This window comes from Natrix helvetica (genome assembly GCF_964273705.1).
Source record: "Natrix helvetica genome assembly, chromosome: 7".
Classification (NCBI taxonomy): Eukaryota; Metazoa; Chordata; class Lepidosauria; order Squamata; family Natricidae; genus Natrix; species Natrix helvetica.
Window position 1 is genome coordinate 11,584,989 of NC_138558.1, and position 59,172 is coordinate 11,644,160.

The window sequence follows — 59,172 nt, forward strand, 5'->3', positions numbered from 1 at the left end:
CTCTGCAGAATTAATAACATTTTACTGGGAAATCTCAACTTATTCAGAATGTTTGCCAAGATACACTATATTGCCAAAAGTATTCGCTCGCCTGCCTTTCCTCGCATATGAATTTACTGTAGATGATATCCCATTCCTAATCCATAGGGTTCAATATGACGTCGGTCCACCCTTGGCAGCTATAACAGCTTCAACTCTTCTGGGAAGGCTGTCCACAAGGTTCAGGAGAGTGTTGATGGGAATTTGTGACCATTCTTCCAGAAGCGCATTTGTGAGGTCACACACTGATGTTGGACGGGTTTACGTGGCCTACCACTTCATGGCCGAGTTGCTATCGTTCCCAAACACTTCCACGTTCTTATAACACAGCTGACAGTTGACGGTGGAATATTTAGGAGCGAGGAAATTTCACGACTGGATTTGTTGCACAGGTGGCATCCTATCCCAGTTCCACGCTGGAATTCACTGAATTCCTGAGAGCGACCCATTCCTTCACCAATGTTTGTACAAACAGTCTGCATGCCTAGGGACTTGGTTTTATACACCTGTGGCCATGGAAGTGATTGGAACACCTGATTCTGATTATTTGGATGGGTGAGCGAATACTTTTGGCAATATAGTGTATGTTCAAACACAAAAACAACCAAGGGAATAACCACCATTCTAGAATTTTAATATAAAGCACCATATCTGTTAAATATAAAGGGGCAGATTTTTTTAAAAAGGGCCCATGTTTGTTTTTATTTGTAAAACAACATTCTTTTCTTCTGCTCTAGCTGCTGCATAAAGCATCCCTTTTTTCTTCCTTCTCTTTCCTTAAGTTTCCAAGTATAATTCCTGCAAGAAGCAAAATCCCTAGATTGCGGTTTGAAGAAAACTTGTCCCAGCAGTCTTTAGGGTTGTTAATGTCCAAACGGAATATCTGGAAAAGAGACCAAAATGAATAATCAGTATTTGCCCCCCCTAACTCAAATTTTATAATCTGTCATGTCTTCTAGTCCTCTTTCATTTCAGACAACCATTAATAACATGAGCTTTATTTAGCCTGGGATGATATAAGGCAGTGGTGAAATTCAATTTTTTTTACTACCAGTTCTGTGGGGGGTGGTTAGGTAGGCATTGGCAGGGGAAGGATACTGCAAAATCCCCATTCCCAACCCACTCCAGGGGAAGGATACTGCAAAATCTCCATTCCCAACCCACTCCAGGGGAAGGACACTGCAAAATCTCCATTCCCTCCCTACTCCAGGGGAAGGACACTGCAAAATCCCCATTCCCAACCCACTCCAGGGGAAGGATACTGCAAAATCTCCATTCCCTCCCCACTCCAGGGGAAGGACACTGCAAAATCCCCATTCTCAACCCACTCCAGGGGAAGGATACTGCAAAATCCCCATTCCCTCCCCACTCCATGAGAAGGATACTGCAAAATCCCCATTCCCAACCCACTCCAGGGGAAGGATACTGCAAAATCTCCATTCCCTCCCCACTCCAGGGGAAGGATACTGCAAAATCCCCATTCCCTCCCCACTCCAGGGAAAGGATACTGCAAAATCCCCATTCCCTCCCCACTCCAGGGAAAGGATACTGCAAAATCTCCATTCCCTCCCCACTCTGGGGCCAGTCAGAGGTGGAATTTGCTGGTTCTCCGAACTACCCAAAATTTCTGCTACCAGTTCTCCAGAACCTGTCAGAACCTGATGGATTTCACCCCTGGTATAAGACCATGATGGCGAACCTATGGCATGTGTGCCCAAAGTGGCACACAAAGTCATGTTGCCCGGCACACGCAGCCTTGCCTGTTTGTCTTCCGGGTTTCTGGCGTGTGTGGTATCGTACTCCGGAAAAGTCGAATTTCCGGGTTCTGGCACACATGCGCACCCGACAATCAGCTGTCCTTTACACGCGTGTTAATGCCAAAAACTGGTGTGCGCATGCATGCCAGCTGATTATTGGGTGCGCATGTGCGCTAGAAGGTGGAAGTTCAGCTTTTCCGGTGCGTCGCCCCGATGAGCGAAAAGGCTCACCACCACTAGTATAAGGACTCCTGCCTTGAGCAGAGAGTTGGATTAGAAGACCTCCAAGGTCCCTTCTAGCCCTATGACTCTATGAATTTCTTTTCCTCCTCCTTCAACTGTGCTCTTGTCCCATCTATCCCTCCATTTTACGTCTGAACCCTGCGCTGCAGTCTGGAAATGCAGCACGAGCTTCAACCAACATTAAACGTATCTAACCTGGTTTCCATAACAGACCGCCGCAGTGGCCAACGCCGCATAGTAAGGGAAGGTTTGACCACAATTGATCCCTGCCAGCGTTAGTCCCCCAAGCATTGTGCAACCGAAGCCTGCGAGCCAGTATTTTGTCTTTTCCCCAAAGAGGAGCGCTGTAGATTTCACACCGATGGCAAGATCATCTTTTTTATCCTAAAACAGAAAGTTGGAAAGTTGTTAACTTTAAAAAAAACCACCAACCACAGGCAGTTTCGTTTGAGGCGAGGAACGGTCTACAGCAGCCAAAAAAGCCTCCCACTGCCTACTTGCAGCCATGAAGAATGTAGGAATAATAATTTTAAAAGGCAGTACATTTTGAATTAGACAGTGGAATGGTTTGCAGAAGATTAATTGTGGATGTTTTAGATGCTGAAAATGTTTTGATTCAAATGTTTGGGATGATACAGGCTATTTTGTGCATCCTAGAAGTACCCCAAAGAGGGCTCTATTTCTAGTCTCACACCGGCTCTTCTCAATAAGGTAAAGATAAACCTCGCACATATGTGCTAGTCGTTTCCGACTCTAGGGGGTGGTGCTCATCTCCGTTTTAAAGCCGAAGAGCCAGCGCTGTCCAAAGACGTCTCTATGGTCATGTGGCCGGCATGACTAAATGCCAAAGGCGCACTGAACGCTGTTACCTTCCCACCAAAGGTGGTCCCTATTTTTCTACTTGCATTTTACGTGCTTTCGAACTCCTAGGTTGGCAGAAGCTGGGACAAGTAACAGGAACTCACTCCGTTATGCTGCGCTAGGGATTTGAACCGCTGAACTGCTGACCTTTCTAATCGACAAGCTCAGCGTCTTAGCCACTGAGCCACCGCATCCCTTACCAATAAAGGAGAATATCTGTAGCTCAGGGTTAAAATGAAGAGTCCTTGGTGCTGTCTGAGCTCACTTGTTTTCTTGCAGACGTCTCATTACCAAACTAGGTAACATCATCAGTGCTAGTCCTAGACTAATGATATTACCTAATTTGGATAATGAAATGCCTGCAAGAAAACAAACCAACTCAAGAGAGCACCAAGAACCCCTCACACATGCTCTTGCAAGATCATAACACTTCTGTAATATCACAATGGGATTTTGGTGGGGTGCATTTTTGCATTCAGAATAAACATTTAGTGCACTTTTAGGTTTAAAGGCGAAAAGAAAGTAAAATCAAAAGGTGATGCCCAGCCTAAATAGTCTTATCTGCATTACTATTTGCCTTGAATACGAAGGTGCTGAGCACCATTACTAAATGTATTCATATTAAATAGTTAGTTCAGTTTATATTTATGGTTGTTTGCTTAGGAAATATTATTATAGAAGAAGTCTTGCTTTGCAAATTTTTGTTCTAACTTTCTGTACCCCAGGGATGTGAGATCTTGTATTTATGACCTCAAGAGACAACTCAGCTTATCCGCAGACAACGCTATAAATCTTTTGTAGTATATAAGCAATGTTACATAAAATACAGAAAAGAACCAAATAAATTTGGCTTGTACTCCTGCTTGTGGCTTTTCATTTCCTGTTTCTTTGTTAAGTATTATTTCTGGTAAAATATTGGTCTTTAAGGGGGCTTAATGCATCTTTTATTACTGTACATGATCACGAAATAAAGTATCACACAATATTGTATATTTACATGCCATAAATCAGTGTTTTTCAACTTTTAAGATGTGTGAGCTCTAACTCCCAGAATTCCCCAACCAGCATGTTGAAGTTCACCTATCTCCTAAGGTGTGCAAAAGCCCTCCTGGCTATACAGCTGCCACCTGCTCTTCTAGCAGAAGCCCACGAGTCCAAAAGGACCCCCAGATCATGCATCAGGGCCAATCTGGGGAAGTGCCACCCCATTCACGATCAACTATGGGAAAACCTTGTCCCTGGAAGACACAAATACCCAATGCCACTCAGATTGCTTTGGTTGAGCTGTTCTTGCTATGTATATTACCTTCCCACCAAAGGTGGTCCCTATTTTTTTCTACTTGCATTTTTAATGTTCTTTCGAACTGCTAGGCTGGCAGAAGCTGGGACAAGTAACGGGAGCTTACTCCGTTACGCGGCGCTAGGGATTCGAACCACCGATTGAACGACCTTTCTGATCGACAAGCTCGGCGTCTTAGCCACCGCGTCCCCGATGATGCCTCACCCCAAATCACTGAATAACTCACCCAGCAGCTTCACGTAGATGTTAAAACAGGACAGGAGAGAGAACTGTCTCCTGGGTATCCCATAAAGTAGAGGTCATACGTTAGATCTCTCCCCCACATCACCAGGGATCAACCCCAAAGCTCATCCGATGTCCAGGTGGAGTCCTTGACTACCAACATAGTTCCTGGCATCCATGAGAACCGAAACAAATAAAAGCAGCTGCCAACATGTGTTGTTGTTTGCCATTCAAATGCCGGTGTTCCCAGTTCAACTTGAACAAGATAACAACCTAATTTAACCACACTCTCGCATTTCCATATCTTTTATAATGAACAAACGGGAAAAGAGTCACCTGATGAGCATAAATAGTATCATAAACCAAAGTCCAACAGACGCTGGAAAAATACAGGGGCAAGCAAACAGACCAATTGCAAGAACCGTGGACCGCAGACCAGCCAAGTAAGGCTCCCCAATTGAAAACCAAACCTAAAGGAAAGAAGGAAGAGCAAGTCATATCAACGTTGGCTAAACAGACACACACACACACACACACACACACACGCTGAGAAGTAGCAATACTTCCGAGTATTATATTTTGAGCACGGTTAGTCCTCGACGAACGGCCACAATTGGGCTCAAAATTTACGTTTGTTCAGTGAGGCATTTGTTAAGCGAGTTTCCCCCCATTTTGGCCTTTCTTGCCACAGTTGTTAAGTGAATCACTGCAGTCCGGTAAGTTAGCAGCACGGTTGTTAAATGAAACCGGCTTCCCCATTGACCTTGGCTTGTCAGGAGGTGACAAGAGGTGGGTCCCGTGACCCCAGGAGACGGCAACTGTTATAAATATGCGTCAGTGGCCAAGCGGCTGAATTTGGATCACATGACAGCGGGGAATGCGGCAACGCTTCCAAGTGTGAAAAATGGCCAGGAGTCACTTTTTCAGTGCTGTTGTTAACTTTGAATGGTCACTAAATGAACTGTTGTAACTCGAGGACTACCTGTATACTGAGAGCCAGTTTTGTTCTGACCTTGGCTTCCCCAGCAGCACGAAGCTGAGTCCACGTCCCGATAAACCCCTTTTATTTAATTTACAGTGAATTCCTCTCCAGCAAAGTCTTTCCTCTCCCACAGTCTTTCAAGATGGATCACAATTAGCGACCTTGATCAGGCTTGGAGAGATGTCTTTCAGATGCCGCAATACTTGGCAAGAATGCAGGAATGAACTAATTGTCTCCTGCAAACTCCACTCCCCTTTTGCTCCTCTTTTATTTCCTCTGGGAGGGGCCATTCACCATCCACCTGTGGCCTTACTCCCAAGTTGACCCTTATTTCTTAGCTGTTCCCTTCGTCTGGCAATTCTGTGCCTGCGCACACTGGAACAGCTCCAGCTGTTCGTCTGCCACACTGCCGTCTGACTCCAAAGGCAGCTGATAACTGTCCAACGGCCCTGGATCCATCTCTGCCTTCGACGCAGAGTCCTCATCCAAGCCTTCCCCAGACTCCAGGACTGACCCATGTTCCTCCCCAACCTCTTCACTGTCCAAATCTGCTGCCACTTCCACTGGCCATTGGCGGGCCACAAGAAGTTTGGCGTAGTGCAGGGGTGTCAAACCCGCTCGCATTGCGGGCCATATCGTGGTGTATCGCAATGTTTTTCTGCTTTTGCAGAACCGGAATAGGTGTGGCCTGCACGGGCCATATCTGGTCTGCAGGCTGCCAGTTTGACAGGTCTGGTCTAGTGATTAAAGCACCAAACTAGAAAGCCAAGAAACCATGAGTTCAAGTCCCGTCTTGGCTATGAAAGCCAGCTGGGCGACCTGGGTCAGTCGCTCTCTCTCAGTCCAACCCACCTCACAAGAGTTGTTGTTGTTGTGGAGGAAACAGGAGGAAGGAAAGTGTACATGTTCACTTAGTTATTTGTAAAAAATAATAAAGGCAAAATATAAATAATAATAAAAATAAATATTTCTCTACTCTTGCTGCATCCAGATTGATCCCAGTGGCGGTTTTGTTTTTGTTTTTTGTCAGAAACCAATGTTTGCTTCCATTTCTGGAAAACAACGCTCATTAAGGACAATAGTTCCGCTTAATAACTATGGTGATTCACTTAATGAACACTGCAAAAAAGGTCACAAAATTGGGTTCTGCTCACATGGTAGCCCATTTAATGACTGGCATGATTTATGACTGCAATTCCAGGCTCAAGTACGGTGGTAAGTTGAGGTCTATGTGCACATAAATAAGATTAGGCTATTGTTTATTCAGTATTTTTTAGAGATTGCCAAAAAGCAGAGTTTTCCATTTTTCAAGCCCTCTTGAGGTGTATAAATGATTACTGAGGCATTACGAATATACATTAAGCCGCATTAAGGGTGCATTATTTTATTTCCTCGTATTTGAGGAAAATGAGTCAGTCCAACTTAATGAGGAAGTAATTTCCAATACACAAAGTACTCAGCCTCCCATTGCTAAGCTTGAGTCAGAGCGGAAGGCAAATTGTTTTCATTCTACTTCTCTTGGTCAGTGACTTGATGAGAAGAAGTGAAGAAAGGTATCAGAGCTTTATGGCTAAAACAGTCTCATGAAGACAGGCAGCCAACGTCCGTTTCTAACATGATGTCTTTGGAAGTAACTGTGTGGTTTGTTTTTCCCGTACCATATAAATGCATGCCATCCCAATTGTAAGTCATGTGCTTCTATCGTCAACATCCTTTTATTCTTTAAATGCATCCCCTCTTTTAACCCTGTAAGCAACGAGGCCTGGTAGTACAACTCCCATTCCGGTAGGTAGCCCAAATCCTCTCTTGTTTTTAGCATAACATTTTTAATTCGATTCTTGGTTTTTTGCCTGGCCAGATAAATTTTGATATCAATCTATTGAAATCTTCAAAAAAGTTTTCTCCTAATTTTATCGGCATTCCTTGAAGTAAGGATAGAATTTTCGGTAGGATATTCATTTTAGTTGTGGCTATTCTTCCAATCAATGACAGTTGTACATTTTTCCATTTAGCCAAGTCTGTCTTTATTTGCTGTAATTGGTATCATTGTTTTCTTTAACAGATATACATACATCTGGCTGTTGGCCAGATTCCCAAATATTTAACTTTTTTAGTTATCTGCGTGGTCATCTTTCTCGCCAATTCATTTTTCTGTTTATTTATATGGTTCTTTGTCAATATCTTAGTCTTTTCCTTGTTTAAGTCCTGCCACCGCACCAAACTCTTCTATTTTTTTTTTTTTTTTTACTAATTTGGGTCCTTTTTCAAAGGGTTTCTCCAAAATAAATACTGTGTCATCTGCAAATGCTTATACCGTATTTTTCGGAATATAAGACACACCTTTTTCCCTCAAGAAAGATGCTGAAAATCTGAGTGCGTCTTATACACTGAATACAGCATTTTTTTCCTCCCGAAACCCCAGCCCCTTCCCCAAAATGGCCATGCATAGCCTGTAGGAGACTTTCAGAGTACTCCTGGGGGCTGAGGAAGGCAGAAATGAGTGAAAAACAGGCCATTTTTTGCTCACTTTTGCCCCCCCCCAGCCCCCAGGAGCACTCTGCAAGCCTCCTAAAGGCTATTCATGCCTTTTGGGGGGGGGGGGCGTTTTCGTGAAAAACAGGCTGTTTTTGGGAGGTTTGCAGAGTGCAAACACTTTTTAAAATTTTATTTGCCTCTTCAAAACCTTGGTGCGTCTTATACTCCGATGCACCTTATACTCCAAAAAATACGGTACTTTGTATTGTTCTTTTTTTAAATCTTCAGGCTTTTTATTTCCTAATCTTGTCTGGTCTGTCTGAGTAGGACTTCCAGGGTTAATATAAATAGTCGAGGGGATAGAGGACATCCTTGTCTTGCACCCTTGTTTATGTTAAATTTTTCTGTTGTTTCTCCGTTGTTTATCACATTCGCCGTTTGGCTGGAGTATACTGCTTGAATCATCTTTGACAAAATTTTCTCCAAAGTTCTTTTTTTGTTGTTGTTGTAATATCATAAACAAAGGCTTTTTGTGCGTCCAGGAGGATCAAGGCTAGTCGTTTTTCGGGTATCAAACTTGATTTCATTCAGGGCCGCATCAGGGTTGTGTTTAACCTTGGGGGCTGGGTGGGCATGGCCAGTTTGATGTCACTCATGTTGGGGGCTGGGTGGGCATGGCCAGTTTGATGTCACTCAGCTCCCTTTTTGCTGGCAGAGGCACCATGGGCTGGTCCTTCACTGTTTTCAGGGAGGCCCATGGGGCTAAACACTCTATGGTCTGGGCCTGGCCTGCGGGCCTTATGTTTGACACCCCTGCATTAGACCAAACTGGCTTTTTATACTATAACATAAAAATGTTTTGGAAGTAGCCAAAAGCTTGAGACTAAAATGTTTTAACTCCCAGGGAGAAGGAGAAGAAGAATGACAAATTAGTTCTCATGTTAATTCAATTCACCGTAATAAGCGGCCGATTCATGTAAAATGGAAGGTGCTGAACTTACCTAAATAGAGCTGTGGCCAGTACGTTACTCTCTTCATTAGTGGGTAGGACACCACGAGAAATAAAGAAGAAGCACCTAAAATAATGCTGTGGAAAAAATGGGGAAAAATGTTAAACTACAAATCCCTGTTTTCTTCAAGTAGCCTATAAAATGTAGGAGAAAAGGACACATTTTGCAATAAATATGGAAGCAGGCAACATATATTAAGGACCCCTTAAGGGCCCAAACATCTCTTTGGGCAGGACAACCAATGTGAAATCTCTGTTCATTCATTCAGGAAGACCATGAGGTAGCTTTGGCTTGCCCTGGAATTCCTTAACTAACCCGTAAAACGGTAAATGAATTTTCATGTATAGAACTCATTTATTTATTTATTTATTTATTATTCATGCTTCTAGACCGCCCCCTCTCCCAAAAAGGGACTCGGGGCGGTGTACAGTCCATGCCAAATATATCAAAATACAATAAAAATTGAATATGTACAGTTGGAATGGAGGAGGTTAAAAATGGAATTAAAAGAACTGTACAAAGCAATATATATAAATATAGGATTTTGAACCCCTAAAACACACACAATAAGTTAAAAACAATACCCCTAAAATAACCAGTTAATACATTTGCCAGGAGGGACAGTTGTAATTATGCCAGGCCTGCTAATCGGAACAGGTGAGTCTTCAATTTTTGCCGGAAGGAGCGGAGGTCAGTAGTGGTTCTAATGTCGGGGGGGAGGTCATTCCAGAGGGTTGGGCCCATCACAGAGAAGGCCCTACTCCTTGGTGTCGCCCGTTGGCATTGCCTAGTGGACGGCACCAGGAGAAGTCCCTCTCTGTGTGAGCGAATTGGCCGCAGGGATGTATGTGGGAGGATGCGATCCCGCAAGTAACTAGGTCCCGTGCCATGGAGCGCTTTAAAGATGGTAATCAGCACCTTGAAACGCACCCGAAAAACCACAGGCAGCCAGTGCAGCTCGCGCAGGAGAGGTGTTACGTGGGAGTACCTCGTACTCCCCATCACAGCCCGCGCGGCTGCGTTCTGAACTAACTGCAGTCTCCGGGCGCGTCCCAAGGGCAGCCTCATGTTTTCAAATACATTAAACTGGGACAACACATAATTAAGACGGCCCCTATTGTCACCAATGGCCTGTGCCTGTGATGGCGAACCTATGACACGCGTGTCACAGGTGGCACGCAGAGACTTCTCTGCGGGCACAGAAGCCGCTGCTCCAGCTCAGCTCTACCGCACATCCCTCCCGCTGGCCAACTGATTTTCTGATCTCTGCCACGCATGCGCAAGGGGTGGGGCGTATGCGCGAGATGCACCCCCCACAGCCCATTTTTGGTCGCAGGAGGCTGCAGGGAGGCCTACTAGGCCCAAAATGGGGCACATGGGGGAGCAGCATCCGCCTCACAGCCTGTTTTTGATCCCAGGCGATTGTAGGGAGGCCTACTAGGCCCAAAAAGGGCCCAAAAAGGGCTTCAGGGGGTTCAGTCCATGGCTCATTTTTGGTCCCAGGAGGCTGCAGGGAGGCCTACTAGGCCAAAAATGGGGCACGGGGGGGGGGGTCATACACACAATGCGAGGGAGTGGGGGAGCGCAGGGGCCCCCATGCGTATACACAAGGTGCATAGGGGTTGTCACATGCGCATTGCAGTATGGGTGTAGGGGTGTGTGCACATGCTTCCGGCAAGTGACGACAAAAAGTTTAGCCATCACTGGCCAATGCAATCAATTCTTTACAATGAACTTACCTGTAATAATTTAAACACAGCAAGACACCCAAAGCCAAGCTAAGCTGTGTACCGAGACAAACAAGGGCTTGAGAATGCGTGAGCTCTCCAGCTGCCAGGGGCCGATTTGCAGTTCTCACCACCTAAAATACAAACAATTATTTCTGCGGCTGCATTCCATCACTGACCACGCATAGATACCAGTTACAGGATCCATTCATTCCGTAGCCCATGCGTATAAGCCCATCCGCAGTTAAGTCAGCCTTCAAATGATTAACTAAAATACTGTGAAAAGGGCGCCACCTGCAGATAAGCTGACTGTTGTTGCCTGCCAGCGGCCTGCGGAGCTGGCACCAGATTCAGACAGTGAGGAGGTTGGGGGGGGAACCTGGGCCAGTCCTGGAGTCTGGGGAAGGCTCTGATGAGGGCTCTGTGTCGGAGGCAGAGAGGGGGCCAGGGCCGTCTGACAGTTAACAGCTGCCTTCAGTATCAGACATCAGTGAGACAGAAGAACAGGAAGAGGGCTATTTAAATGTTCTAAATGAGGATATTTAAAACCATGGTTACTGATAGTCCTGCAGTGATGTGATTTGTGTAGAATACGAAACATGCTTACACTTCAGATAAGTCAAAGCACACAAACAATATTATAGCATTTTATTGAGAGTAAACGGTTAAAATGCCGTATTTTACAGAGTATAAAATGCACCGGATTATAAGACACACCAAGATTTTGAAGAGGAAAATTAAAAAAAAAAGTTTTTTCACTCTGTGGACCTCCCCAAAATGGCCCTTTTTTTTGTGAAAAGGGGGCATGCATAGCCTTTAGGAGGCTTATAGAGTGCTTCTGGGGCTGGGGGGGGGGGGGCGAAAATGAGAAAAAAACCAGCTCGTTTTTCTCTCATTTTTGCCCTCCCCAGCCCCCAGGAGCTCTCTGAAAGCCTCCATAAGGCTATGCAGCCATTTTTGCAAAAGGGGCAGGGTTTTGGGAGACACAAAAATGCTGTTATCAGTGTATAAGACGCACTCAGATTTTCACCCTCTTTTTTGAGGGGGAAAATGCGTCTTATACTGCGAAAAATACGGTATATATTTGCAAAACAGCATTAAATATTATATGGAACAATCTTCTGTTTTCATGTTCACCTTTTTCACTCTATGCAGCTTTTGGGACTAACTCAAATATATTTTGTTGTTTCAGAAAAGTTGCAACTTGCGTGACGCCCAAACCCAGAGATAACTATAAATCATGGTTTCTGAACCTGGCTTGTGTCCATCAGACAGAGTTAAGATGAGCCAATATGGTAGGAAGAATGCCTGTGTTTTTATGATATGATGATGATGATGATTGTATATGATTATAATAATATGATTTTCGAACATCATTTAAACTTCAAATACACTTTCAGATATCTTCAGGAGAAACTATATAAGGTTTATTTAACTAGGGTTTATTGAATAAACCACAGCAAACCACAGTTAAATAAGCTTGCATAGTTTCTCCTGAAGACAATAACTACCAGAAGTGAAATAAACAAATTATCTATTGAGTCAGGAGATTATAGGTGTCCAGAAATACACAGTCAACATGCATTCATACTAATTGCTTGGAAACGCATACGACTGTTTGTGAATTTCCACCCAGGACTATTATCTTTTCCAAGAATAGGATGCCGGAAATTTGATCTGACCTGGGCAGTTTAGAACAGATCTGTTGCATCACTCTAAGACAGTGGTTCTCAACCTTCCCAATGCCGTGACCCTTTAATACAGTTCCTCATGTTATGGTGACCCCCAACCATAAAATTGGTGTCTCGATTCCTAAGACCATCGAAAATATGTGTTTTACGATGGCCTTAGGTGACCCCTGTGAAAGGGTCGTTCGACCCCCAAAGGGGTCCTGACGCACAGGTTGAGAACCACTGGTCTAAGATATTTAAAGGTTGGGAGAAAGTGGTAGAATAAAAGACTTAAGCTAGCATTTCAAAAGATTTTTTGAGCTATATCACAGATTTCATCATTCCAATTGAACCTTTAAAGACAAGGATCCAAGACTGAAAAAAATCAATGTAAACACTGTTGGAGAGAAATTAAATTCTGGGCATTTCCTGTTCAGTAAGTTTAAAGACAGCATTATCAGTGGTGCCTTTCCATTTTTTTTTACTACCGGTATGCTCGTGCATGACGCTTCTGCGCAGAAGTGTCCGGGCAGGGGGGTGGAGCCTCCTGCCGCCACCACTACTGGTTCGCCCTATTGGGATTGAACCGGGAGCAACCCACCTCTGCACCGTATGGACACTTAAAAAAATAGAGCTGTAGCTGGATCTAGGGATGCGGTGGCTCAGTGGCTAAGACGCTGCGCTTGTCAATCAGAAAAGTCGGCAGTTTGAATCCCTAGCGCCGCGTAATGGAATGAGCTCCCGTTACTTGTCCCAGCTTCTGCCAACCTAGCAGTTCAAAAGCATGTACAAAATGCAGGTATAAAAATAGGGACCACCTTTGGTGGGAAGGTAACAGCGTTCTGTGCGCCTTTGGCGTTTAGTCATGCCGACCACATGACCACGGAGACGTCTTCGGACAGCGCTGGCTCTTTGGCTTTGAAATGGAGATGAGCACCGCCCCCTAGAGTTGGGCACGACTTGCACATATGTGCGAGGGGAACCTTTACCTTAGCTGGATTTGGAAAGTTATTCAAGGAAACCATGGAAAGCCTCTGATGTGGCTATAGTTTGATTTATTTGCATCTTTATTATTTTTTACAAATAACACAAGGTGGCGAACATAACCAACATATCTTCTTCCTCCCGCATTCCCCACAACAACCCTGTGAGGAAGGTTGGATTGAGTTAAAATGAGTGGCCCAAAGCCATTCAGCTGGCTTTCATGATTAAGGCAGGGCTAGAATTCACAGCCTTCTGGTGATTGGGCCAAATCAGCCAGCTTTCATACTTAAGGCAGGACTAGAACTCATAGTCTCCTCCTGATTGGCTAAAAGTCACCGAACTGGCTTTCAACGCCTAAGGCGGGACTTGAACCCAGAGCCTCCCACTTTGTAATCTGATGCCTTAAGCAACTAAACTTTACCTCTTTTGAGAATTTCTAGAGAGGGAAAGCGGGAGAGAGAAAGGACAGGAACTTACGTTCCTTATAACGACCATTTATTTATTTAGCAAACAGAGCGAGCTCTGAATCTTTTCTACCTTTTTGTCATAGTCCACGTCCCACATGTCATTGATAATGCAGCCAGCTCCACGCATCAGGACTGAGCCAACACCAAAAAGTAACAGGAGATCCCAGGATGGCCAACAACCTGGGTCAGCTGCCAAGGATATACTCCAGGTACAGGGAAGATACACCAGCCAGGTCCCTAAAAATAAAGAAGTCGGACAAGGAACAGAAAAAGAGAGGTGTAGAATTTATACCGATGCGTGCAAAAATAATCAGCTCCTTAGTTTAAGTCTTAAGCTAGTTCAGAAGTCAGCAACCCGCAGCTACGGAGCTCTGGTTTCGGGGGGGGGGGGGGGAGTGCCAGAAGGAGACTCTATGGCAAGGGGCGGGTTTCCAGCTCCCAATTGATAGGGCTTCTGGTTAGGACAGGGAGAGGAAAAAGGATGCCACGCTAGGAGAAGACTCTATGGTGGGGGAACCGGACTGCCAGTCGGCTCCAGTATTGAATGGGGAGGCTTCCAGTTAGGACCTTTGTGGCTCTTTGAGTATTTAAGGTTGCTGACCTCTGGGCTAGTTTGATCCTTCAATATTCTTTTCTCTCTCTCTCTTTTTTAAATGTGTTTTTCCTATGGGGAAAAATGTTATACCAATCTCATTGTCAGGCACAATGGAGTAGATGCTTCATTTGGGAAAACTAACCTACGGGCAAGAGAAAAATGCCAGCAGGTCCTGAAAAATTGTTCAGGATTTATCAGCCTTTAGTTTGTCTTTTGTTTTGTTTTTTTGACAATTACAGTATTTATGAAAGCATTTTACTCCCTCTGGAGGCCAAACTAAGTCATACAATCTCGGTAAGAGGCCTGCAATAACTATAATCCCCAGACAAATACGAAAACAAAACACTGGGAAAGAGATATTTTCAATATCCAAAGCTTCATCTAGCCAGTTGCAAGTGATTAATGCTTCCCTACTTGATTCCAAGCCAAGAAATTAAAAGACGCTTCCTCCTGGGGAGGAAAGTGATGGCAAATCTAAACAGGATACTAAAAAGCAGAGACATCACCCTGCCAACAAAAGTGTGTATAGTTAAGGCTCTGGTTTTCCAAGTTGCAATGGATGGCTGTGAAGGTTGGACCATAAGAAAGGCTGAGCGCCAAAGAATGGAGGCCTTTGAATTATGGTGCTGGAGAAGACTCCTGCGAGTCTCTTGGACTGCAAGGCGATCCAACTGGTCAGTCGTAGAGGAGATCAACCCTGACTGCTCTTTAGAAGGCCAGATCCTGAAGATGAAACTCAAGTACTTTGGCCACCTAATGAGAAGGAAGGACTCCCTGGAGAAGAGCCTAACGCTGGGAAAGATTGAGGGCAAAAGAAGAAGGGGACAGCAGAGAAGGAGGTGGCTGGATGGAGTCACTAAAGCAATAGGCGTGAGCTTAAATGGACTCCAGGGGATGGTGGAGGACAGGAAGGTCTGGAGGAACGTTGTCCATGGGGTCGCGATGGGTCAGACATGACTTTGCAACTAACAACAGCAACTTGATTCTGTTACATTTTTCAGAGATATTTCATAATTATGAAATTATGAATTAGAGACATACCACAAGCATTAGAAAAGGAAATTAAATCATCACGGAAAGCAATTTTCTATGGTTTTCAGGCCTTCTCAGACTACAAGCACACTTCTGGAATTTTAGTGTCTCTGAAAGTTTAAGAACAAACCTGCATTTATCTTGGTTTAATTATTTTAAACTGAGGGTAAAGTGCCCTAAAGGGGTTTTTCACTGTGAGGTTCAGACATTTGCTGTTAATACTGAGGGATTATGGAATTACACGTAGCCCCTCCATTTATGGCTGGTTGCTTAGCAACTGTTCAACTTTACGATGCCCTCTCCCCCCCAAAATTATGAAATTTGGAATAATTGGTACAAATGGTTGCATAACAGGAATAAAGTTAATTCAGCCAAGAAAAAAATAGAGAAATGTATAGAACTGTAGATGAATGCATATAATATAGAAGCGATATAAGATTGATATGTACAGGTATGACATAACAATTTTGATGTGATGACTGTAAGATGTTACAGAGGGATAAAACAATAAAAAATCTGCTCTAAAAAACACATCACACATTTCACTTAGCAACCTGCATACTGGGTTCCTTTTGTGGTCGTAACTCGGGCAAACCTCATTTAAAACACACGTTTCACTTAGCAACCTGCACACTGGGCTCCTTTTGTGGTTGTAACTCGGGCAACCCTCACTTAAAAAACGTTTCCCTTAGCGACACGCATGCTGGGCTCCTTTGTGGTCCTAACTCGAGGACTACTTGTACAAGCCAACGGCTTCCTTTCCTCCCGCTTTGCAAAGCTAAAACTGAGAGGAGAGGGATGGGGAGCTCCAGCCGGCAAGGCACCGGCCCAATGCAACTCACCAATGGGCTTATCCAGCCGCATGAGACGGAGGTAAGGCTGGAGCCAGAGCGGCGCCGTTTGCACCAAAGCCGCCGAGGAAAGCGTCCCGGCTAGCCTGGTTCTCGACCCCGGGGGACGCGGCGGCTCCCAGCTCGAAGTGGAGCCCGAGAGGGTCCGGAGAGCGGCCGAGGAGCAAAGCACCCTCGCCCTTCCCGGGCCGGGAAAGGGGGCTTGCAAGCGGCATAGCGGACGGGATGCCCGGCGGATGAGACGCGCGAGACCCATTCCGGGGCCCGGATTCTCCCCCCGTGACGTCACCGGGGGGCGTTTCCTCCTCCAAGAGCCAATCGGAAGCGTGACCTAAGAGGGACGAAAAAAGAAAGGTTCTACCTGGCGTTCCGGCTCTGCGTCGCCTTTGAGTTCTGCTGCGGGGGTGATATGGAGTAAAGAAGCGTTATCCGGAGGGCCCTTCCAGGCTTGCTCCCACCCGGGATAAGAAGCGAGGTGGAGGGAATGCGCCCAAAGGAGAGATTGGGAGAGTGGGCTGGTTTAAGCCTTTCTTCTGCAAAACTGGGGAAATTGAACCGTTAATCAGTGGAATGGCTTGCCTTCAGAAGTTGTGAACGCTCCAACACCGGAAGTTTTTAAGAAGATGTTGGCCAACCGTTTTGTCTGAAATGGAATAGGGTTTCCTGCCTAAGCAGGGGGTTGGACTAGAAGACCTTTAAAGGTGCTTCTATTTATGTATTTACTTATTTACTTACGTACTTACTTAATTTTGTCAAGCATGAATTAGATAACAGATATAAATATAGATATGACTATGAATACATGAAATAGGGAATATTAGGACAGGGATGGTAGGCACGTGGGTGCGCTTATGCACGCCCCCTTAAAGATCTCTTAGGAATGGGGTGAGGTCGACAGAGGCAGACTAAGGTTAAAGTTGTGGGGGGGGAAGAAACCACAGTGTTTTTCAGGAGTCAGGATTCCATTCCCCACCATCCTGTCAGAGCCGAAGAAGCTTCTTGGTTGAGAAGCGAAACGTCTTCAAAAGAAAAGAAAAAAATAACCAAGAAAGTCCAGTTGCCACCAGAAAAAGCACCTTTGGGACAACCATGACCTGGATGACTGAGAAACCCTACAGGCTTGGCCTATTTAATCAATCCGAATAGGACTGGAAGGGGACCTTGGAGGTCTTCTAGTCCAGCCCCCTGCTCAAACAGGAGATTCTATACCATTTCAGACAGGTGGCTGTCCAGTCTCTTCTTAAAACTCTCCAGTGATGAAGCACTCACAACTTCTGAAGGCAAGCTGTCCCAATGGTTAATTGTCCTCACTATTAGGACATTTCTCCTTAATTCCAGGTTGCTTCTCTCTTTGATTAGTTTCCATCCATTGTTTCTTGTCCTGCCCTCGGACGCTTTGGAAAATAAATTGACCACCTCTTCTTTGTGGTAGCCTCTCAAATACTGGAATACTGCTAGCATGTAACCCTATTCTCTAGACTAGCCATACCCAGTTCCTGCAACTGTTCCTTTTTAGTTTGTCTCTAGGCCAGGGGTGTCCAAACTTGGGAACTTTAAGACTTGTGGACTTCAACTCCCAGAATTCCCCAGCCACCATGTCTGGCTGGGGAATTCTGGGAGTTGAAATCCACAAGTCTTAAAGTTCCCAAGTTTGGACACCCCTGCTCTAGGCCCTTAATCATCTTAGTTGCTCTTCTTTGCACTTTCCAAAGTCTCAACATCTTTTTTGTAATGTGATCAAAATTGGATGCGGTATTTCAGGTGCGGTATTACGAAGGATTGATAAAGTGGTACTAATACGTCACGTGATTTTGATTCTATGCCCCCGTTTATACAACCAAGCATTTAAGATGGGTGGGTGGCTGGGGGTTTTGGGGAGTTGAAGTATATTCATCTTAAAAATGCCAGGGTTGAGAAATGTTGCACTAAGCTTCTGCGAAATCCCTTTGCTTTAGGACGCTGGACAAATTATGTATTTATATTGGTTTTTTATTTGAATGATATTGTCAATTGAGTTGCCAACAGCAATAATAAAGCAAAATATAAAACGCTATGACAATATCGTTATTGCAATTATATTTTTATTTATGAATTAATTATGAAACCAATGGTGAAGTGTTCAATGTTTAAACATATTGGCACTCCCTATTTATTAATCTTTATAGTGAATTAGTGCCAAGAAAATTGTTCTTAATTGTTCTCACTATAGACTGTTCAGCTTCCTAGCATTGGCCAACATAAGTCTTGCTCTATAAATGATGTGGTATGGTTTAGCCATGAATGACAATGACCAGACAGATGAAGTTGGGTAGTATCACCATTGAATACATGATTGTATATATTTAACTTTGTGGGGAGAGGAAAGCTGCATCCTGATGATATGTTCTTCCAGAATGATTAAAGAGATATCTTTGGGCCAATATTCAAAGGATGTGTAGATATTCTTGGAATATAGAATAAAAATAAAATAACAAGAGTTGGAAGGGACCTTTGGAGGTCTTCTAGTCCAACTTTCCTGCTTAGGCAGGAAACCCTATACCACTACCGACAAATGGGTTATCCAATCTCTTCTTAAAAGTTTCCAGTGTTTGGAGCATTCACAACTTCTGGAGGCAAGTTGTTCCACTGATTAATTGTTCTCACTGTCAGGAAATTTCTCCTTAGTTCTAAGTTGCTTCTCTCCCTGATTAGTTTCCTCTCATTGCTTCTTCTCCTGCCTTCAGGTGCTTTGGAGAATAGCTTGACTCCCTCTTCATTGTGGCAACCCCTGAGATATTGGAAGACTGCTATCATGTCTCCCCTAGTCCTTCTTTTCATTAAACTAGACATAAACAATTCGTGCAACCATTCTTCATATGTTTTAGCCTCCAGTCCCCTAATCATCTTTGTTGCTCTTCTCTGCACTCTTTCTAGAGTCTCCACATCTTTGGTCAACATATGGTCTAGATAATGCTTATTATGAAAGAGCAAAATTTCAGTGGCAACACATGGAAACCAGTGTTATTTCCCAATTAAAAATAAAGGATATTCTATCTTTAAGCTTCGTTGCAGCAGAGTAAATAACTAAGAAACCCACATGTATGGTATCCATATAAAAACGTTTATTTCAAAATGTACAAATAATCCAAAACAATAGAGGCACACATCAAATGTATATAAACGTCTAGAAGTGCAGATTGGCCCTTTAGACTAGTCTATCTTGCTCAGCACTGCCTGCCTGACTCAATTAGCAGCCAGAAAGTGTCTAGAGTTGTAAAAACAAACATTTTCTCAGCACTACACAGGGGCCAGAGACGGAATCCAGAACGGTTGGGAGTGCAAGACCCCATATTCTGCTCCACAAAGGCAACGTCTGGCTTGCACAGTTAGCATGGTGACAAGTGAAATGTGCCATACTGGAAGGCTTTTGTATTTCCATAAACGAAAAGCACCTGCTGCTGAAAGAATCCACCCTGAGAAAATTAACTTTTCTTGGCTTCCGTGCCTTTATATATATATATATATATATATCATATAATATAGTAATTGACTTTGATCAGGGGTAAGATTGAAAAATTTTAGCAACCAGTTCTGCCTGGATGCTGGGTGGGCGTGGCCTAGTCAGCTTCCTGCCCTCCCCAGGCTCCGGAGATTTTCCTTGAGCCTCTGGGAGGGTGAAAAAGGCATCTCCTGGCCTCCGGAGACTAGAAACAACTGTTTCCGGCCTTCCGAACCGTTTTCCGCCCTCCTAGAGTCTCCGTGCAGGCCTACACCTCCTTAGCATCCAAAACTGGCCGCGTTGAGACTCCTGGGAGGGGTCGGGAGGGGCAGGCGGGGCCAGCCAGTCCTTGTAACAATCCGTTTGTCAAACCAGATTAAAATTAACATCCGATTCGCCCGAACTGGTCCGAACCGGCTGAATCCCGCCCCTGACTTTGATTCTGTCTGGAACATGGTGGCTTCATGCTTTCTGATAGTCTTCAGTTGATTTTCCTAAACATTGACTGGCCTGCTCTATTATTCATTCACAGCAGTTCTATAATCTACACCTTTGCCGTCCATTTCCTTGTTTGATACCAGAGTCTTTGCTCCTCAGATAACATCCGAGGAAATAAAGTGCTTTCTACCCTCGTTTAGAATTCAAAGATAAGCTTGAATGGCAGTAAGACCATGAAGTAACTCATTTGTATTTTATTTCCTCTTGCATTCTGCCACTGAAATATTTGGGGAGAGAGTCTGTGACACATTTTATTTTACCTGGAATAAAGATGAGGACAAATACAAACCAACCTAACTTATAATTTGCAAATTGGAAGACTTGCAGGAGTTCCCCAAATGTTGTCAAGCAGTTTCTTGACTTTAAAAAAAAAATGAGGCCAAATTGCCCATAAGAAAATATAGACTTTTCGTTTTTACAAAATGTTTTATGAATTTTTTTTGGTATGGATTTTTCTTAAATTAAAAAGCTTTACTAACTTGTAAAAAGGGAACGATGGAGCATGTGTTTGGAGCAAAAATATAAATGTTATTAAAAGGTTTTGTCTTCCTCTGAGCTGAAGTAGTCAATCTCAATAAAATCTTTTGTCTTCAGGGTTTGGAAAATGTGTATGAACTTATTAAACGCAAGCCAATACTTTGGCATTTCTTATTACGTAAAATCCGTATGAGAAACCTGGGAGATCAAGGCTGTGCCCAGGAATAAGAGGATTTTCCTGCAAAACTGGTAGTGTCTCATCATTGGGCATTTTTAGGAGGCAGCCATTCAGCTGCACAGACCTGCAAAAAGGAAAGAGTCATATTATAAATTCACATTTAAACACTGGGGGGAAAAAACCTATAAGCCATGGAAACAATTTTGGTTGACGTCCGTACAACTGTAAGATGTGTGGACTTCCCAACTCCCAGAATTCCCAAGCCAGCATGGGAATTCTGGGAGTTGAAGTCCACACATCTTAAAATGGTCAAGTTCGAGTAAATTGCTCAGGACCAGTGATGGCTATGCTTTTTCTCCTCGCCTGCCAAAACCACATAATGCAATGCGTCCCTCCCCCTGCGCATGGCCCCCATGGTCCCCCTCACGCATGTGCACGACTCCCACCGTGCATGTGCCTGGCCTCCCTGAAGCCTCCTGAGACCACAAATGAGTCCGGGGGGGGCTGCACCTCCCCCCGCCCATCGCACATGCGTCTCCCGCATGAGCAGCAGAGATCTGAAAATCAGCTGGCTGGCGGAGGCGTGCACGCATGTGCGGTGGAGCTGAGTTGCGCGATGGCTTACGTGGCCGCAGAGTGGGCTCCGTGTGCCACCTGTGGCACACATGCCATAGGTTCACCATCACAGATCTGGACTTTTACTCAGAAAATCTGCAACTCCGCTGTGTTTGCTACAAAAGAGATCTGTAGGGCTGAGAAAGAAGTAGAAGCATGTCCTAATTTTATTAAATACCCACTAACAAGGCGATATTTCAATGTCTTGTTTGAAAAAAGGAGGGCTCGCCCTTCGGTTTCTCATTGGGAGGAAAACGAGATTCACAGACATCCTGCGTGTGAACAAACGAGTTGTTCACAGACATCCTTTCTTAATACAATACAATACAATAGTAGAGTTGGAAGGGACCTTGGAGGTCTTCTAGTCCAACCCCCTGCCTAGGCAGGAAACCCTATACCGTTTCAGACAAATAGCTATCCAACATCTTCTTAAAGACTTCCAGTGTTGGGGCATTCACAACTTCTGGAGGCAAGCTGTTCCACTGATTAATTGTTCTAACTGTCAGGAAATTTCTCCTCAGTTCTAAGTTGCTTCTCTCCTTGATTAGTTTCCACCCATTGCTTCTTGTTCTACCCTCAGGTGCCTTGGAGAATAGCTTGACTCCCTCTTCTTTGTGGCAACCCCTGAGATATTGGAAGACTGCTATCATGTCTCCCCTAGTCCTTCTTTCTCTTAAGCTAGACATAACCAGTTCCTGCAACCGTTCTTCATATGTTTTAGTTTCCAATTCCCTAATCATCTTTGTACTAAGTGTTTAATACTAAGTGTTAATGTTTAGATTTATTCAGTATCCAATCTTCTAATCTTCTAGACAACAATTCTAATTAATGAGATTGTTGTGGATCCTTCTTTCTGAATTATTTTCTGACACTAGGGGCTTGTCATTAACATAAAAAGATTTTTTAAAAAACCTAAAATTTAAGAGGAACAATGCCAAAAGGGGGGGGGGGGATTACTGATTGCTTAATGAAACAAAGTTGGCAATCACATTTTAAATTGTTTGAGGAATAAACTAATCTTTCTTTCAGAAAAATACTGTACTGGTAGTCCCTCGACTTACGACCACAATGAAGCCCAAAATGTTCAGTAAGTTTCTCCTCATTTTGCAACCTTTTTTCCCACAGCTGAGAAGCAGTTCACTGCAGCTGTTAAGTGAACTGTGGTTGTTAAGCAAATCTGACTTCTCTCATTGACTTTGCTCATCGGATGTTAGCTGGGAAGGTTACAAATGGGGATCATGTGACCCCAGAACTTACAACTGTCATAAGTACATGCCAGTTGCCAAGCATCTGAATTTTAATCACATGACCATGGGGAAGCTGAAATGTGAAAAACAGTCATAAGTCGCTTTTTCCAATGCCGTCGTAACTTTAAACACTCACTAAATGAATGGTTATACGTTGAGGACCACCTGTAGATACAACTTGCTAGGAATGAATCCCTTTGAATTTCTTAGAATTATCTGCAGAATTGCAGAGTTACTTACTTTCAGGTCTTGATAAGCATAGAGTTCATGCAGGATTCGTTTAGATACACTTGGTTCATTTTCTTTAAACCCAATGAATTCTCCACTATTTAGAACAGTGGTTCTCAACCTTCCCAATGCCGCGACCCTTTAATACAGTTCCTCATGTTGTGGTGACCCCCAACCATAAAATTGGTGTCTCGGTTCCTAAGACCATTGAAAATATGTGTTTTCCAATGGTCTTAGGCGACCCCTGTGAAAGGGTCGTTCGACCCCCAAAGGGGTCCCGACCCACAGGTTGAGAACCACTGATTTAGAACGAGGTGGTAAGATGTGCTACTCACCGGGAAAGCAAATTATCTTCTCCGTAAGGTAGTAAAAGATACTCATCTATTTGCTTCTTGGAAAAGTAAGTTGGTATGTAGAGGCGCTTGGTGCTGTTGTAGAGGTTTAAGGCAAATAAAGTGATGTCACCTTCTCTGTACTTTGGGCTGGAATGACAAAGCCAACAGGTTAATAGACGTCACACTGTGCAAGCATGTTACAATACAGCTGTGCTTCTCAACCTCAGCCATTTTTAAGATGTTTGGACTACAATTCCCAACATTCCCCGGACCAAGATGCATTCTGCAGAATTCCCAGTGGTGTTCTGGGAATTGAAGTCGACATGTCTTCACTTTGCACAGATGAGCGGAGTGGATATGTGCCACTAGGAAGCAACAAGGTTGGTGTTGTGGCCTGTTTAGCCACCTGTCCCCCCAGCAGTCAAGTCAGAGAAGGAGGAGGAGATGTGGGAGTCAGGCTAGCATCAAGGCAAGCTGAGAGCTCTGAGGGAGAAGGGGGAATGGCAGAGAGAGAGAGAGAGACAGAGGCCTGGGCTGTCTCAGATGGAGAATCAACAACCCCCAGGTCTGGAGGTGGCTGATGAGGAAGAGGAGCAACAGCTGGGTCCAGTGCCTGACATGTGGATCCATAGAAGGCAGAGGAGAGGAGAACAGTGGAAATCTATGGGCTGATCCTTGGGAAGGAAGAGCCACCGCTGCTAGCGAAGCTCGGTGGATAAAAGGCAGGGGGCTGAGATGAATAGGTGTGGCAGACAACGATTCATCTTCCTGCCGGTCGGACATGTTAGCCTGAGAGAGAAACCTTTTGGCGGGGCTGCCAGCATTCCTAATAAAGGAATCTTTTGAGTTCATGTCACAGGGGTTGTCGTGTTTGAGGAGCTGGGTCAGAACAGTTGGGATCTAGCCAATCGCTGACCGCTGAGCGGAGTTGCTCAACTTTCATTTGCGGGAACTCGGGAGGAAAACAATGTGAAATGTGCTTTATGCACCCACACAAAGCAATTGGCGTTTCAACACTGACCATTTCTTTGTTCAGAACGGACAAAATGGTTAGGGCCTCTGATCAGCATCGGCACGGTCGGAAATTTTCCTTCTCGTTCTTCAGTGGGGCACTTTCATTCCGGATCCCTCTTTAACCTCATCTCATTCAAACATATTCCAGAGTGTCGGGTGTTGATACCCTCAGTGGGAACTGCAAACTAGGGCACAGACTGTAGTAACTAAACCTGAACATATCCTACCTTGAGTAAAAACGCAGTGTGGGACAGTTGTGATTTTAGAGGACTTCAAAGCAGACTTAACTGTTGCACTGAATACTTACTGGTGTGTATTTGTACAGTGAAGGTACACGCGGAGCTTCTTTGGGTCTAAGCCAGTTATGGCAACGCGCAGGACTCTGGAGCCAACCAGTTTCTTGTACAACAGAGACAGCCAATAGTCCTACAAGGTGTTTTTTTTAAAAAAAGACAGCATTGATATAGGACCATGATTGCAAACCTATGGCATGCACGCCACAGGTGTCACCCAGAGCCCTCTCTGCGGGCATGCAAGGCGTCGCCCCAGCTTAACTCTATTGCGCATGTGCGTGCGCCTCCTGCTGGCCAGCTGATTTTCTGGTCTCTGCTGCACATGCTCAAGAGGTGAGGCCCATGCGGGAGATGCAAACCCCCCCATGGCCCATTTTTGGTCCCAGGAGGCTGCAGGGAGGTCTACTAGGCCAAATATGGGGCACGTGTGTGTGTGTGTGTGTCAGGGGGGAAGTGCAGGGGGGACCACACACAACGGTGCATGGGGGGTGTCACATGCGCATTGCAGCATGGGTGCGGGGGGGGGGATGCAATGACAAAAAGGTTATCCCTCACTGATATAGGACCTCTGATAAAATAACAAGTTAAAGAAAGATGAGGCATTATTCGAGGAACCGTTGCCTTAAAAGACTAACTTGAGTGCTCTGGAAGTTACAAAGGAATAAAAGGGGATAGTTCAGAGCCCAGATTCATTCTCTCATATCCAACTGCACATAAAGAGGTTCATCGCCATGCATAGGAGAGCTCTGGCTATTCACAGCAGCTCTGCAGAAGTTTTACACCACACGGCTTCATTGTCCCTGCTTCTAGCTGACCACACAAGAAAAGCCTGGCAAAGAAAGTCCTTTAACCCTGGAAAAATCACACCAAGCCAGTCAATGCCCAACCGCTGAAAAGGAAAACGTGATTCCAATTTTCTACAAGTTGGGGGGAATGCCATAAATACCTAGTGGCTAGCGCCTGCCACACCACAAAGTCATTTCCCCCTCCCCCAGTCCTGTATTTCCATACAATCCTATGAGACTTAGTAGGAAACGGTTGTAAATATTCAGGACTGTTTCAGGACTGTCTATGCCAGTGGTTCTCAACCTTCCTAATGCCGCGACCCTTTAATACAGTTCCTCATGTTGTGGTGACCCCCAACCATAAGATTATTTTATGTTTTCCGTATTTATTTGAAAATATGTCTTTTCCAATGGTCTTAGGCGACCCCTGTGAAAGGGCTGTTCGACCCCCAAAGGGGTCCCGACCCACAGGTTGAGAACCACTGGTCTATGCAGACGTCCCTCAACTTCAGACTTTCTAGATATATGTTCTAGATCAGGGGTCTCCAACCTTGGCAACACCCACTCAGTCACCAGATCCCACCACCAAGCCCACAGAACCGGTAATAAAAAAAAAATTGAATTTCACCACAGAGTTGTATACCTACTGGCAAAGGTTCAAAGTTGGCATCCACCAGTTGGTAATTTCCTGCTCCATACAAGACCTGTCGCATGACTAAATCAATGCCCAGCTGGGCTGACAGTCCGAGCTTGTCCAGCCACCTGCCAAGATGATGATGATGATGATGATGATGATGATGATGATGATGATGATGATGATGATAATAATAATAATAATAATAATAATAATAATAATAACAACAACAACAACAACAATAATAATACCAGGTGATAGCAGGGTCAACGAGAAGGAACATGAAAAAATCGCGAAATACCAGGACTTAAAAACTGAAATTCAACGATTATGGCACAAACCAGCAGTGGTAATTCCAGTGTTAATCGGCACACTGGGTGCTATTCCAAAAGCACTGGGATTACATTTAAAACAGTTAAAACTTGACAAAATCACCATCAGTCAAATGCAAAAAGCTGCACTGCTTGGATCCGCACGTATATTACGAAAATACGTTACGACGTCCTAGGCCCCTAGATGGGGCCCGACTAGTAATCAATGCCAAATCCAGCTAAACAACTGGCCGCTGTGATACAATTGTGTAATAATAATAATAATAATAATAATAATGAGGAGGAGGAGGAGGAGGAGGAGGAGGAGGAGGAGGAGGAGGAGGAGGAGGAGGAGGAGGAATCCAAGGTAGTGCCAATTGGTGCATTACATGCAATCCCAAAACAACTAAAGCACCACTTGAGTACCATTGGCATTGACAAACCCACCTTCATTCAAGAGCAAAAGGCAGCTTCACTTGGAATAGCTTACAACCACCTACGACCATATCCCATAAAACAGAGGCGTCAAACTTGCAGTGTCACGTTGTTGTCATGTGATGTATCGCGACTTCCGCCCCCCCTTCGCTGAATTGAGGGTAGGCATGGCCAGCGTGTGACACATCCAGCTTGTGGGTCGTGAGTTTGACACCCGTCATAAAACATTGACATCTGCCTATTCAAGGTCCATGGGAAGGACTCAATAGGTGGATAAAATAGGCAAAGTCCAGTCTAAACATCTGGCTGATTATGCAGTGAACCATCATCATCATGTAATAATAATGATGATGATGATCGAATACAGACAGATCGTCATTTGGAACATAACACACCAGATATCACAGTTGTTGAAAACCGACGCATACAATTTATTGATATCATTGTACCAGGAGACGCCAGAGTTGAAGAAAAAGAACTGGGAAAAAATCAAGAAATACCGTGACCTGGCCATCAAAACTACGCAGTTATGGATGAAACATGTAACAGGGATACCCATTGTCATCGAGGCATGTGGTACCATGTCCAAGAATTTTACAAAACTCATCAAGAAATTGCAGCTTCCTGCAATAACAACAGCGCAACACTGTCTTTTTCGGAGTATAAGACGGACATTTTTCCCTCAAAAAATGAAAATCTGGGTGCGTCTTATACATTGAATACAGCATTTTTGGCCTCCCGAAACCCCGCCCCCTTTGCCAAAATGGCCATGCATAGCTTGTAGGAGGCTTTCAGAGAGCTCCTAGGGACTGGGGAGGGCGGAAATGAGCAAAATTCCCCCCCTCCCCGGCCCCAGGAGCACTCTATAAGCTTCCTAAAGGCTATCCATGCTCCTTTTTTGACAAAAAATGGGCCAGTTTTTGCGAAAAACAGACCATTTTTTGCTCATTTGGGGGGGGGCACCCCTCCAGGAGCTTCAAGCCTAAGGGCTATTTGTTCCCTTTTTCTAAAAAGAAAAAAACGGGCCAATTTTCGCGAACAATGATTCAACGCCGAAGGCCCACAGAACACTGTTACCTTCCCACCAAAGTTGGTCCTTATTTTTTCTACTTGCATTTTGACGTGCTTTCGAACTGTTAGGTTGGCAGAAGCTGGGACAAGTAACAGGAGCTCACTTCGTTACGCAGCGCAAAGGATTCGAACCGTCGAACTGCCGCCCTTTCTGATCGACAAGCTCAGCGTCTTAGCCACTGAGCCACCGTGTCCCATATGTATAGATGTCCTCTATATTTATAAAAACTACCAGATGATTAGATGTTGATGCTCCTCAGAGTCCATAACAATATTTTTCTGTCTGGTCAATGAAAACTTGCTACTACCATATATTGGCCAACATAATTTTCTAGGTGAGATCCTGATATGCCACAAGAGACAGTTCTTTTAAGCCAGTAATATAATACTTACATAAAACCAGCAATATACGCATTGGACAAATTAGGAGTTCCGCCTCCAAAAGCTGAACTTGTTTCTCCTAGCCACACTCTCTTCTCTGGTACTGTGCTATTCACAATCTAAAGGATATTTTGGGAAAAAAGAAGTACAGATGTAGAAAGGAATGCGTGAACTAAGTTTCAGGGGTTTTGTTAAGACAAAGCAGGCGGGATACACAAAAAATTGTTGATACTTCCACAACCGTTTCATATACAGGTAGTCGACTTATGACAATTGAGCCCCAAATGTCCATTGTTAAGTGAGAGTTTTGCCCCATTTTGCAACTTTTCTTGCCATGGTTGTGAATCTGGCTTCCCCAATTGACTTTGCTCGCCAGAAGGTCCCAAAAGGGGATTATACGATCCCAGGACACAGCAACGGTCGTAAGTATGAGCCAGTTGCCCAAAAATCTGAAATTTGATGACATGGTCAGGGAAATGCCGTAAAGGTGGTAACTATGAAAAATCGTCATGTCACATTTTTCAGTGCTGTGGTAACTTTGAATGGTCACTAAACAAACTGCCGTAAGTTGAGGACTGCCTGTATTGTGAGCTGGTTGCATGCCAGTATGGTGTTTGTATGGTGCAATTCTCTTTAAGATATTATAGTGAAGTCTTCCTCAACCTTTGTAATTTTCAGAGCTACGGCTCCAGTAATTTTTATTCAGTTGTAAGCCGTAGGCCGTCCTCAACTTATGACCAGAATTGAGCCCAAAATTTCCATTGCTTAAGCAAGATATTCGTTAAGTAAATTTTTCCCCGTTTGATGATCTTGCCACATTTGTTAAGTGAATCACTGCAGTCGTTAAGCAAGTAATATGGCTGTTACATGGCTTCCCCAGGATACTGCAAATGTCACAAGTCAGGTGTCCAAATTTTGATCGCATCCCCATGAGAATGCTGTAGCAATAGCAATTGCACTTAGACCTATATATGACTTCACAATGCTTTACAGCTCTCTCTAGATCAGTGTTTCTCAACCTTGGCAACTTGAAGATGTCCGGACTTCAACTCCCAGAATTTCCCCAGCCAGCTCGCTGGCTGGGGAATTCTGGGAGTTGAAGTCCGGACATCTTCAAGTTGCCAAGGTTGAGAAACACTGCTCTAGAATCTAAGCAGTTGACAGAGTCAGCCTATGGCCCCTAGCAATCTGGGTCCTCATTTTACCCACCTTGGAAGGAGGGAAGGCTGAGTCAACCTTGAGCCTGGTGAGATTCGAACCGCCAAATTGCAGGCAGCTGGCAGTCAGCAGAAGTAGCCTGCAGTACTGCACTCTAACCACTGCGCCACCCTGGTTCATGTAATGGTTGTAAGTGTGCAAAAATGGCTGTGAGTCCCTTTTTTTCAGTGCCAGAGTAACTTTGAATGATCACTAAATAAATAGTTTTATGTCAAGGGCTACCTATATATCCAGAGGGCATCAGGATAATTTATTATTTATAGATAATTAATTGATCTATCTCCCCATAAAAGGCTTATCTGATGGGGATATATTCCTACACATCGCCTTGCAATTTGTTTGCCACGCTGCTTTACCTGAAGCACTTCCTCTGCGTTGGTCTTGAAGCTATCCAGTATATCTGGATTCAGGAAATCCTCTCTCGTAGCAATTCGCCCATTAATGTAGTAACTGCAACAAATCAAGACACTGCTGAGCACTGATGTCCAAGGTCTTCATTTATACCCAAGTATACTATCTCCAGGAGACATAGAAATACATCTTAAGTGTAGGCTACCATTTTGAGAAAAGCGACAAAATGCAACAATCCCAAAGTAGATTTCCCAAATCTCCCATTCTTCTAGATCAGTGTCGGCAAACCTTTTCGGCCGAAACGGGAGCATGTGCGCATGCAGTGCCCACCTAGTCTTCTGGTGCGCATGTGCGCACAAACACCAATTGGCTGGTGCGCGTGGTAGAAACCGGAAGATTATCTTCCAGCCGCACCCATGCGCAGTGGGCGGCTGCTCTTTTGTTTTCTTGCACACACAAAACGCATACACATGTGCTTCCATTTTGGCACTTGGTGCGCAAGCGTGCCAGGAAGATAAATATCCTGGTTTCTGGCACGCGCATGCATGCCAGCCGCATGGTCTTCCAGTTTCTGGCGCGTATGTCAGAATGGGCGTGGCCAGAGGTAGGTGTGGCCTGTTCGACATCACTTGTATCGGGGGTAACCGTGAGGGCCTGGGCAGGGCTGGGGGAATCCTTCTACAGCCCTTTTCCAGCGAAAATGGAGCTCGGGAGGGTTGCATGGCCCTACCGAGCGCCATTTTCACTGGCAGAGACACAGCGGGCCACTCCTTTCCTATCTCCAGGGGGGGCCCACAGGCCAGATGTAAGCATTCCGTGGGCCAGATCTGGCCCACGGGCCTTGAGTTAGACACCCCTGTTGTAAACCTTTCAGAGAGTGCTGTAAAGTGATATGGGGTGGTATATAAGCCTAAATGCTATTGTTAAATGCTAAATCGAATCTGTCTCCTCAAGGCCAGTTCCCTTAAAAAGCAAAAAAAAAAAAACCTAACAGTGTCATCCTCCACCACCCCCTCCAGCCAATTGCTCATCATGCTTGAATTGCTAGATTTGAACTTACTTACTGATGCCACGTGACAGAATCAAGTACTTTGCCTCCTGACTTCAGAAAACTGCAAAACAAGAGCAATTTATTGCAATAGTCATTTCCTTTTACAATATCTAATCCTTTAAGAGCTGTTAACAGTCTTGGAATCCCCAGCCAGCCCACTGAGCCACCCACTGCAAAATTCAGGTATTAATCGTAATCAGCCCTGCCTAGTTGGAGAGATCAAGAATGCCACGAAAAAAAGAAACTCAATGGCAATACACTGGCCAAGAAAGCGGCAAAGGTACGGCCACCAAGTCGATGCCCGAACTGGTAGTAAAAAATGCTTAACAAAGTAAAAAAAAAATGTTCTGACGATCAGCTGTTCTGTGCAATGGTAGGAACTTTTAAAAAACTTTTTTTTAGCATTTGGGGTCCAGTTTTGTTCACAGGAGGCTTCCCTGAGATCTGCTAGGCCAAAAACGGGGCGTGGGATGGTGTGAAAGAAAGAAAAAGAAGGAAGGAAGGAAGGAAGGAAGGAAGGAAGGAAGGAAGGAAGGAAGGAAGGAAGGAAGGAAGGAAGGAAGGAAGGGGGAGGGAGGGAGGGAGGGAGGGAGGGAGGGAGGGAGGGAGGTAAAAAGGAGAGGAAGGAAGGACCACAAACCTGGCATTAGATGCAGTTTGAAAGAGCACAGCAATCCAAGGCTGGAAGGGACTTGGAGGTCATCTAGTCCCACCCCCTCCTCCAGCAGGACATTGTTAACATGAGTTTCTGTATTTTGACACCCCGTCACATGATTACATAGCTACGCCTACCCAGTCACATGACTCCCACCAACCCACGTCCACGGAACTAAGAATTTTTTTTAGATTTCACCATTGTGCTTTATTATTATTTTTTCAATGCTTCTTAATTTTATTTGTGATCCATAAATTCTTTTAGTCCTACGTAAGCACTAACTACAGTACGATCTCAATATCTCTTGCCTCATTTGGTGTACTTTCATTGCCATTAAATATCACATCAAAATAAAAACAGTGAATGGTTGTTAACTAAGATATACTGTAAAAGTAAGCAATTACTCCACTCCATTCCAGCTAAGCGGTTCTGATTTCTTCATTATTCTCTTCCCAGAAAAAAAAGGTTTAGTTTGAAACTAAATCCCAATGAAAGCAGCAAATAATAGCTTAAGCAAACCCCGGTTAAATTTTGCCTCTGGTTCGACTATTTAGCACATCCACAGTACCAAATATTTTCATTTTTACCTTTTAAGCAAAATTTTACTGTGCTTCCGATTTGACCTTCCTAAGTCGGGGCCATAGATTCTGGCGTTTCTGTAGTGGATGTAATTGTCCAGAAGCTGCCGGAGTTGTATGAAATCTTGACCGAGTTGGTGGCCGTTGATTTCTATTCCAGACTTATGCAAAAAGCTGTTAGGCTCTGCAGAAAATATAAATAAATCCCCACTGTTAATACCGTATTTTTCAGACTATAAGATGCACCGGAGTATAAGACGCACCAAGATTTCGAAGAGGTAAATATATATATTAAAAAACTTTTTGCACTCTGTAGGCCTCCCAAATCCTCTGCACGCCTCGTTTTTGCCTGGGGTCGGGGGGGGGGGGGGCAAAAAATGGCCTGTTTTTCACAAAAACAGGCTATTTTTTGCAAAAAAAAAAAAGGGCATGTAGAGCTTTGGGAAGCTCTTAGAGTGCTCCTGGGGCCCCCCAAAATGAGCAAAAACAGCCCTCCCCAGCCCTTAGGAGCACTTTGCAAGCCTCCCAAACCCTCTGCATCCATTTTTGCAAAGGGGATGGGGTTTCGGGTTTCGGGAGGCCAAAAATGCTGTATTCAGTGTATAAGATTTTCACCCTCTTTTTTGAGGGAAAAGGTGCGTCTTATACTCCAAAAATATGGTATGTCTATCCCAGGGGTGTCAAACTTACAGCCCAGGGGTCGGATCCAGCCCACGGAGTGCTTAGATCTGGCCTGCGGGGCTGTCTTGAAAACAGCGAAGGACTGGCCCGCAATGCCTCTGCCAGCAAAAATGGAGCTTGGGAGGGGCACATGCTCCATTTTTGCTGGCAGAGGGTTGCAGGGGGCCATCCTAGCCGGAAACAGAGCTCGTGTGGACCACACATGCCCCCCCTCCCCCAAGCTCCATTTTGGCTGGCAGAGGGTTGCAGAGGCTGGCCACGCCCACGCCCACCCCCAAGGTCAAACAGAACCCTGGTGCAGTGAAATCGAGTTTGACGCCCCTGGTCTATCCTAACTCCAGCACGTGTACAGTCATTCTCTAAATGTTTACACAATGGTAATAATCAACCCCAAATATGGAACCTTAAAGGTCAAAGCCAATTAATAGATAAGCTTGAAAACCATAAAGAACGTTTAGAATGAAAAATATACAAGGTTTTTATTTTTCCTCCCCCGAACATTTCAGCTAAAGCTTGCTATGAAAAGCACAAGTTCTAGCTTTGTTAAAGGCTGGCTTTTTAAAAATATGAACATTAGGTGATCCTATTCGTGTTTTTTGTCTTTCATGGCATCAGTTTTGATTGCAGCTGATCCAAATATGCACATTTAACTCTTTTGTCTGGATTAAGTAGCAGTTTCCCACTACAACTGTAATGTGCTGCTGCCAGATTTTTTTTTTAAAAAGGATGCACAAATATTGTTGAGTTAAAAATGTTGATGTGCAACACAGTTTTATAGCTTGTCAGTATTGAACTTAACATAAAGATGTTCAAGGCCCTTCCCCAAAACCAAGTGCAGTAGTCCTCAACGTACGACCGCAACGGAACCCAAACTTCCCATGGCTAAGCAAGGCATTCCATGGTTAAACGAATTGCATTCCATTTCACTTTTTTTTGCCACAGCTGTTAAGTGAACCACTGTTGTTAAGTGAAACAATGGTTGTTAAGCAAATCTGGATCCCCTCATTGACTTTCCTTGTTGGAAGCCCGATGGGAAGATTACAAAATGGTGATCGCATGACCCCGGGAACAGGGCAACTGTCATAAATACATGCCAGTTGCCAGCCTTCCTAATTTTGATCACGTGACTGTGGGAACGCTGCAACGGTCGTAAGAATCACAGGTCACATTTTTCAGTGCCATTGTAACTTCAAATGGTCACTAAACAAATGATTGTAGGCACGGGTGGGCTGCTGCTGGTTTGCACAGGTTCGGGCGATCTTCTAGTTAAGGATCTGCCCAGTTCGGTGAACCCGCAAATCCCACCCCTGGCTGGCCACGCCCACCCTGCCCCACCCAAACCCCATCCTGTCCCTCTCAGGAATCTCCACGTGGCCCCCTGGGGATGCCAGGTAAGTACAAGGCCTGCGTGGAGACTCGGAGAGGGCAAAAAATGGGCCTCCCGGAAGTTCTGGAAGGCCAGAAATGGGTCTGTTTCTGATCTCCAGAGGGACTCTGGAGTCCGAGGGAAGCCATTTTCGTCCTCCCAGAGGCTCAAAGAAAGCTTCCGGAGCCCAGGGAGGTCGAAAAGACCCCCCTGTCATAGTGCATGTGGCCGGCTAGGCCACGCCCACCATGGCCGCACCCACCCAGCAACCGGGCAGAGAACCCGTTGCTTAAAGTTTTGAAGCCCACCCCTGATTGTAAGTCGAGGACTCCCTAAATACATTTCCTCATGAAATCCTTAACCTACGCACGTACCATTTCCGAGTTCCCAAGACAAGATGTAATTCTGGGAATTAGTGTAATTCAAAATCTGCTGAGCATTTGAACTGTCCCACTGGGAACTGTCTTTCCGTAATAAGGCATTGAGGCCAAAGATCAGGTGCAAATTACTGCAATTTGCAAAGTTGTATAAGATATCCAGGGTACTTCCTGTTGAGAGAGTGAAAATGAAGCTGCATCGTATGCACAGAAGATCTAAATCAATTCAATGAAAATCCACGTGATAATCATTTTTATTCCCCTCCCCCTTTCATTTCTACAGAACTTTTGAAAGTAGCGCTGTATTTTGCCTGCATGGTGAACCATCCACCCTTTGATCGATTACTCTTCTTTAACAATGATGGCCTTATTATTATTATGTCTCTATAAAGCATTATGTGATTTAAAAAAAAAAAACCTACATGCTGATTGGTCTTTTTAATTCTGAAATATTTCCGAGTATGTATTTATCCCAATCCTGTATTAGAGGGAGCCTCCTTGTGGAGTATTGCGAAGCCGTTACCATGGCAACTCTGTGTACTGTGCTGTACAGTAGAAGCCATTTTAAGGCACAATAGGCTGTATCTTAACAGAACTTGAATCCAAAATGTACACTATCACTGTCAAAAGTACTGTGACTTGACACTATAGATATAATTCATTTTTCATTTCAGCAGTCCAGGTGTTCTGGAGTTATGCTGGAACACACACACATGGACACACACGGACACCCGCACCCTGAGAGGTGTTAGGGAGGGTTTTACCCCCACAGTTTTTTTTTCCAGAGAGTAAGCCACCTGTGTACCATTTGATTGAAATTGCACGAGGGTTATGCTGGAACACACAGAGCCATTTATATATATATACCGTATTTTTCAGAGTATTAAGATGCTCCAAAGTATAAGAGGCACCTAACTTTTGCAGAGGAAAACAAGGGAGGAAAATCTGCCTCTGAATTTGCCTCCTTGCAGCAAACAGCAAACAGTACAGACGATGTACACTGTTTGTGGTGTTACATTTCAGACTATATTTGTACAGATGCTGTTAAGATTGATGTGGCTTTCTGAAAGTATACATTATTCTCTGCTATTTAAAAAGAAGATACAATAGCACTGGGCCCCTTCAGATCAAGCATTTATTTTAAAGAGCTTCTTCATTTTGTTAAGTTGTCTAGAACAATAACAAAGCAGTCTTTAAAAAATAAATATAATAATTTGAACTTTCTATAGGCATTTATAGTTATTAACATAACTCATTACAGCAAACAGCAAACAGCCAGTTTCAGTTTAAGCAAAGGCCTCCCAATGATCAGCTGTTTTAGGCTGCAGGGATTGCCATAGCCTATTGCCGCTTCCGCAAGCCCCATTTTCCCATTTGCTGCAAGGAGGTAAATTGCTGGGAGGCAATGGGTGGGGACAGCGGGTGGGTGGGGCTACATTCAGTGTATAAGACGCACCCAAATTTTCACTCTATTTTAGGGGTGGGGGAAAGTGTGTACTCCAAAAAAATACAGTATATAGATTTAAATTCTGTTTAAAGACCCAGGAAGACTCCTCCAGGATCAAAACAACATATATATTATTACACTGGCACATTTACATTCCTCAGATGCGGTAAAGATAAAGGTTTCCCCTGTCTAGTTGTGTCGCCCCCTAGGGGGCAGTGCACATCTCTGTTTCCTAACCAAGGGAGCGAGTGTTATATGAAGACATTGTGACTATACATCAAAGGCTCTCTGAACGCTTTTACCTTCCCACGAACGTGGTACCTATTAATCTATTCACAGTTGCATGTTTTCGAACTGCTAAGGTGGGCAGGAGCCAGAGCAAGTAACGGAAGCTCACCCTGCTGTGTAGTGCTCACGTTTCGAACCTGAGCTGTCAGCTTTCCAGCTGAAAAGTTTAGCATTTTTAACCACTGAGCTATGACACCCCGCTCCCAATTCAGATGGTTTTAAAAAGGGACTAGCCACATTCATGGAAGACCAGCCAGTATAGGCAATCCTCGACTTAGGACCACAACTGAGCCCAAAATTTCTGATGCTAACTGAGACATTCGTTAAGTGAGTTTTGCCCCATTTTAGGAGATTTCTTGCCACGGTTGTTAGGTGAATCACTGCAGATGGTAGATTAGTAACCTAGTTGCTAAATGAATCTGGCTCCCCCATTGACTTCGCTTGTCAGAAGGTTGCAAAACCTAATCACATGACTCCGGGACACTGCGACGGTCATAAGTGTGAACCAGTTGCCAAGCATCTGAATTTTAACCACATGAGCTGCAAGGGGATGCTGCAAAAGTCCTAACTGTGAAAAACAGTCCAAAAAAGTCAACTTTTTTCAGGGCCGTTGTAACTTTGGTCAAGAAATTAATTGTTGTAAGTTGAGGACCAACTCTACGCAGCTGGCAAAACTGATGGCTATCTTGTGGATCTCAATACCGTAAGTCAGTGGTTCTCAACCTGGGGGTCGAACGACCCTTTCACAGGGGTCGCCTAAGACCATTGGAAAACACATATTTTCGATGGTCTTAGGAACCGAGACACCAATTTTATGGTTGGGGGTCACCACAACATGAGGAAGTGTATTAAAGGGTCGTGGCATTGGGAAGGTTGAGAACCACTGCCGTAAGTACTAACTGAGAAATATTAAGAGAGCTAACACTGGCCAGTACGTGTCACAAAATACTGGATTACAGACCCCTTTCGCCTGACCCTTCCCCTCAGGGGTTCTTCCTTTACCCTTCACAATCTTCCTCTCTGCAGTCTTCCTGCAGAGAGGAATGTCATTATATCAAGCTATTTCTCTTTATATAGCATCATTTTGGCCACAGAACTCAGGAGGATGCAACAAGCATGGGAAATTTCACCGCAGCTTCAGGAAGTGGGTGAGGATATTAGGAGGCCCTAAATATTGCCATCTGCCAGAAAGGGTGTAGGGCAGTGATGTGCAGTGAGCGTGCATGTGCACACCCGTCTGGGCCGCAACCAGGAAGAGGAGCTGCCCAGGGGCCACGCCCGTGTCAGAAAATGAACCTCTGGTTTCTAGGAGTGCTGGCCAGCTAGTCTTCTGGTTGCTGGTGTGCATGCACATGCGCACCGGAAACCGGAGGAACAGGTGATGCCATATGTGCCAGGCAACATGGCTCTGCGTGCCACTTCGGGCACACATACCATAGGTTCACCATCATGGGTGTAGGGTCTCCTGCTTGGGTGGGGGATTAGACAAGTTCAGGGGTCACCAACCTTTTGGATCCCATGGACAACCAATATTATTTTTTTTAAAAAAAAGAAGATAAATAATATTTAGTACAATTTAAAAAATGCAAATAATTTTTCTGTGGACCACCAAAATTTTCTCACTGACCACCGGTGGCCCATAGACCACCGGTTGGTGACCACTGGACTAGATGGCCTACAAGATCTCTTCCAATCTGTTATATTTGGGGCTTTGTACAATTTCTAGTATGGTCTTTGGCTCCTTTCATTTGCCAAGTCAGAGTAACAGAATAATAGAGATGGAAGGGACCTTGGAGGTCTTCTAGTCCAACCCCCTGCCTAGGCAGGAAACCCTATACCGTTTCAGACAAATGGCTATCCAACATCTTCTTAAAGGCTTCCAGTGTTGGAGCATTCACAACTTCTGGAGGAAAGCCGTTCCATTGATTAATTGTTCTAACTGTCAGGAAATTCCTCCTTAGTTCTAGGTTGCTTCTCTCCTTGATAGGTTTCCACCCATTGCTTCTTGTTCTACATTCAGGTGCTTTAGAGAATAGGTTTACGCCCTCTTCTTTGTGGCAGCCCAATATCTAGAAACCAGCAGATGTCTTAAATCTCCATTAATAGATTTTTCTCAACAGTATTCATGATCACACGGGCCTTACCTGTAAATGTGATGTTTTTATACCTGTTCTTTACTTGTTCCCGGAAGATGAGTTTCTGCTCGAAAAGCCATTGAGATTGCAGTTGCGCTATGAAGTCCAAAGGAGCGGTTCTGAATGCACAGATGTCCACCGTTGCTAGAGCATGAGACAGAGAAACAGGAAGATCTCATCACTGAGTGTTGAATTGGAGATGATGAAAGGTTTAAGGGACATGGAGAGAACTTCAATAGATGGGCAAGTGGCTTTTCTCGTTTAAGGAGAATGGACACATGTAGTTTCCCAGAAATAGTGAGCTACATCTCCCAGCATTCCTCGATGTTAGGTCTCTAAGGATGATAAGGGTAGTGTTGTGGCCCTCCAGCGGCGCTGACCGCAGAGTCAGACAGTGAGGAGGTTGGGGAGGAACATGGGCCAGTCCTGGAGGCTGGGGAAGGCTCGGACGAGGACTCTGCATCGGTGGCAGAGACGGGGCTGAGGCCATCTGGCAGTTCTCAGCTGCCTTCAGAGCTAGACAGCAGTGAGGCAGAGGAACAGCTGGAGCCTGTTCCCAGTGTGAGCCGGCACAGAGTTGCCAGAAGAAAAGAACAGCTAGGAAATCAGGATCAACTTGGGAGTAAAGCCACAGGTAGACGGTGAATGGCCCCTCCCATAGGAAATAAAAGAGGAGCGAAAGGGGAGTGGGCTTTTGCAGGAAACAATTCATTCGTTGGTTCCTTCATTTCAGGAGTGTGAAGATCTGTCCGTGAATCTCAGAGACTCTGTGCCAAGACTTTCCTTGCACAGCACTGCGTTTGGGCAATATTTACCCAGCAGCTTTCCAAGCTAGATAAGGTCTGTGGTCATAAATTCACCTTTGAAAGACTGTTTGCCAGGCCTTTGCCGAATGTGAATGAGAGGAATTTACATTTGTTTAATAAAAGGGGTTTTGTCGGGACCAGGAATCTGTTTTGTGCTTTTTGGGGAAGCCTAGGTCAGAACAGGTATGAGTTTCATCATACTTGGAAAGCCATAGCTTCCTTCTTCAAGTATTAGGGGATTGTGAAGAAGAAAGTGGTAAAGATTTAAGATAGGATCATCTCTCTTAAGACGATGGAAATTGGAAACTGGAAATAAACAGTGGTTTCTAGCCCAAACAGAAAAAATTAAAACAGGAATAGATGCTATAGGTAAAGTTTTATTATAAGTTTCTATAATTATATATGTATCTTCCATATCTTTTAAAAATCTCCTGAACCTTGAAATTTATTCCACCTTTAAAAATAATAGCTATTCCCCCCTGATTTAGCAGATCCTGGTGGAATAAAATTGTTTATCACACCTATCCTTCAATCTGTGTGTTGTGTATGTTTCTTGCAAGCTATCAGAGGACAACAGAGTTTTTGCTAATTCTCGGTTACCATTCAGATTTTTGCAAGTCAGATCCGGCAGCCTGGTTTTATTTATTTATTTATTATTTATTTATTTGTCAAGCATGTATAAGATAACAGATATAAGTATAAACATGATTATGACTACATGAAATGGATACGAATAAATGGGGACATTAGGACAGGGACGGTAGGCACATTGGTGCGCTTATGCACGCCCCTTACAGACCTCTTAGGAATGGGGTGAGGTCAACAGTAGACAGTCTAAAGTTAAAGTTTTGGGGGTTTGAGGACGTAACCACAGAGTCAGGTAGTGCATTCCAGGCATTGACCACTCTGTTGCTGAAGTCGTATTTTTTGCAATCAAGTTTGGAGCGGTTTACCTTGAGTTTGTATCTATTGTGTGTTCGTGTATTATTGTGGTTGAAGCTGAAGTAATCATTGGCAGGTAGGACATTGTCACAGATAATTTTATGTACTACACTTAGGTAAGACTGAAGGCGGCATAGTTCTAAGTTGTCTAAGCCCAAAATTTCAAGTCTGGTGGCATAAGATATTCCGTTGCGAGCAGAGGGGTGGAGGACTCTTCTCGTGAAATATCTCCGGACTCACTCGATTGTATTAATGTCCGATATGCAGTGTGGGTTCCAGACAGACGGGCTCTATTCGAGAATTGGTCTAGCAAATGTTTTGTATGCTCTGTGCAGTGTTACCAGAGAAGAAAACCACCTGTGCTTTCATTTTTTCTAGAGCCAATTAATGTACTATTCGGGATTCTGGAGGAAAATAACTTACACCATCTTTTTCCGATATATTTTATTCACGAGATATAAATCATGTTGTAAGATAGAGTATAATCAGCCTGGGAAGATGCAATATTGAGGTAGCCTTTTGACTTACAACTATATGAGCCTGGAATTCTGGTTGTAAGTCATGTCGTTAAGCAGGTCATCACATGACAGCTGCTAATTTCATGGCCTTTTTTGTGGCAGCTAATCAGTAAAAGCTGCAGTCGTTAAGTGAATCCGTTGTTCGCTATGGGTTATTTTGGCTGGAGACTAGAATTTAAAACACTGTTTTTCCAGCAAAAACAGTGGTATATTGTGATCATGTGACAATGAGACAACACAAATGGCAATAAATGGGGACAGGGTGCTTAGCACCCAAAATGTGATTGGATGACCAGGGGGCCAGCCAAATGAACTTCAAATCTGGGTCATAAGAAGCTCTGGGGAGGTCCGTCATAACTTTGAACTGTCACTAAGAGACCTGTCATAAGTCAAGGGCTAATTGTATGTTAAGAGTGCCTGTCTCGCCACAAGTCTAGAATAGAATAGAATAGAATAGAATAGAATAGAATAGAATGAGGGGAGGGAAGGAGAATAAAATAGAATAGAAAAAATTGAATGGAGCAGAAAGAATAGAATGAAATGGAATGGAACGAAACAGAAAGAATGGAATGGGATGGGATGGGATGGGATGGAAGGGACGGGACGGAATGGAACGGAACAGAATAGAAGTAGTGGAGTGGAGGAGAGGAGAATAGAATAGAATAGAAAAAATGGAATGGAACAGAAAGAATGGTATGAGATGGAGTGGAATGGAATGGAATGGGATGGGGTGGGATGGGATGGGATAGAATAGAATAGAATGGGATGAGATGAGATTGGAACAGAATAGAAGGAGGGGAGGAGAGGGGAGGAGAGGAGAGAGAGGATAGGAGGGTAGGATAGGATAGGATAGGATAGGATAGGATAGGATAGGATAGGATAGGATAGGATAGGATAGGATAGGATAGGATAGAATAGAATAGAACAGAACAGAATAGATTTCTTTATTGGCCAAGTATTATTAGACACACAAGAAATTTGTCTCCAGTGCATTAGCTTGTATGTATGTATCATTTGTGTCTGTAGCCTTGTGCCCCTCAATAAATACTTTTCACTTTGCCTGAACTACTTAGTGCTTTGTACTGTGGGTGTGTGCAAAAAAAGCCACTTTGCAAAAGTTAAATGTTTTCTCTCCCAATTCAGGCACTAGGTTCCCCCTATTCTTCTAGCAACGCAAACACAACTATTTTTAAACGAACAAACTGTAAAAACTGCTGAGCAGGCTCTACCCTATGGTTACAGCTCACAACAGAGGACCAAAAACGATTGTTAACCCACAGCATCCGGGACATACACTTTCCAAAGAGAAAGATCCTGAGAGAAAGCTAACTACCGGTAGCTATCAAGCAAGGAGCTCTATTGCCCACTCTTGAAGAGCAGGAGAGGCAACAGGGACAGGGACACATGAGAGTTTCTCCTCTGTTGTTGTGTTATCCTTAGAGACACTTTTAATAAGGAACTTCCTTCCTCCCAGTAAACTTAATCAGAACTGAACAAATTCTTAACAAGAACAATAATAGAAAGCAGTCATTTTTCAAGACCACAGGCTGAATCCAAAGATGCTTTTCAAAAGGACTTTTCAAAAGGGTTTTTTTTTCTTTTTCCTGAAGACATTTCACTTCTCATCCAAGAAGCTTCTTCAGTTCAGACTGAATGGTGGGGAATGGAAGGATTTATATTCTTTGCAGTCATCTGCTCCTCAGAACTCTGCAAGGTTGTTGGTTGTTAGCTCTCTTAAAAGTCCTTGAGGCCACTTGGGGTTTTTTTCACTACCGTCTGAGTCAGTTGAATTCCCCACCATTCAGTCAGAACTGAAGAGGCTTTCTTGGAGGACAAGCGAAACGTCTTCAAGGATAAAAAAATCAAGAAAGTCCAATTTCCTTTTGAAAAAGCACCTTTGGGACAACCATGACTTGGGTGGCTGAGAGTCTCCCTAGAGGCTAAAGTTTCATACGACCCATGGATGATACTGGGTTGTCAGTATGTGATTTAAAAGATAAAGGTTCCCCTCTAGTCCTTCCTGACTCTAGGGGGCGGTGCTCATCTCTGTTTCAAAGCCGAAGAGCCAGCGCTGTCCGAAGACGTCTCCAGGTCATGTGGCCGGCATGACTAAACACTGAAGGCGCACAGAACACTGTTTCCTTCCCGCCAAAGGTGGTTCCTATTTTTCTACTTCCATTTTTACCTGCTTTCGAACTGCTAGGTTGGCAGAAGCTGGGACAAGGAATGGGAGCTCACTCCGTTACATGGTGCTAGGGATTCAAACTGCTGACCTTTCTGATCAACAAACTCAGCATCTTAGCCAGTGGTGAAATTCTTTTTTTTTTTACTACCGGTTATGTGGCCGTGGCTTGGTGGATGTGGTGCAGCTTGGTGGCCGTGGCTTGGTGGGCATGGCAGGGGAAGGATACTGCAAAATCCCCGTTCCCTCCCGATCAGCTGGGACTCGGGAGGCAGAGAATCGATGGGGACAGGGCCAGCCAGAGGTGGTATTTGCCGGTTCTCCAAACTACTCAAAATATCTGCTACCGGTTCTCCAGAACCTGTCAGAACCTGCTGGATTTCACCCCTGGTCTTAGCCATTGAGCCACCACGTCCCATGTACGTGATTTAACCGCCCATTATGAAAATTGTTTTGGGCCTTTAGGGTTGTTGTAGGTTTGGAGAACACAAAGCAGTACTTAGGGAATATGTTGCCATTCATAAGCCGAATAGCATCCTACCTTGTTTTCTAAGGAAATCCTGAAAAATCTTCTCCTCGGGGGTTGGCTCCTGTTGAGGATCGAAGATCAGGAAGTCTCCTTTGGTCCCACCAAACCTCAGGAAGGCAGGAGACAAACCTCTTGCTAATGTACGGAGTTTTGTAGAGCTGGGGAAATGAATACCAAACATGTAAGGCCGTGTTTTCCCACCCAAACATCACATCCTGCGCGGCCTTTGATAGGTTCTGACTTAGCACGTTTTGCAAAAACCAGTGTTTTGACTTATAAACGCTTTATGCACTGATATATTGGTTGACCCATGTCAGGTGTGATCTATTCCCCTGATGGCGAACCTATGGCACGCATCCCACAGGTGGCCCGCAGAGCCCTCTCTGTGGGCATGCAAGCCATTGCCCCAGCTCAGCTCCACCGCGCATGCGCCCGCGCTTCCCACTGGCCAGCTGATTGTCAGGTCTCTGCCGCGCATGCGCAGGGGACTTGGCACATTCAGGAGACACGTGGGTATGGGGAGGCTCCAGGGGGTCGGGCAGGCATGTGGGGGGCAGAGAGGGAGTGCGGGGGTAGTGCCACGACCACCGCCCGCAGCCCATTTTTGTTCCCAGGAGGCTGCAGGAAGGCCAACCAGGCCCAAAATGGGGCGCTGGGTGTGTGTGTGTCACACATGCATGTGCAGGGGATGGGGAGCATGGGAGGGTCACATGCACATGCATGGGGGGGAAAGCATTGTAAGTGTGTTGCACACATATTGCACTATGGGTGTGCGTATGCGTGCTGTCAGCAGACAACCATAAAAATGTTAGCCATCACTAATATATTCAATAAACAATAAGCAATTCACAGTTTATCATACCATGCAAACCCAAACAGTGGCTTTAATTCATTGCAATTAATTTACTTCAAGGATAGGCAATGCATGTACAGGCCCCCAAGGAACTGGAAAAGGGGGAAAATCACACTCCTAAATTGTATCTGCAAACTAGTTAATACGGCCATGCCTATGAATTTTCTTCAGTGATGAACAAATTTAGTGTGGTAAGTCTAACTGGCCTAAGTAAGTCTAAAACATTAATATCCTTGTTTATCCAAAAATAAGAAATGGGATTTAAAAAAAAAACAACCTCCATCAGAGTTTCTTCTAAAAACCTCAGTGTTGTCTTCAGAATTCTTTATTGGCCAAGTGTGATTGGACACACAAGGAATTGGTCTCCGTTGCATAAGCTCTCAGTGTACATATAAGCAATAAGTCATAAATTTATGACAAAGCATAAGATACAACACTTAAGTGATAGTCATGGGATACTAAATAAGCAATCAACATGAATCATACTAGGATACTAAGTAAACAATATAAATTGTAAGATACAAGCAACAAAGTTATAATCAAAAGACGTTAAGGAGATAGGTAATAGGAAAGATGAGGATAAGAATACAATACAGCTTTACTAGATAGTTTGACAATGTTGTGGGAATTAGTTGTTTAGCAGAGTGATGTCATGGGGAAAAACTGTCCTTGTGTCTAGTTGTTCCGGTGTGCAATGCTTTTGATTTACTTCCAGGGATCCCGAGAGCTAAATATTTTTTTAAAACTCTTACCTCTCCCAGAAGTAATTGAATTCATTGTAAATTCAACATATCCCAAACTTTATTTTAATCCCCAACTTGCAAAATGCTGGACTAACTAATGCAACGTTCCAGCTACTTGTGTAAATGTTCAGGCATGCAACGCTACAAACTCTTAAATCAAGATTTTTTTTTAAAAAAAACCCAGGGACGCCAGCAATTTGCAAATCACGTGATCACAACGGATTTACCTGCCAAGTCAAGGAAGCAGACCAGATTCTTAAGAGCTGACACGGTACAGTCATTCTGAAGCAACAAAGCATATACACTACTCTTAAGGAGGAGGTCAGGTCACTCTAATGCAGTGTTTCTCAAATTTGGCAACTCTAAGGCATGTGGACTTCAACTCCCAGAATTCCCCAGCCAGCTGGGCTGGCTGGGGAATTCTGGGAGTTGAAGTCCACATGCCTTAGAGTTGCCAAATTTGAGAAACACTGCTCTAATGATAGAGTGCCCGGAAAAGCTTGCTTTTAATTGAAGGATAGCTAGAGTAGAGATTTCCTGTACTTAAAGGTTCATCTGAATGATTTAAGTATTGAGTCTGCTCTGTAATACAGGTAGCACTCGACTTATGACCAAAACAGAGTCCAAAATGTCTGTTGCTAAACAGGACAGCAGTTGAGTTTTGCTCCATTTTACAACTAAGAACCATTGTTTACGAGGACACAATTTCTCTCTTGAAGCTGAGGAGAATTACATTTCTATTTAAATTACTGAATTGCATAGGCCCGTGCAGGCGTTTCTGAAGCTAAGCACATGCAAACTCTATGCACATCTTTGGTTTAGAAGCTGTCTGTTTTAAACAATGCGCTTCCTTTTTCTTCCCTGGGAAGTGCCGCCCTGCAGCTATGAACCAAGGTCAAAGAATGCCATTGAGCTTGCGCAGAGTGTTAGCCTTCCCTTGACAGGATATGACTGGAGGTCGATGAAGGTAGGTTGTAGACCTTTGATAGTTTTAATGTAAGAAAAAAAGGAAGGAAGCTATTATGAAAGAATGCCAGTGACTTCTAACTAGCAGGTACAAATTCTATTTATATTGACATCAAGGATCACGTTTCGGAGCCTTTCTTCTCCCGCTTTTGGGGTCTTTTGGGATGTATACCTGTCTTTTTGGCAGCATCTTTAGTTTCACCTGTTGTGGCCCGCCAGCGGCCAGAAAACCTGGTGGCAGTCTATGACAGTGAGGAGGTTGGGGAGGAACATGGGCCAGTCCTGGAGTCTGGGGAAGGCTCGGATGAGGGCTCTGCATCAGAGGCAGAGATGAGGCCAGGGACATCTGACAGTTATCAGCTGCCTTCAGAGTCAGATATCAGTGGGGCAGATGAACAGCTGGAGTCTGTTCCAGAGGTGGTATTCAGCAGGTTCTGACCAGTTCTGGAGAACCAGTAGCGGAAATTTTGAGTAGTTCAGAGACCCAGTAAATACCACCTCTGACTGGCCCCGCCTCCATCTATTCTCTGCTTCCTGAGTCCCAGATGATCGGGAAGAAATGGGGATTTTGCAGTATCCTTCCCCTGCCATGCCCACCAAGCCATGCCACACCCACCTAGCCACACCCAAAGAATTGGAAGTAAACAATTTTGAATCCCACCACTGGCCTGTTCCCAGTGTGCGCATGCGCAGAGCTGACGGGAGAAGGGAACAGCTAAGGAACCAGGGCCAACTCGGGAGTAAAACCACAGATGGATGGTGAATGGCCCCTCCCATAGGGAATAAAGAGGAGCGAAAGGGGAGTGGAGCTTGCAGGAGACAAATAGTCCAATTCTTGCCAAGTATTGTCTGCTACAGCATGGCATTTGGAAGATATCGGCCTGGCAGCTCTCGAAGCCTGATCAAGGTCTGTAGTTATGAAATCTCTTAAAAGACTGTTGGCTGGGACTTTGCTGGAGAGGAATTCACTTTAAACTAAATAAAAGGGATTTTATCAGGACAAGGAGTCTGCTTCGTGCTTTTGGGAAGCCTAGGTTAGAGCACCACTAACCTAGGCAGGGGGTTGGACTAGAAGACCTCCAAGGTCTCTTCCAATGCTGCTATTGTATTGTATTGTATTGAAGTGACCTATGACACTTACAACCATTGCACAGTCCCATGGTCATATGATCAAAATTCGGACACTTGGTATCTGACTCATATTTATGACCGTTCCAGTGTCCAGGACAGTCATGTGGTCACCTTTTGCGACCTTCTGACAAGCAAAGTCAATAAGGAAGCCAGAATAATTAGATTCACTGAGCCTCTAAATCAAAATTTCTTCAAACATTTTTTGACCTAGCCTGGTTCTCAAGAGCACACAATGCTAGTTATAAATCAGATCAAAAATAAACTTCTTTACATCTTAGCAGGATGTCTCCGTTGAAAAGAAAGACTCAGTTAAAAATCAAGTTGTTTCCTTATTAGAGCAATAAAACCCTCAGATATTAAATAAGAAGTTTGAAACAATAAGTTTGTTTCCTGATCTACTTTTCCTTTGCTCTTGAACTTCGAAGTTCAATGTCACTAAGCAAAGTAATATCAACATGGATTAAATATATATATATATATATATACACACACGCACACACACATAATATACATACATACATACATACATACATACATACATACATACATACGGTGAAACGTAAAAAAAATTGCCATCATTTCTCTGGGCATGGCTTGGTGATGGGATCATGTGACTGGGTGGACGTAGCCAACTTTTTTAAATTTTTAAAGCATTTTTTATTACCTATTCACCCAAACTGTAATTAATGTAATGGGCTTTACATTCATGGCTGAATGTAGCCATGGGAAATGTTCATAAATTCCATTTGAAGCAAAATGTGGCTGCAAAAAATTGCAAGGTACAAGCCATGCAAGATGTATGAAAAAATGTATTACTGTAAACTCCCTGTTTAAATAAATAAAAATCAGTAACTATTCTAAGAGGGCAGACAGACTGGTGAGAGAAGCATGTTCAAAGCATATTCAGCAGATTAAGCTACCCCAAAAGTCAACAATGTGCTTTTAAAACATCTTTAATATATCTACTTTAGAACTTCTAAAATCCTCGATCTTCAAGTTGATCCAGCTTCTTTTTATAACCTGCAATTACAGGTTGTCCTCAAATTAGAATAATTCATTTAGCAACCATTCAAAGCGACAACCGCAACGGAAAAAATGTTACAACAACCGGTCTTCACACTTATGGACCATCCCAGCATCCCCAGGTCATGTGATAAAAATTATGAGGCCTGGCCATCTGCGACCTTCCCAGCCAATCAACTCAATGGAGGAAGCCAGATTCACTTAATGACTGCATTTCACTTAACAGCAGCAGTGATTCGCTTAGCAACGGTGCCAAAAAAGGTCATAAATTAGACGTGATATAAATCAGATACTTAATAATTTCCTTGCTTAGCAACAGAAATTCTGGTTCCAACGGTGGTCATAAAATCCAAAACTATCTGTAGTGTGATATGTTCATATAGATGCTATTTTTTTTTTAGAAATGATGGATTTGACATGCGCATCTTCCCAGCCTCTGATATTTAGCTGTTTGGCACACTGAGCCTCTTTGCTCTGTCCATATGGCCAAATAAAAATAGAGTGGGATTCTTGTCAATTTTTTACATTCATTCAGATAAGCCCATAATCTGAATGAATGTACAAAACCCACTCAAAATGTTTCCATTTTTTATTTCGGCCTATAAAGGCAGATAAGCCCATAGAGTGGTGCGGTAGCATTTGCCTCACAATCAGGAGGCTGTGAGTTCAATCCTAGGCAGAGGCAAATATTTCTTTCTCTGGACACAATGAGAATATATCTGCTGGAAAAAAAACTCCACATTGGCGACAGGAAAGGCATCCGGCCAGTAAACAGTTCCATTCAGTTGCCCAGATTCCACCCCACAAGGGATTATGGGGTTGCTCAAAGAAGATAATAATTCAGATAAACCCATAGGCCAGGGAACTAGTTAGTGGGTATCCATAAATTCACCACTGTTGTTCCTTTCTCTCAGCTAGAACTATTCTATGGCTTCTGAAATATGCCTACATTTCAAAATGGAAATGTATTTAAAGAACTCTATGCCAGATTATGGTGATTTGCTGGAGGACCGGTGTTTCCTCTCACATTGCTCCCAGGGAGTTTCCCTAATTCATATATATTGCATTCCTGCATCTTCATATGTTAGGCAGAGGAGATATATACAGGTGAAAATCTATTATTTCCTAGGCCAGTGATGGGGAACTTTTTTCACCTTGGGTACCAAAAGCACAAGTGCGCATGCTCTCAGGCGCACCCACCCCCATAGTTTAATGCCCACCTAAGCCATGCCCCCTGTGCATGCATGCATGACCCACCCACCCTGTTGCCACGCACATGTGCGGACAGATTTCTTGGAGCCTGGGGAGGGCGAAAACGGCCTCCCCCACCCCCTTGGAGGCCCTCCAGAGGCTGGAAAAGGCCCATTTTCTGACTTCCGGTAGGTCTGTTTTTTGCCCTCCCCAGGCTCCAGAGGCTTTCTAGGAGCCTGGGGAGGGCGAAAAATGACCCAACACGCAAACCGGAAGTTTGGGAATGGAGTTTCAGATTGCCCGCTGGGTTATTTTTCTCCCTCCAGAGGGCAAAAAACAGCCCAATGCGCAAACTGGAAGTCCGTTCCCGAACTTCTAGTTTGCGCATTCTGCGGTTGTTCACCCACTGGAGGCTTCAGGAAAGCCTCCGGAGGGTGAAAAACGGCTGAAAATCATGACCGGAAATCAGCTGGAGCTGACAGGGCAACGCCTCGCATGCCCTCAGAAATGGCTCCGTGTGCCACCTGTGACACGCGTGCCCTAAGTTCGCCATCATGGTCCTAGGTTTAGTCTAGCACAGCGGTCACCAACTGGTGGTCTGTGGTAAACTAGTGGTCTGTGAGAAAATTTTGGTAGTCCGCAGGAAATCTATTTGCATTTTTCGTATTGCACTAAATCAGGGGTCCTCAAACTACGCCCCCTGGGATGGTTACATGCAATGAATGTTGGTGTTGCTGCAGAGAGTCTCCCCCTTCGGGGTCTTTTGGTGCAGGTCAGAGGGGGCAGAAATTCTGACTTCAGTCTCCTGATGCGGAGCTTTGGGCAAAGTTGGAGGGACGTGCTGCTGGTGGCGAAGAGCCGGAGGGCCTCGTTCCAGTGGGACTGCATCATGGCCTGGAACTGGTTGGCTATCTCAGCCCACTGAGCCTCCAGGCACCGGTACCTGGCCTTGCACTCCCACAGGTCTTCTCTCTGCTTGGAAAAGTGCTTATGTTGAGCCTCCTTCTCAGTCAGACCCAATTTGAACTGAGCTGTTTTGCCAGCTCTTTCTCATGGTGGCTGTTTAGCTCCAGCAATTGCTTCCTGTTGCGGCCCTAAGGAGCCTGGGTGGGCAAGGCGAGGAGTGGCTGGGAGGGGAAGGGTGAGTAGAGGCCGGTGAGATGCCCCTCGACGTGAGTGACATCAAGTTGGCCATGCCCCCTAGTCACATGACCACCTAGCCATGCCCACCCAGCCGGTCATTAGGCAGATCTTAGTGGTCCGCGGGATTTAAAATTTTGAATTTAGCAGTCCCTGAGGTCCAAAATCTTGGTGACCCCTGGTCTAGCAAACATACTGCCTCTACCCCCCAAAATTTCTGCGTGCAATTCTCAAGTCTCACTATTCAAATATAAGATAACTGTAAATTGTAAAAACCCAGGTGGTGAGTTAATTTAGTAAAATTTCTCACCTCTTTACTAAATTAACCCACTCCCTGGGTTTCTACAATGGAGTGAATCATAAAGTAGGACAAGGACTGGGCTCACGTCACTTGGTCCGAGCATCTTTTCCAAGGTTGAACTTAACCAGGTTTATTGGATTGTGTGAATACAGGTAGTCCTCGACTTAAAACAGCTCTTTTAGTGACCGTGCAAAGTAACCACGGCACTGAGAATGGTGACTTATGACCATTTTTCACCCTTACGACCATTGCAGCATCCCCATGGTCACGTGATCAGATGCTTGGCAATTGAGTCATATTTATGACGGTTGCAGTGTCCTGGGGTCATGTGATCAGCTTCTGCGAACCTATGAACCAGCAAAGTCAATGGGGAAGCCAGATTCACTTAACAACCATTTTACTCACTTAATAACCACAGTGATTTGCTTAACAAATGTGGCAATCTCATAAAATGAAGCAACACTCCCTTAGCGACAGAAATGTTGCGTTCAGTAAGTCTAAGACTGCCTGTATATGTGCTAGATTTTTCATTGACTTGGTTCAACCTGTTGTCCAAATAACAGTTATTGTGATTAATAGGCATGTCAGGCTAAGACCAAAAAGAACCAAGAACAATCGAGCTAGTATTTAGTTCCTTATCTGCTTACTCCCAACAGACAGAATCTTGCCAAAGTAAACTTCTACCGCTCTCAGCCTAATGGATATATCTTGAGAGATTCTAGGGAGTGGCTAACCTAACCCTCTTCTTCGGCCTCTTATTCAACTCCAGGCTCTGATGTCTCTTGTCTCATCTACTCCTTGGAATGTGCTCCTTCCTTCTTGGGAAACTGCTCCTTCCTTATAGTTCATCACACGTCCTCCTCTCCATGGCCGTCAACTCTCACGTCGCCTTTCCATTTGAAAGGCTGCCAGAAGATAGGCCTTTATATAGAAAGCCAGTGTTCTGACCTAGGCTTCCCCAGCGGCACGAAGTCGAGTCCTCATCCCGATAACACCCCTTTTATTCAATTTACAGTGAACTCCTCTCCAGCAAAGTCTTTCCTCTCCCACAGTCTTTCAAGATAGTTCACAATTATCAACCTTGATCAGGCTTGGAGAGTGGCCAGGCCGATATCTTTCAGACGCCTCAATACTTGGCAAGAATGCAGGAATGAATTAAGTGTCTCCTGCAAACTCCACTCCCCTTTCGCTCCTCTTTTATTCCCTATGGGAGGGGCCATTCACCATCCACCTGTGGCCGTACTCCCAAGTCGACCCTTGTTCTTTAGCTGTTCCCATTGTCTGGGAATTCTGCGCATGGACGCCTCCTGCAGCACCCTGCTGGCCAAAATGAGGCATGGGGAGGGGGGCTGCATGCACCCCGACCACACTATTTTGAGCTGGACAGCCTCCTGAAGCACCTTGCTATCCAGGCTGAAAACAGGGTGTGGGGGGCCATGCGCAGCCCCCCCGTGCCCCGTTTTCACTAGCAGAAGCATCGCGAGTCGGTCCTTTGCTATTTCCAGGGCGGTCCTGCGAGCCAGATCTAAGCACCCACGGGCTGGATCCAGCCCATGGGCCTCAAGTTTGACACCCCTGGTCCAAGTAAACAAATGAAAGAAGTATCCCTTTCCTCCCTATTATCTGTAGGAGAACAACTGGGTAACTTTATCACCTAAACCAGATCAAGTTCTGCATTCAGATTCTAATAGGCGTGACCACTTCAGGTGCCAATAGAGATGAGTAAATAAACAGAATGCTCCCATCCAAAGAAGCTTTACTTACGGTAATTCTAGATGTTAGTGCAACTCTGAGGCTTTGGCCTAATGATACCTTATATTCGTAACTCAATTTTTGTTTTAATGTTGCAGGTGTTTTGCAGAATAGAAACCACAGGGTAAAGTTGCACAGAGCATTGCTCAGGAACAAAGATGAGGCTAGCTCTGGGACGTCAAGAAATAAAATTAGGGTTATAAGGTGGTTTATTGATTGGATTCCCACCCATTTTTTTTTTCCTGTTCTCACAAGGCTTTCGCAAAACCTTAATGGGGACGTTGCACTTCTCTTGCAAAGAAAAGGCTGAAACGCAATTTAACAGACCTGGAAAAATAGATATTCCAGCACTAGTTGTCTGAAATACACTCTTTTTGCTCTGCAAGGATCGCACTGTAGAGCTGGGGTGTCAAACTCGATTTCACTGAGGACCGCATCAGGTTGTGTTTGGCCTCGGGGGGCCGAGATGGATATGGCCAGCTCAACATCACTGGTGCCTGGGGTGGACCGAGCGCTCTGCCAGAGAAAATGGGCTTCCGAGCTCTGTTTTTGGCTGGGACGGCCTCCTGCAACCCTCTGCCAGCAAAAACAGAGCTCGGGAGGGGCGCGTTTATGCTGGCAGAGGCACCATGGGCAGTTTCCAGGGCAACCTTGCTGGCCAGTTCTAAGCATCTTGTGGGCCGGATCTAGCCCCCGAGCCTTGAGTTTGACATCCCTGCTGTAGAGGAAGGATAATTGAGCTGAGGTGGCACAGTGGTTAGAGTGCAGTAGTGCTGGCTACTTCTGCTGACTGTCAGCTGCTTGTAATTTGGTGGTTCGAATCTCACCAGGCTCAAGATTGATTCATCCTTCCATCCTTCCGAGATGGGGACCCAGATTGTTGGGGCAAGAGGCTGACTCTGCCAACCGCTTAGAGAGGGCTGTAAAAGCACTATGAAGCGGTATATAGGTCTAAGTGCTATTGCCGTAATGGCGAACCTATGGCACGCATGCCAGAGGTGGCACACAGAGCCTTCTCTGTGGGGACATGCGGCATTTCCAGCTGCTTTTTCTGGTTTCTGGTGCACTGGCCAGCTGGTCTTTGTGGTGCCAGAGCCCTGGAAAACATCCTGAAAACGGCCAAAAACACCCAAAAATATCCCCAAAACAGCCTGAAAAATGGCCAAAAAACAGGCTATTTTCCGGGCTGTTTTTCAGGTTGCATTTTGGGCAAAAATGGCTGAAAAAACCACCTGAAAACGGCGCCCAAAATAGCCGAGAAAATGGCAAAAATGGCCCCCAAAAACGCATGCACATGTTTTCAGGTTTCCAGCGCTCCGGCCACATGCACAGTTTGGGCACTCAATGCTGAAAAGGTTTGCCATCACTGTCCTAGTGGTATAATCAAACCAAAATTGTGCCATGCAACTGTGCCGAGAGAGAAACTAGTCTCAGAATATGCAGGTCTACTGAGAAGAATTGAATACATTTCTTGCTAGACTCATTTAAAAGTGATGTCAAGGAGTTATGAACAACGGGCAGAGTTGGGTACAGCAGGATTGCCCAGCTTCTATCTCATCAGCCAAAACACCAGGAAGGAACTACAGGAAATGGCAAAGCAAGTTCTTTAGCCAGGCTGATAATTAAGAGGGCAATTGTTCTAGGAAGATAATTACAAAGGATGTTGTCAACTCATCCCTCCTACGCCAGTGCAGCAAAATTGACACCTGAATAAGGAGCACAGGTTGTCCTTGAATGGTAACCATTCATTTAGGGGTCATTCAAAGTTACAATGGCACTGGAAAAAGTGACTCATGACCATTGTTCACACTTACGACCATCCCCATGGTCACATTCTGACGCATGGCAAATCGTATTTATGATGAGCGAAGTTTCCCAGATCATCTTTTGTGGCCTTCTGACAAGCAAAATCAATGGGGACCCCAGATTCACTTTACAACCTGTTTTACTAACTTAGCAACGGCGAATCACTTAACCACGGTGGCAGGAAAGGTCGTAAAATGAGGCAGAACTCATTTAACAACCATCTCACTTAGCCACAGAAATTTGGGGCTCCAATTGCAGTCCTAAGCTGAGGGCTACCTGTATTTTACCAGATTTTCAAACAGGAAATGTTTTGGAACCGGGCGATACGCTCACCTCGACTTACCTATGATTTATGGGATTAGCTCAGTTTCCTGGCTGTGCGCAACACCCAGGAGCGCAGACAATGACATACGTTAGGTTAGTGCAACTTCCCTCAAGCTACAATGTAACCAGAATGCTTATATAGGACTACGGGCATGGGTTTTTTTTTTGAGCCAAAAGGATAAGAAAAAATGAAAAGCAAAGAAGACATTAAAGTTTTGGATTTTTCACCTGTCGTTGCTACCCTTCCACCCAAGGAATTTAATATCATCTTTTACCACACCAGTGGAAGGTAGCTTAGCCTGAGTACAGCTGAAGTAGCCCAGGAAGTGAAAAATATTTAAACAGGCTCTGCTCTACTCTCAGTGGGGTCACATAAGGTCCCAGAACTAACTCTCCTGCACCCAGCAATACCCTTGTTCATAAGTTCCCTTTTCACCAGTCCTGCTCTCCTATTTAACACAGAACAAAGATGATTAGGGGACTGCAAGCTAAAACATATAAAGAACAGTTGCTGGAATTGAGTATGTAGTTTAATGAAAACAAGGGGAGTAGGGATGACATGATAGCAGTCTTCCTATATCTAAAGGTAAATGTTCCCCTCGCACATATGTGCTAGACGTTCCCGACTCTGGGGAGCGGTGCTCATTTCCGTTTCAAAGCCAAAGAGCCAGCGATGTCCGAAGATGTCTCCATGGTCATGTGGCTGGCATGACTAAATGACGAAGGTGCACGGAGCACTGTTACCTTCCCACCCAAGGTGGTTCCTATTTTTCTACTTGCATTTTTACCTGCTTTCGAACTGCTAGGTTGGCAGAAGCTGGGACAAGTAACAGGAGGTAACTCCACTACGCAGCACTAAGGATTTGAACCGCCGACCTGCCGACCTGTTCTGATCGACAAGCTCAGCGTCTTAGCCACTGAGGCACTAAGAGGGGGGGTCAACCTATTCTCCAAAGCACCTGAGGGCAGGACAAGAAGCAATGGGTGGAAACTAATCAAGGAGAGAAGCAACCTAGAATTTAAGAAGACATTTCCTGACAGCGAGAACAATTAATCAGTGGAACGACTTGCCTCCAGAAGTTGTGAGTTCTTCAGCACTGGGAGTTTTTAAGAAGAGATTGGACAGCCATTTGCCTGAAATGGTGTAGGGTTTCCCGCTTGAGCAGGGGGTTGGACTAGATGACCTCCAAGGTCCCTTCCAACTCTGTTAATCTGTTATTCGGTTATGTTTTTCCGGCTCCAGTGGTTTAAACACAAACTCCTTGGGGCTTTCCCCAGCATCCAATTAAAAATAAAAATAAAAAACCAGGCGCTTAGGGCTCCAACGCCGCAGGCAGCCGTGGGTCAGGTGCTGCTTTCCAAAGCGCCCGAGGCTGCTGGGTCAGCCGGGAAGAGCTGCCGGCGTGTCGCCCCCGCGGGCGCCGGTCTTACCTACCCGAGGAAGGTGATGTACTTGGGGTCGGTGATGAGGTTGGAGTCGAGGGTGACGGAGAGAAAAAACGGGCTGACTTGCCGCGCCGGCTGGAGGCTCAGCTGGAAGCTCAGCGCCGCCGCCCCGTCTTCCCTTCGGCCCGGCTCCGTTGTCAACGTCCCCGCCGCGTCCCGCACCGGCCAGCCGCAAAGGTGCAACAGCGGCAGCAACAGCAGCAGCAGCGGCGGCGGCGGCATCTTGGGAGGCGGAGAGAGCGAGAGAGAGAAAGCGCTCCGTTTGGTGCCGGCTCGGCTCTTTCTCTCTGCTCTGCCGCCGGAGAAGGGCGAGCGCGCGGTTTCCCCCTCCCCAACCCAGCCGCTCGGCCTCCCGCGAGTGAAGGACGCCCGTCGCTCAAGCGCTTGCGGCCGGCTGAGGCAGAAGGCGACGCCCGCCCACGCCCAGCTGCGGCTCATACGCCCTGCTTGAGGTGTGCTCTCCTCATCCCTCTTTGCTCGGCTACTAACCCTGGTTAAAACAAGCTACCAACCCTGGTTAAAACAAGCTACCAACCCTGGTTAAAAAAATAGTAACTCTGGTTAAAACAAGACACTAACCATGGTTAAAGCAAGCCATCAGCCCTGATTAAAACAAGTTGGTAACCCTGGTTAAAACAAGACATTAACCATGGTCAAAACAAGCTATCAGCCATGGTCAAAACAAGCCACCAGCCATGATTAAAAAAGCCATCAGCCCTGATTAAAAGCTACTAACCCTGGTTAAGACAGGTTGGTAGCCCTGGTAGCCCTGCTTAAACAAGCTGCTAACCATGGTTAAAAGGCATTAACTATGGTTAAAACAAGCTACTAACCCTGGTTAAAACAAGTTGGTAACCCTGGTTAAAACAAGACATTAACCATGGTCAAAACAAGCCACCAGCCATGGTTAAAAAAGCCACCAGCCCTGATTAAAACAAGCTACTACTTCTGGTTAAGACAGGTTGGTAGCCCTGCTTAAACAAGCTGCTAACCATGGTTAAAAGAAGGCATTAACTATGGTTAAAACAAGATACTAACCCTGGTTAAAACAAGTTGGTAACTCTGGTTAAAACAAGCCACTAACAGGTTAAAACAAGCCACCAGCCATGGTTACAAGAAGCCACTAACCATGGTTAAAAGAAGCCACAGTTTTGCCAAAAACTGTCCCTGGAGAGGCTTTGAACAACAACAAAAAAGTCTCACTAGAGCAAAAGTGGCTTCAGAGATGCCACGGATGGCACTTTTTTGGGGTAGCCATAGGGTGGGAAGCCCCCCACCCCTCCTAAAAGAATGGAATATTTTGAGGAATATTTTTAAAAGGCAGATTTGTCCCAAAGGGAGAAATGGAGAAACATGGTTTTTTAGAGGCAGAAAGCAACCCCCACTTTCCTTAATAGCCCACAGCAGATGTCGGCACTTCAGAGATAAAGAGCTTATTGAAAAGAAGACCAGTACTGTATCTAGATAGCTCTATTCATAAGCTAATACCCTCACCCCAAAGCAGTGGTGGGTTCCTACTGGTTTGGACCGGTTCAGCTGAACCGGTAATGGTTTGGTGGCCTGGGTCTCTGGAACCGGCAGCGACCCAGGCCTGCCATGCCCCCAAACCAATTCTCCTGGTGGCGCCATAGGCATGCGCAGAACAATTTTAATTGCACAGTGCATGCACGCGCAGCGCGCACACGAGCAAATCGGCAGTAGTGCCTGCCAGATCTCACCCTGCCCAAGAACCACAATAGGAGTTACCCAACACCCTTTCAGAACACAGGCACCTAACCCTAACCCTCAGAAATTTCAACCAAATTTAGCTCAGATAAACACCTAGGATTTGCATTTCCTCTTTTCCCTATGGAGCTAACTACAACCCCTACATGACCCCATAGGAATCTGACAACTGCCAATAGAACACACGTTCTTGCACAGGAACAGGAAGCTCAAGTACAAAGCCCAGAGAAGGTATAAAAGCCACCCACTCTTATCTCCATGTGGTTATCTGTGCCAGAATCACACATGCTTGGTGGCTCTGCTTCATCATTAAACCATCTTTCCAAGCAGCCTCCATGTTTCCAGTGTCTTTTTCCCCACTTGCAACTGAACCCAGATGGTTATTTCTTCCCACAATAGGATTGTAGTTTGCCCTTGCCTCTTTCTGCGAGGTCTGGTAGCTCCCCTCTCACTGGGTGCCACCCCCCGGCCTTCCCTCGGGGTTTTCTCATTTAGTGACTGTTCAAAGTTACAACGGCACTGGAAAAGCCACGAGACATTTTTTTGACCCTGAATGACAACTATTCCCCTCTATAAATGAAATCCTGATTTAGCCTTTTGAGATGATCACAGCGGAGACATTTTTGAAGCCCTGGCCTGAATCCATCCCTTCCCAGTCCAGAAAAGTTTCATTGAGTGGCATATGGTCATGGCCTTAAAAAAAAAAGCATATTTCTAATTTTGCACTTTTTGGAAGTAGGAAATTTGCACCCTGTTTTTGAGCATGTTATAGGGACACAGTGGCTCAGTGGTTAAGATGCTGAGCTTGTCGATCAGAAAGGTTGGCAGCTCAGCCGTTCGAATCCCTAGCGCCGCGTAACGGAGTAAGCTCCCGTGATTTGCCCCAGCTTCTGCCAACCTAGCAGTTCGAAAGCACATAAAAATGCAAGTAGAAAAATAGGGACCACCTTTGGTGGGAAGGTAACAGTGTTCTGTGCACCTTTGGCATTTAGTCATGACGGCCACCTGACCATGGAGACATCTTCGGACAGTGCTGGCTCTTCGGCTTTGAAACGGAGATGAGCACCGCCCCCTAGAGTGGGAACGACTAGCATGTATGTGCGAGGGGAACCTGTTACCTTTGAGCATGTGCAAATCACTGCCATTTTGTAGTTACATGACTCTTGGCATCCGGACATGAGTAAAAGGGCCAAGTGATGTCACAACATAATTTGTGTCTGCCCAGTGGGGTAATGATACCCATGATGTCATCGTGGCTTCTCCTTGCCATCTGTGTGAATTCATTGCAACAGCCGTTTTCTTTGGCTATTAACCGAAAGGGGAATTAGCTGGGAGAAACAATACATTTTGAGAAAGCAGAAAAAAAAGGATGCGGAATGCATTAATGGGCAGGTTTTCAGGAACAGAAAAAAATATATTTTCGAAACATTATGTTTTAACCTGGGAACCTAT

General features: G+C 44.8%; 2 protein-coding genes across 2 annotated transcripts; both read right to left on the reverse strand.

The window, feature by feature from the left end:
* Positions 1-693: 693 nt before the first annotated feature.
* On the reverse strand, positions 694-16,511 carry COQ2 (coenzyme Q2, polyprenyltransferase). The gene is made up of 7 exons (XM_081959229.1): positions 16,207-16,511; positions 13,808-13,974; positions 10,629-10,750; positions 8,881-8,966; positions 4,759-4,892; positions 2,235-2,423; positions 694-922 (listed from the first exon to the last, which is right to left on the reverse strand). The coding sequence occupies exons 1-7, from the start codon at positions 16,469-16,471 to the stop codon at positions 773-775; spliced, it is 1,113 nt and encodes a 370-aa protein (XP_081815355.1). The 5' UTR covers positions 16,472-16,511; the 3' UTR covers positions 694-772.
* Positions 16,512-20,595: 4,084 nt separating this feature from the next.
* Positions 20,596-56,471, reverse strand: HPSE (heparanase). Its single transcript, XM_081959727.1, has 13 exons — positions 56,436-56,471; positions 55,985-56,217; positions 43,332-43,477; positions 38,352-38,486; positions 34,470-34,643; positions 32,058-32,232; positions 30,829-30,876; positions 29,770-29,863; positions 28,208-28,314; positions 26,011-26,125; positions 24,593-24,711; positions 23,272-23,418; positions 20,596-20,970 (listed from the first exon to the last, which is right to left on the reverse strand). The coding sequence occupies exons 1-13, from the start codon at positions 56,460-56,462 to the stop codon at positions 20,811-20,813; spliced, it is 1,680 nt and encodes a 559-aa protein (XP_081815853.1). The 5' UTR covers positions 56,463-56,471; the 3' UTR covers positions 20,596-20,810.
* Positions 56,472-59,172: the final 2,701 nt, after the last annotated feature.

Coding starts and splice junctions, on each gene's coding strand:
- HPSE (XM_081959727.1), bottom strand. CDS start 56,462: ATGAGGAGAGCACACCTCAAGCAGGGC. Junction 43,478..55,984: donor AAGTACATCACCTTCCTCGG/GTAGGTAAGACC, acceptor TCATTTCCCCAG/CTCTACAAAACTCCGTACAT. Junction 29,864..30,828: donor GATTCTGTCACGTGGCATCA/GTAAGTAAGTTC, acceptor GATTTGTTGCAG/TTACTACATTAATGGGCGAA.
- COQ2 (XM_081959229.1), bottom strand. CDS start 16,471: ATGGGTCTCGCGCGTCTCATCCGCCGGGCATCCCGTCCGCTATGCCGC. Junction 10,751..13,807: donor ACGTGGACTATGACAAAAAG/GTAGAAAAGATT, acceptor TTTGTATTTTAG/GTGGTGAGAACTGCAAATCG. Junction 4,893..8,880: donor CTGGCCACAGCTCTATTTAG/GTAAGTTCAGCA, acceptor TCTTTCCTTTAG/GTTTGGTTTTCAATTGGGGA.